This window comes from Erpetoichthys calabaricus, chromosome 1 (assembly GCF_900747795.2).
Source record: "Erpetoichthys calabaricus chromosome 1, fErpCal1.3, whole genome shotgun sequence".
Lineage (NCBI taxonomy): Eukaryota > Metazoa > Chordata > Cladistia > Polypteriformes > Polypteridae > Erpetoichthys > Erpetoichthys calabaricus.
Window position 1 is genome coordinate 34,895,897 of NC_041394.2, and position 72,089 is coordinate 34,967,985.

Below are 72,089 nucleotides of genomic sequence, written 5' to 3' on the forward strand. Positions count from 1 at the left end.
TCAATGTGACCTCAATTACTGAATAATTTACTCTTTCAAATTTAGCTTGAGAGGTGATATTTAAGCTTATTTTTCTCTTTTTTATGTCCAATAGCCTCTCCCAATGGCAAAACAGATCCAGAATACAAGTTATTGAAATACTAGCAGCATCTTGCGTGCAGGAGCAGAAATTCACTGAAACATCAGCTGCTTATGCAAACCTCAACAGCACTAACTTACTTCTTCTGCTGTCAGTTAATTAAATGATCTTTATAAGAGTAGAAGTAAATGAAATAATTTATTTCTACTAATAATTGTAATTACATTCTACTATTGTTGTTTGATTTTTGCATATGCTGACAATTGTGTAATGTTTGAGCTGTATGTGTGAAAATATTAGATATTAGATGTGTGGTTTTTAATAGTGTAGTTTTGAGCATCGTTTCAGGTAGTGTACAGGAATCTCACTGTAGGTGTTATGCAATGACAATAAAAAAATCTTACCTTATTTTTACATTTGACCCGTTATAAAAATATTTAACACAAAAACTGATACCTACATCTTTGATTAAATAAATAAACAAAACCTTAAAATTCTCCAACTTTTAAAACAGTTAATAACACCCCCAAACACACCGGATTGTTATGTCATGCATACATTTTCTATAACCTAGGAATACATTCTTTCTGGAAAAAGTGCTCCTGCAGCTCGTTAATTAAGGCATAAATAATTACTGCTATACTGTATAGACAATGTACATGGCCTTTGACATATTTGATACATCATGCATCACTAGAATGTTTGGGATCTTCCTTTCTCAGGAATATTCAAAACAAATTAACAAAGTTTATTTTGTTCAAATATTACGCATAATCACTTTTACTTCCTACTATTTTAATCAATCGTACATATTTATTTTCTTTTTAGTAGATAAACCATTTTACTTATTTTCTGCTTTGCAGCAAATTATCACTTTTCTTTTGTTTCATTTGTCAAAAACAATTTTTAAAATATGAGAACTGTAACTTGATACAGTGCTTAATTTCTTTCTTTCTCTTTCCCTTTCTTCTAATGTGTGTACTTAGTTTCTCATCAGATCTCACTAAAATGTGTGGGCTTGCCTTTTTTCTTTTTATCTTTTACCCTAAGGCATTATGAATCATTAATCTCAATGCTTGCAAAATAATACATATATACAGTAAATGGTCTTTTCTTCAAAGCTTACAAATCCTTGGTTGATTCACTGCCATTACCTAAAGACCAATAGCAAAAGTATATTTGTACAGTGCAGAGTGTCTTGTAAACTGTTTTCAGGAAAAGTATGGCGAACATTTAATTTTAAACTAAGGAGTTTAAAGTGGGAGAAACAGTGCTTCTGCCTAGCCCCTAATTTCAGATGGGACTGTCATTTTTGATTTGCTTCCCAATACTGTATAGCAAAAAAGAATAAAAATAAAAAGCTTCAGGCCTCCAGAACATTTTTAAATATGCTTATTGGCTTTCATTTCTGAAATGTTTACTTTCAGTTTGTAGTTCAGGCAATTTAGCAGAACTCCTAAAGTGAATCAAGACCCCCCAGAGAGATGCAAGCTTGCCATATCCTAAATATCAAGACCAGGTGGATCTTGCTTGTCAGCACAGCTGGAGCGGAGGAGGGTGAAGGGCAGATGTACTCAAACAAGGAGATTCATTTTTGTTTGTCTGCTTCAGTGCCAAAAGAAGATGCTAGATTGTGCTTGAGAATAAATCCTTGAGGTCTGCATACTGGCAGTGAATCAGCTGACCATTGGATACATGGGCAGTTTTGCGGCTCCTCATACTTTTAATTAGTATATTATTGTGCCAGCACAGTGCCACCCCTCTTCCACCCCCTCCTTCGATTACCCTTTCATTAAGGAAAATTTGACTCTCTGTTTTTATGATTGCTGGGAAACCCTTCATTGCCTGGCAATTAGAACAAAGTCTTGCACTAGTTAATGATATAATCAGCTTGTTTAATTAATAGAGACAGAGTATGGTTAAATTTCTTAACGTGAGATTATACCATTGGCCTGTTTCTTACCTTGTGTCACGCAGTTGCTTTGTATAGTGCTTTCACCTTCATTCTTCTCATGTTCTGCTGCTATTTATAGACTTGCTATGGCTGTAGCATAGGTAGATCTCAGAAAAAATATAAATGATTTTACTACTTCAGGTTTATACTAAGCTAACACTGGGAAAAGCAACAGATATTGCTATGTCTCATAAAAGGAGTATAATTGCATCTTAAAATAATATCAACTTAAGCATCTAGCACAAAGAAAACATGTGCTGTACACAGTTAGCATGGAACAAATTATGCAGCTCAAGTAACACATACACAGAGAAAAAATTCACATACAGCAGGGGTGTCAAACTTGGTTTTTGGTGGGTCACAGTGGCTGCAGGATTTTCTGCTAATAGAACATACTATACTGCCTTGATTTTCATTTTTATTTTTTATAACCAGCAGCTATACAATAATGAGATGCAAAGCAAGCCATTAGATGGCCAACTAACTTAAATCCCATTTGAATTTCTGTATTCCATACAATTTCTGTCTCAATAAAAGATATGAAAAGAAAATAAAGTGAAGATTTGAGAAATATTGATCTATAATGCTCTGCAAAGCATTTGGATAATGATAACAGAAAACAAAATCAGTTTTGAAAATTACTAGTGTGGTAGTATAAGTACACTAAGAAACCACAGAATTAAATAACAGATTTCATTACCAATTAAATAGCAGACAGATTGGAGTGAATATGGTGGCTCTTCACTACTGCTTGAGACCCCTTAGTTAACTGGTCATCTGTTGTATTCTTTGCATCTCATTATTGTTTGGATGCCAGTTAAGTGTGAGTGTTACACCCCTGACATACAGCAAACAACACTAGCCCAGACCGAGAGAATAAATGCCTCAGAGGATGTGGATACTGTGGAAACAAGGCTCAGAACAGGGACATTGCTCTGTATAAAGAAAAGTATACCTGACATGTGAACTACAGAACCATTATACAAGGTAAGATGAGAGAACACACTGCAAGGGTATGCCATAACTGAGAACTCAGTCAGATAATGACAAATTGTATGCTTGTTCAATGTTGAGGAGAAACAGAACCTCCGATACAGACAAAGATTTGGCAGATATAGAAGTATTTGTACAAATAAAAATATAGTTCAGATTGTTTACTACCATTCAAGTCATTATTCTTTTCTTTTGTATATTTATATTAGTTTAAAAAGTAGGATTGCAATACAGACTTTATAAGGCATCTCAGGCCTTTTTGTTATGTAGGTACATAGTTGGATGTTAAAATTATAAGCATATTAAAATGCAAACACAACAACAGAGAACTGTTTATGGATCTCTGCATGGTAGATATGCCTGCATTGTAACTGCTTGGCTTGAAAGTGCACTTAGATGTGGGCATCTCTATATTACTGTTACCTGTATTTTACCTAGTTACCAATAACGGCAGTTATAGAAGAGTTTGTATATGTTTTCACAGCTACTAAATGACTTACTAAACAGTACACCTTGACCATAACAAAACAGTCTACCTGCCTAGATCCATGACCCTTGTGCTTCAGTGTGTTCTTAGCAAAGACCGGCAGCCAACAGAGCAATCAGACATCATAATTTTCATTACATAGTAAATTGGATGAACAAAACAGCTGACAGATCTCAGTTACTACAATGCTGCCATTGTAACCCATTAATATTGTTAAAAGGTCCACTTGGGCCAAATAAATGAAAGAATACTCATGCCCTAATAAGGACAAAGAGGAGAAAAAAGTCACTAACAACATGAGATTGAATGAAGAAAAATATGCCTTTCTACACAGGGATTTTTCTAATTAATTTTTCAGGTTGTTTCAGCAAGATGGCTGATTTCTAACATCCAGTCCCAAAGTCTGATTTGATTCCCATAGCATATTCTTCATATTATCATGTATGTTTTCTCTAGTGACTTTATAATGCTGAAATGTGTGTTTCTTGTGATTGAATGTACTAGGGTAAATTGATTTACTAGGGTACATTTCTGTCATCCATGTGTAACAGCAGGAATACAATGACTGTGTGGAGGCAATTCACCTTTCTCAAAAAAGCGAATCAATATGAGGTTAATCAATATAAAAGCTTTAATGGGGAAAGTTATCAAGGAGCCATTGCAGGATGACAAGCATTTCTGGTTAATCAAAAGCACATTCTTTTATAGAAATATAGATAAAACTTTTTTTTGTACTCAGGGTAATTCTTTTTAACAAAGGCTTATTAAATAAATAAACAACTATATCCACACACTGTGGTCTGAACACACTTCAGAATGATTAAAAAGAAAAAAAATTTCTGACATGACAATTACAGACACAATAAGGCATTTTGCAGGTGTATTGCTATTGATATGAAGGAGCTCTAGTCATGTTTCTTGACACACTTCTGCTGAATAATTTGTTGGCTGAAAGACCTCAGCGTTAGAGTGTCAGAGAGAAGATGTGAAGTATTGTTGATAATGGCACTGTTTGTTTGAATTCTCTCCTTTGCTACTACCTCCAGGGGGTGCAGAGAGTGTTCCAGTTATTAGTTTGTTGATTTGGTAGGACTCTCTTAAAGTGATGTTGCCAGCCCAGCACTGGTCATCAAAGTTGTGGAAGATGACAAGAAAATCACTGCCCACGTTAAAGGAATTCTTTCTCCTAAGAAAAAAGTGCCTGCTCTACTCTTTCTTATATACTGTAGTTCTCCTGGTATTACAAGACCAGTCCTACCTGTTATTGATATGGACCCCCACATACTTGTAGGAGTGCACCACCTCCACATTCACTCCTTGAATAGTGACTGGGCATAGTGGCTCTTTGGTGTGGTGAAAGTCAATAACCATTTGCTTGGTTTTGCTGATGTTACATTGCAGACAGTTCTTTCTGCACCAAAAAATCTAGATTTCCACCTGTCTCCTATACTATATCTTTATATATCATACGCTACCATGGCTGTCCGTTTGTCCATCCACGATTTTAAATCACCTGTAGCTCGCAAACCGTTTGACACATTGACCTGAAATTTGGTACACTTATACTATGTGACGTCCACTGTCCGCTTTCGGGGTGATGATGTTTTTTCCTCTTTTTATTTTTTTTTTTATTTTATTGTAGAATCAACTCTCGGCAGCAGGGCGGCCGTGTGGCGCATGCATATGGGCGCCGTTCTCGTTCCTACCACCTTCGCCTTCACTTCCCTTACCTCTTCATATCTTAAATCATTCTTGAGGCAGATTGAAGGCTTAAGTGCCAGCTTAAGTGAAAAATTATGGAAAACATACTAAGTAATTGCAACACAAAAAATAACAATCAGTTTTAATGCAAAAAGATGCAGACGAAAGAAGAGAAGAAGCGGGCCGCTAGGGTTGGAGAAAAGAAGAGCTGCTCAGGAAGCAGCAAGCGCATCAACCTCTGAGCAAACGAATGCTAAACGTACAGAGAAAGAGAATGAAAACTATAAGTCAAGTGTATTCACTGCACATTATCGTGTAGTGCGCCGTTACTGGGATCTTATATTATAGATAATGTAACTTAAGCAAGGTATTAAAAAAAATTAATTTTCCCAAAATTCCTACAACAGAGACGTTAATCATAATCCAGAAACTGGATAACCATGTTAAAAAAAAAAAAAGATAGATGGATGGATCATGCAATACATTGACAAGCCACCTTATTTACAAATTAACCTAGCAATTACCAAATGTTCTTTTTTTTTCTCCCATTAGTTGGCACAAAGGGAATATTGAAAATTGATCAATTCAGTGGATTATTTCTGCCGTTATTCTGCCTTGGTATTGGATACAGCAGCACTTTTAGGATTATCCCACTTTGTTGTTGTGTTGTCCAAACGGCAAACCACTAATCTCTGCAGGGCAGATGTAAAGGTAGAAGGTATGAGGAGCTGTCATACATCTCCAATAAAAACAAATAAAAAAGCTAATCACGTTTACCTCGATACATTAGAGCACGTGCGGCATGCTTAAAAGTTGCATTATACTAATCTGCGGACATTTACCAACTGCTGAGGAGCACAAAGGTTGCATAATAATCTGCTTCTGATAAGGAATGCCAGCAGATGCATCTCTAAATATGATTTCCAATAGCACAGCAACGGTTCATAAACTTGCTTAAAACCTTATATATGGTACAATACCAGAGAATCACAAAGTTTAAAACATTAAAACATGCATTGTTTAGTTGATGAAAGGAAAAAATGCTTCTATTTATATTCAGGCTATTGTCAAAGGAGAACACAGTATGTCTCTAGTGTGTTCTCCAAAAAAGACTGAGAATATGTAATGGAAGAAACATACACACGAAGTGCAAATGCCTGCTGTTGTAATAGCAAAGATTTTTGCTTAAATGTTAAAGTTGCTACCTTTAGCATTTGAACCAGAGTTTGAGTTCTGGTTGCAGCATCTCCTGCATGAAGTATACAGTTGCTCTCCACATTTTGATCGGCTTCCTACAGCGTCTATATGCCCACAATGCAAAGGAACACAGGCTAATTTTGTCTATGTTCCAACCAGCATATCCAGATATAATTGTCCTATAACTGTGTAAGCAAAGTTTGTTTCACATTAATAAAATTAATTGATAGGTATCACTTTTTTCACAAGTATTTATGTTAACACAAGAAGACACTGACTCACTTCAAGCACAGCAAAGAGTGGCAGTTTTGTATGACTTGCAAGATTGTAAAGGTTGATTTTATAACATGTCATCATGTAAGAAAATTATCTGCAAAAAAAAAAACTATTGAAGGCATTCGGAAGTACAATGCATATAGACTGTGGCGACAATGAATAAGGAACTTGTGCTTTTTAAACTCTCAAACAGAAGAGAAGAATAGAATTGAAAAAAGAAAAAGGGTAGAGACTGTGGCTGCACTCACCATGCCTGTAAATGCCTTGTACCGTGCCTGTTGCATCAGGAAACACCTTATTGGCTGTCACAAAAAGAAGAGAGCACAACTGTGCTGAAAGGTTGGCACTCAGTCGACAATTTTCACTCACGTTAATTGGGATGATCCGGCGACAAGATCAGCGTCTTTGGTCGGCAAATCTGACATACTTCACATAATGTGACATTGATTTTGGCATAACCACCCTCAACTTGGACTCCACACTTCTCGATATATAACCTAACATCCTGTTAGCTTTCTTGATTACTTCTGTACACTGGATGTAGATAGTGATAAGTCCACTATAACTACTATGTTCTTCTCATAAGGTTTGCTTTTAAGTTTTTTTGGACCTCCCGTTTTTTCAGGACAGTGTAAAAAATGTTAAATCTAAAAAGTAATGCCTTTTAAAAAATCTCAAACTACTTTGAGATGGAAGGCAATTTTTTTAAATAAATGAAACACTTTGTGAAATAACTCAAACACAATGCATTAGTAAATGAACATAGACATTTAATGAAATACAGTAATCCCTCCTCCATCGCGGGGGTTGCGTTCCAGAGCCACCCGCGAAATAAGAAAATCCGCGAAGTAGAAACCATATGTTTATATGGTTATTTTTATATTGTCATGCTTGGGTCACAGATTTGCGCAGAAACACAGGAGGTTGTAGAGAGACAGGAACGTTATTCAAACACTGCAAACAAACATTTGTCTCTTTTTCAAAAGTTTAAACTGTGCTCCATAACAAGACAGAGATGACAGTTCAGTCTCACAATTAAAAGAATGCAAACATATCTTCCTCTTCAAAGGAGCAAATAAATCAATAGGGCTGTTTGCTTTTAAGTATGCGAAGCACCGCGGCACAAAGCTGTTGAAGGCGGCAGCTCACACCCCCTCCGTCAGGAGCAGAGAGAGAGAGAGTTAGAGAGAGATAGAGAGAGACAGATTAAAAAATCAATACGTGCCCTTTGAGCTTTTAAGTATACGAAGCACCGTGCAGCATACTTAAAAGCTGCACACAGAAGGTAGCAAAGTGAAGATAATCTTTCAGCATTTTTAGACGAGCGTCCGTATCGTCTAGGTGTGCAAACAGCCCCCCTGCTCACACCCCCTACGTCAGGATCACAGATAGTCAGCGCAAGAGACAGAGAAAAGTAAGCTGGGTAGCTTCTCAGCCATCTGCCAATAGCATCCCTTGTATGAAATCAACTGGGCAAACCAACTGAGGAAGCATGTACCAGAAATTAAAAGACCCATTGTCCTCAAAAACCCGCGAAGCAGCGAAAAATCCGCGATATATATTTAAATATGCTTACATATAAAATCCGCGATGGAGTGAAGCCGCGAAGGGCGATATAGCGAGGGATTACTGTAATGCACTTTTGTGTAGCACATCAAAACATTTTCTTAAATGGCACTATATCCTCCAACATCCCTAAGGAACTTAACGTTAATTTGTGCCTTTAAACTGGCCTTGTATGACTGTGTTCAAGAATATGCACTGGGTTGGCATCTGCTTATGCCCAATGCTGCCAAGACTGGCCCTGGCTTGCCGCACAACACTGAATTGGATACCGCGGGTTACATGCAGTTTGTAAAATAGCACAATGCTATAAAAAGCGACACACTTCTTAAAGAGTATCGCAAAATATTCTGACAAGGGCGTTTTGGGAAAATGTTTTGAATCATTTAAAGAATCACCTAATTAGCTTTTGAAATAAAAAATAGCACTTTTACTTTTGGAACATAACGCGACGTTTCGGAGCACGGTATGGGCGCAGCCATTTTCATGAAATTATTTGTGGCGGAAAGTAAACCAAAATTACACCTTTTGGCTTACTAAAAAGTTTACAAGGCCTGAGTTGCCTCGGAGGCTTGCATATTGTAATCTTTTTAGTTAGCCAATAAAAGGTACCATTTTGCTTGACTTCTCACTACGTTCATAATGGCTAACACGGTACAACAACCAACTACAGAAAAAAGGCAAATTCGTTTCTGAAATAACGAAAGTGCTAGTGTTATGTTGTGTGTGTTTTTACTGTGTAATTTAAACCTCCATAGGTAGATCTTTCACTGATGCGTTCGTTAGTCTTTGTACTTACACAAAATGACCGTGTCCAACGCTACCCGTAACTGCGATTGTGCAAAGGCGCGAAGCGTCGCTTTTAAAAAGTGGGCAGCCTGGAGGGCGGGTGTAAGTTGGCGCGGGTGCACGCACTTGGTCCTAGGTGCGCGCGTCGAAGTGATCCTGTCTCTTTAAGAAGGGAGGGGGATGTGGGCGCGCGCCCAGATGACTGCAATTCACTGAGTAAGTGTGTGTGTGTGTGTGTGTGAACTCTTGGGGCGGAGTCTCTTGCTGTACTGCTTCAGAGGTTATTGACAAATTTTTAAAGAGCGTTTGGATCTGCACAGCGTTAGGGACCTCTCAGTTACTTGTGGGGCATTGTTTATAACAAGCACTGGTGTTTGGAGTACAAAACCGTGAACCTGTGGAGATAACGAAGTAGCCAACTAAAAGCAAAGGACTGAGCAGCTGGCCAAACAAAAGCCGAGTGTTTTTGGACGTGGCGTGGAAATACGGGCATTGGGAGCACGCACCTAGGGATCCTGAGTCGCCTCGAAGCTGGGCTGCTGGAGTAACGAGAATTTTTGGTGAAGCTTGATCACGCACGCAGGTACGTGGACTTTGCACCGCGGAAACTCACGTTGCGACAGAAGCTATTTATAATTTACACTCAGCCTTGATGCTTTTCCACGCCGGCTCTCTTACTTGTTTGGAATTGGAAACCATGGTCTGGGTTTTCACAGGGCGCTGGAGACGGTAGACTTTTTTTTTTTTTTTGAAGGCGTGTAGGGTTTCAGGGTTGAGACCGAAGCCCCCGCTGTTTCTACGCTTCGCCTGACACCTGTGACACCCGAGCGGTTGAACGCTTTTCCAGTTTTCTACGTACCGTTCCCCGCTTCCCAGTTGAGCGCGTCTCGATTGCAGCAGTAGTGTTTACGCAACCCGCCGGGCGCTCCCTGAGCCGCGGTTATATGATGTTACTTGGCGCAGTGATAGATAAGTCTACCTTCCCATTGCTGGCAATACAGCGACACACACTCTTAACCCGTTGCAAAATATAACCCCGACTGAAGGAATGCAGAAGCGTTCCCGTTCTTGGTCCATTTGAATAGTTGGCATTACCACATTACAGAAAATAATAAGTGAGCGGAAGGCAACCTCACATCCAAATAAAAAGGTGAGTTGTCATTTTGGTTGAACAGCTTCTTTGATTGGCGTCAAGGTTGCGGAATAGCATAGGCGATGGCGATCTCGCTCCTCGAAGTGTAGTGTTTACCGATTATTGTTTCAATCAGTCTGAATCCAGATCATGACAGTAGATAAACCGCTTGCATTTAGGGAAATGATTCCAAAGAATGATTAATTTGAGACCGTGCAACGCGCGGCTTCATCTGCATCCTAAAGGAGTGCAGGTTAGGTTGGAAGGCAATTTTAAATTGCCTCAGGGTTTTTGAGTCAACCATGGCATATGATCCAAAACGCATGATGCTCTTTAGTTTGAATAACCGGATTTAGAAATGTGGATGGATATTCAGTATGGACTGAAAGACTAATGTTGTACAACTGACTCCAGATTTGTGACTGCAGCTAATCATGGTTTTGAATTTGCAAATTACCATCCTGGCGGTTGTTAGAGCACTTCAAAACTGTATTTTAGGTCAGCCTTAATCGTTTAAACCTGAACTGAGGAAATGTGGTCCTAGATGGCTGCATCTTTTTGTAAAACAATACTTTTGAATTAGGTTCTTTTGTAAATGAGCCAGTACCCATAATTCACTGCAAATGATCTACTTTTAACATATTAATGCACTGTCGATATCTGAGTTAATTAAACTATCTTTTGATTTCAAGAACAGAACCTTTACAAATAGTTTGAAGACGGAGTTCACCCTGTAAAGTTTTAAATGCAGGAAAAATAAACACAAAGTCGAATTTTATATGAGGCTATATCATTGTATAAAGTAATTGATATGTGCTATACTTTAATTCCTGAGTTTAGCTAGTTCCAGGCTTTTTAAGCACAATGGCGTTTTTGAAAGAAAGTAAGCAATATCAGTTGCAAGTATGTTTGGTTAGTTTTAGAAGCTGCAGCCTTCTCTAATGCAGCTCCGGATTCAGAGCATCTGTTCAGCCTCTGAAGGATCTGTTTTATTGGTAAAGCAATTGCTGGTGCACTTTGGAAGTATTGAAATCACACTGGCTCAATTTCTTTGGTGTGATCCCAGAAACATACAACTGTGAATGGTGTGTGCCAATATTATGAATTACCAGACTGTGGAGCAGTAAGAATGTTTTAAACACTTATGGGGTTTAGATAGTTTAGGATTGGCTAATAGAGCCCTGCAGGTGAATGCGTGAATTACCTTTTCTCCATTCAGAAGTGTTTCACTTTCAGGTTATGTGGTCTTAGCTGAAAAAATACAAATAAATACATTAATTTACATAAGAGGGTATATAGATCTTGGACGACTAGCATTTTGTTCATTGATTTGCCATAATATGTGCCATCCTTTATGAAATATACTATGGTTGATTCCAGTGATTCCAAACTAATTGTACTTTTTGTCCCAGATTGCCAGAGGTCGATTAGGTGTTAAAAAGAGGTTATTAAATTATTCTTTTGGAGTTGAGAGACAAACAAAGGGTGAGGAGCCCTGTCCCTGTTGCCTTTTTATTGTTCTTTGGAGGCTTATTTTAGCATGATATCCATACTTGGTGTTTCTCTTCTGTTCTTGGAGTTTTAGGAATCTGGTAGCTGTGCCAGTGTGGAAAGTAAGATGTTAATGAATACCCCCAAATCTACATTCTTATCATTCGTTTTTTTAACAGAGATTGTTTACTGTGTTTCTGATATTTTAGTTTTTATATATTTGCTGTTCCTGCCTGCTGACTTCTCTGAACAGCACTGTGAAAATGTAGCACAGGGAACTGTAGCTTCTCTTTTCTATAGTATTTAGCAAATCCAAGTACTCCACTCAGATTACAGACAGGATTGAAATCTGAAACCAGTATTGTCAAAATGTCAGGTATGTATCTCCACCCTTTAATGTGAGAAGATCTGACATTCTCCCAATTTTCAGGGGGATGCATTATAATATAATGCATTATTTGGACTGTGGGAGGAAACCCACGCAGACACGGGGAGAACATGCAAACTTCACACAGGGAGGACCTGGGAAGTGAACCCAGGTCTCCTTACTGCGAGGCAGCAGTGCTACCACTGCGCCACCGTGCCGCCCCTTTTATATTTTCAGTCATCTCTTATTGTAAAAGTAGCACCTAGCAAGTAGTACAGGCTGCATGTTCCTATGTCAGAGTCTGTTTTATTCCAATGATCACCAAGTGTTATCCTGTAGTATGTGTTAAATATTTTGTTCCTCCCTTTCTGTGAAAGGCAGAGAGTAAAGTGTTTTACTTTATAATTTTATGTGAAAATAATTTTAAATGGGTCTGACCTCTCATAATTTAAGGCAGTGCAAAAAGGCTTCATTTGTGTGAAGAGTTTAAGCAGTTATTGCCAGGGTGAAGACAGTAATAAACATAAAGAAAACGAGTAATAAAAAGCAAAATTTCCACCACATTTGGGCGTGTCTCCTCATTAAATTGGTTTGGAGGGTGGGCTAGTGCCACATATCTATGATCCAGAGACCCATATTTTTTGGCTGTATTCCCTAGAACTGAAAACCACAGCCTTTTGATGCACAACTAAAGGGTCTTTGCAGAGCACAGAGCAGAAGTGGGGAAGCTGGGGAACTGTATATGAGATGGGTTTTACCCTTAAAATGTAGCATGATGCCACATTAAGTCAATGTGTAATTGTACACCGAGCTGATTGTCATAAGATTCAGTTCTTCTGTTTTCAAGTGCTGATTAAAATGTCAGTGTTGATGTGTTGTTCTACTGTGAGGAAGGATGGATGCTTGATAATGTGTTTTTAGTGCTGTCTTGTCCATTTAAGAGCAAGTTACTGTTTCCCAGTTTGAGAGTCTCCTTTGTAGATTACATTGCATTGTGCTGTAGTTTTCCATCAAATCTTTTGCTTTGAAGCCTTTGATTGATTCTGAAGCCTTGAAACACCTTTGTTTCTATAAATAAATTAGCCTTTCGTATATTTTGTAAATATGCATACGGGGTGAGGGACAAGGCTAGGGCTGGGGGTAGATGGGAAGGTTGGGGGTTGGGTGTCAGGAGTTGGTTGGACACAGGAGCATAAACTGGCTTCGATTTCCTGTTAGGCGTGTCAACTGCCCTATGGAGAGCGAGAGGAAAGCAGCTGTAATTGTTTGCCTGTGGAGCAACCGACAGCAGGCATTGCTGCAGTCACTGCAGATGTGTAAGCCTTTGCCTTTCAGCTAATTTTCTGTAAGGTTTTAGTAAATGCAACACATAATTTTCTAGGAGCTGCTGCTTCCATTTTTCTTTTGTCTATCACACTGATTGAAACAAGTAATTTTGTGTTTTTAAAATAGCATGTACTACTAATGCAGAGAGAGGCAGAAGAATGGGGGTTTTGGATCATTTTTGTGCTCTGAAATAAAAGCCTTTTTCTGGTTCTGCAATGAATACATTGGGAAGGATAGTTCTTTTTCTTCAGTTTTAATATGATTCCATTGTTCTATTCACTATTGCGGGCAAACTGCTGATAATCATGATGTACTTGGGTTTCCAGTTCAAAGTATCGTGAAAATTGTATATTGATGTACGGTGCAAATCTGCTATGTTTAAAATATTTGTACACTTTGATATAATTTTGTGGTGAACTGGGTTAACAGTTGGGTTTACTTCCATCCTGCCCCTTTTGCTGCTTGGTCATGCTCCAGCTAACTGGAATTACATGGTTACAGGAAATTGGTTTGAAAGGATATTAGATAGATAGATAGATTAGGTGAACTGTTTACAGTCGACAAGTTAGGTGATAATCCCAATGCATTGAACATTAAAAATTATTATTTATTAAATTATAAAAGGAGTATAATCACTTCAGGTTGTGATAGTTTATCTTCTGTTTAGATTCTACAATACACTGTAGACCACTTCTTCAGAAAAGTCAGTGTGCCTGATAGAATTGCTGCATAAACCACTTTGATTGCTTGTTCTTTAAGTGTTGCGGGTTTTATTTCATACACTTTATCATTGATGATCTTGCACATAAGTCAAGTGTACACATCTTTATGAGCCTGCAGGCTACTGGGAAGTCTGGCCTTTATCTCAGAGGAAGATTTAGGAGGACATCATTTGGTGATCTTGGTTGTAAAACTGTACTCTAGTTTCCTGAATAGACTGATATTCAAAACTAGTTTTAATTGACTTTTAATTTGACTTTTGCTGATTTTTTTTTGAATTTCTGACAGAGAGTTGAAAGGAGACTCTGACTGGCATGCTGTTTTGCTGTCAGTCAATATATTCTAAATGTTTCTGTATTTGTTAGATGGGGATCTTGAAGCATTTGCTGTCTCTGATTGTCATGGCATTAGTTCCTTTACTACTGCAAAGAATTGCATAACTTTTAACTTTGGACATCTCAGTGAGTGGAAAGTTGGCAGGGAGCACACCCACATCAGAGTATTGCTTTGAGCTGGCCTGGCTTGCTGAAGTTGATGGAGCTTGGCAAGTCTGTATTGCACCTGTTACTACTAAACGATGAAATCTTCCAGTAAGGAGGGACTTTTTTTCTTTCCTGTGTGCTCTGTTTATTATGATTAATTGCAATGGATTCTATCAAGTGAAAAGGCAGACCTTTAGGACAGGAGAAGAACATGAACTCAGAAAATTTGTGAGATTATGCAGTAAATGTATCTATTCTCCATTTTTCATTAATAAGTTAGGTACATAACGATTATCATTACTTTTACATTGTTACTGCTTATGTGCAGGTGTTGTATTTTGGACACATTCAAATCTCTGCAGGCCTTATGAATGAATTGGTTACTAATAGTAGAATTAGTTTATCTACACAAAACAGGTATTTTTTTTTATAATAATCATAAAATAAGTTGTTTATAACAGAAATCAACATTGCATACCATATACTGTATATAAAATTCCATTGGATATTCTAAAATAGCCACATTCACCAACATCAAACAAATACTGCAATTTGTAAAGCACAAAATGAACACTACTAATAGCAGAAACAAAAACTTCCATTCATCCATTTTCTAACTCACTTAACCAGTTCATGGGGTGCTGGTAAAAGTTATTAACCGAAGCAGTATCATATCAAGGTATTATAAGGCATGCTTATTACTAGTTCCATCTTTTATGCAGTGTTTTAATATAATGCTTTTAAAGTAACAATATGATTTTAGTTTTCCTGTAAGTTATAAATAGCTTGATAGAAAAAAATTGTTTTAATTAATGAAAATAACATTTTTACCACACTTTAAATTGCTTGAAAATTGTTAGCCAACTGGATTGAAGCTTGTCTGCAGATACAGTAGTTTTAGAAATGGGTTTCACTGAGAAGTATACAACAAAAGTAAACTTCTGTGCCGTTGTATCAGGCCTAAAGTAAATCAAAAATCTAGGCAATAAATAAGTAAAAGCTTTTGTTTGGTGTTTGGCCCTGTGTGTTCTAAAATTCCGCTTCAGACAAATAAATAATAATTTGGTGCATCGCTAATTAGAACACCCCACCCCAGCTCTTGTTGAGAAAATTGCTGTATTAAAAATTTAACATTTATTGCTATGCAGTGTTGTTCAGATTTTCTTAGAGCTTAATGCTGCATTGTACTGCAGCAAGCAGACTGAAATCAAATATAATCGCACACATGACAAATTTATTGGAGTTCATGTCATGCTTATTTGTAGACATTTTTCATTTTATTATGCCCTGTTACAGTAAGAAAATATTGGTTAGGAAAACTGTTTATATTGCTATTTTAGCATATGCTCATTTAATATCTGTATAGTATATGTCCATATGTGCACTTCATTTGGCTTAATAATTGTGTCAGTTGTTGATTCATTTAGATTTTGCAGATTAGCATACTATGAAAGTATTGTATACTATAAATAAATTTGTACCCTGCATCCATGAATAAGCATTTGCAATAGTTATGTTATGCACCTTGGTTTATTATATTTACCTTTCTGATTTCTTTTAATCCTAGAGACAGTTGCAAGATGAATTCAGACTTGCATTTTAACAGTAGCCTAAAATCTGTGATTTCAAGCATTAAGACTGTTAAGTACAGTTTCATTTATTGCCAGTGTTCAAATGAAGATAGATTTGTCTTGCATATATGCCTTACATTGGCAACTGAGAGCAAAGGGGAGATGGAAAAAATTTGCCCACAATAATGTGATATTCAAATAAAAACTTCAACTTGCTTTTATAAGATTAACCAACTCAAGATTTGGGACCACCTGGACAAATTAGCACTTTCCATGTATATGTCTGCTTGAAGTGTAGGTTTTCTTTGATTGGTTCAAAAAAAATGCTGAATAAGTTAAGTGGCATTCATGTATCACCATATATTTGCAATCCGATACTAATCTAGCTGTTAACCAAAAACCTAACAGCATTGTGAGAATTGCCATCAAATCAATCTCCGAACTGTTTATAAGATTTGATCATAGAAAAGTAAAATTTCTTGAAATCAGTTTGGAAGTTGAACTCCTTTTAACTAGGTCTGGATTTTTCAGATGTTTGGATTTTTCCTTATTGCATGTGCTGCTATTATGTAAAATTTTGATTTTGTTTGTTTTGATTTGATTGGATTTTTAGGATAAAAAGGAGAAAAATTGCAATAATTGATTAATATCCATCTATAAATACTTAAACCCTAGAATACTTAGTGAATTTAGTATTCTCAGTAGTAGTTTCTTTAGTAGTCAATTGGATGATGATGTCAGAGTGGAGTGCAGGTTTATACAGTATGTTCACATGTGATAGTTGAAAGATCACTTATTAGAGATCCTAGAATTCCAAAGAAGCTATCTTCTCTGGCAAATGCATATTGGCCTGTGATTTGCAAGGATACACATCACTTTGCAGGTAGCTGCCAAATAGTGAGTTTACAAATCCACTTTCCCAACTTCAACATATGCCATTGCAGGGTGTACCTCATTTTAGAGACTACAGGTCACCGTTTAAGAACAATGGAAAATATCCACTTCTGAACCCATTACATCACATCGCACTCGGTTTACTTAAGTTTTCATCTGTAAATTCTCTCCCTATTTATCCAATTTGACCAGTAAGGGGGCATTGCAGCAACCCAAACCTCAAGACACCCCCACACAAACAGTTTCAAAAAAGTTATTAATTATTATCAATTACCTTCTTACAAAGGGCTTCTCTAATATACACCAAATCCACACTCTGTATCTTTCTTCCTCTCCTCCACACCTTCAGACGAGCTTTGTCCTCCTGACTCCGACTCGCCCAAATGTGGCAGAGTGGTTCCGTTTATCTCAGACCCAGAAATGCTTCTGGTGCCAGGGCATAGGCAAACAGAAGCAATTCCAGGTCGAACGGAAGTCCCAAAAACCATGGAGCACAGCACCTAGCAGCACCCCCTAGTGGTACCTAGGGACATCAACAGGGCTGCTGTACATCTCTAAAATTTCCAGCATACCCCTGTGCGTGTCCATTTGTTTACCTGATTCCTGGATTGCTGCCATCTAGCAGTTCGAGGAGCATGTAGCTAAACAACTTGAGTTCCTCCTGCTGTGGTGGCCTCCCTGCAGGGTAATGTTTTTCTAACTAATCCTGCTGGGATGCTTCTCCCTGAGCCAAGCCTTGTGGGGTGAGGCGGCCAGACTCACGAGGGGTACGCTCCTGCCAAAGGTTCCAGAGTGTTGAGGACATACCTGTTGTCTGTCTGAAGCAAAAGAGGCATTATTAGTATAATTGCTCAGACACTGGCTATACTTAATCCAGGGCTGTAGCACATAAGACAATATCTCCAACCTTGTCTGATTTCATAACAAGTGAAGCATCTGAACTCCCCTCTCAGGCACTTCGACCTATGTGTCCTAAAACAAGAGGGAAATCCTGACTACATCCTTTGATTGGATAGATTTTGCTTCTCCTGCAATGTCATTGCTGTCAGGGTTCTTGTAGTCAGTAGCAGGAACATGTACATGACTCTGGAGCTTGTGGTGGCTGTTAGAACCAGTTCTCTTAGCCTTATTCTCCTTTCTATTTCCTTTCTTTAACATTTGTACACTGTGTAGGAGAATGAATACTTTGGGCACCAGTTACAATAAGCCAGTCCTTTTTATTCAACACTCTAGTTTTCTCACAGTCCCCGAATCCCTCATTCTGAATAGAAATATTTCTGACTGATAGGCCATATATCAGTAAATCTGTAATTTATACTGTGGTTATTTGTTGGAACTGAGGCTATTTGGTTCCCTTCACCTGTGCCCAGGACCCCTTCACTCAATGTTCTGTTTTCTTTGTCCAGTCTGACCTCAGTAGTCTGTGCACAGATACAGACAAGGGTACAACTGTAGCCATAACTGTTGAAACCAACGCTACTGGGTACCTTTTGATATTTGTCCTGGACCATTTCGCACTGTGTTTCTTTATGATGCACTACACAGAGATCACTCACCTGTGTAGCCAAGTCAACAGTTGGAAGCATTCCTGTTCTGTGACAACGTAAGTACCTGTCGACTGCCTTTGAAAGAGTTCTTGCTGTGCTGTCAGTCCCCTCTAACATTGTTTCCAAATGTTTAGAATCGACAGAAGTGTCTGTACTGGCTGAAGTAGTTCTTCTAACTTGCACAGGCTAATGATTACTCGGACTGATCTGCTGGCTGTCAGACAAAACCTCAATCCTTTTCATTTTGTGGCTGTGAGTCAAAATCCCTGTGCTCTTCTTGCACATGCTCAGTTAGTTTTCCAGAGGCATGCTGGGAGGTTGTAGTGTGAGGAGTTTTTGTCCTGACCCGTCTCTCCCGTCTTTTTCAATTTATCAGTGGGTTTCAGACATAATTCCTGGAACTTACTCATACCACTGAAACGAGAAGAAGACTGTCTCACCGGAATTCTTTCTTTGCAGTTTCCTGATACACATCTTTGTCTTCCTCGTCCCCAACCAGATAGCTCACAGTTGAGCGGCATCCTTAGGTGTCTTGTCTGCCATCCATTACACCAGAAATAAGTAGATGAATATTTTGATTGTAGCTGTACCTTGCATCTAGACATGTCTTAAACAGCCTTTATCATAAACATGTGAAATCCTTGAAATGGCACTGAACCAAAATCAGCAAGTGGGGATGGGAGGAAAAAAGAAAGACATGTATGTGATTCATCATCACAGAAGTAAAGGGGGTGAGGGTCTTAGGTTGTTGAATACCCTCCTGGGAAATACAGAAAGTCAATATATTATACAAAAGGATATACAGTATGTGTGCGTGTATGTATTTATAGTATATGCACATTGTGTATGTGTGACTCAAATTAAGAACTGATTATTCAGTCAGTACAGCACGTAATTGCTTAAATCCATCTGTAGGTTTATCTACTTATTCTACGAAATTTATAGAGAAAAGAAAAAAACTTTTTTTTTTTAATAAACCATCTTAACAACACTGTTAATAAGCGGGTTATTTTCAATTAAGAATTTAAAAGAATAGCCCATACTATTAGCATTCAGCATGGAGTTTTTTTTTTTTTTTTTTTTTTTTTTGTTTTTTTTTACTTTAGCAATGTTCTTTCTGCCAATTTTTTTAATGTTTTGTCAGGTTAATTTCTTCTACCCGTTTTTCCAGAAGGAATCCGGTTCAAAGCAGGAATCAACCCATAAAGAAGTTTTAGTTCATAACAGCAAATTATTATGTACCCACACTAACTTTTCACTTTGGAATGTTCCATAGTCTAATGCAAAAGATTTTAGAACTTGAAGAGAAAAGCCACATTACATATAGAAAAACACAGGCACAGGGAGAACATGGAAGTTCTTCACAAATAGTAAAAGGAAAAGAATTCAAACTCAGTTTTCCAGAATTGTGAACCATGGTACCATCATGCACTTTTTAAAAGTATCCATTTCAGGTCCCTTTAGCTAAAAATAGAACTGTACTAACTTTAAATACTGAATGTGTCTTTATTTAGCAAATCTCTCTATTATTAAAGGAAATCCTGGGACGAGACTAAAATTCAAAAGTCTCAAAAAACTGATAGTAAAGATCGCATTAGCGCTAACAAACTGAAATTATTACTCGGTGAAATAACTGAACAGCGAAAAGAGATTGAATATATGGACATAGGTGATATGACAGATGTATGTAGATTTTGTTCGGCTTTAAACTTTTAAGTCGGAGATTTGTAGATCATCTAATTCGTGTTGCCATCAGGGACAAGTAGTGTTTCTTCCCAATGAAGAGGCCTATCTGCAAAAATTAAAAGATTTGTTGTTTGGTGAAAGTGAAATCCACATATGTGAGTGGCAGAGAAACGAAGTAGCTGGCGCGTAGCGCAGGCCGTAAGATTGGCAAGTGAAGCGAGCAGGGGGCGAAGCCCTCTAGTTGTATAAATGATATCCTGGTACTGAAACACAATCGCATAAAGTATTGTTTAGATTAGATTATTTGTTTTTAGTGATTGTCAGTTAACCTGCTGAAATAAGTGTACATGACATAAAATATGTAGCCCATAATCTGAGCTTTTCCTTGCTACATGAAAGATGTGGGCCAAGATTTAGTGTAGATTGACCAGATAGTATGCAAAGAAAAGTTAAAATTTTCAGCTGGATGTGAAACAGTTCAGCCCTTCTAGCTTTCTTTGGTAAGGTATTGTTAAAGCATTTCGTCAAGTTGATTCTTGTACAGTTGTATTGATGATAATCAAAAATGTTGTAACTGTTAAACCAAATACAAAACAAACGCAAAAAATTAGCAACCACATTGGAAACAATCAATTATAAAAAGATGCCCCTCAAACAAAAGCTAAAAATGCCAAATAATCTGAGAAACTGTACAAAAAATGAACTTAAGTAGTCTTTACACTCACATATGCAAAAGATCATAGTTTATATTGCTGAAGGAAAGCAAAAAAACTTTAGGATATTGCAGCATTGTTAGTTTGATAAGTTTTTTGGATTTGAGTCTTATTTTTCAAAGAAACTATGTAACAATAAGAGTATTATGGTACAGTATAATTTAAGTTTAATTTTCATCTATCCCATATTTCTCATGTCACGTTTATTATACAATGAAATGTTTCATTCTGATTATACTTCAATCTCAGGCACCATTGTTTGTTTGCCATCTTGTGTTTTTCGCATTGGGGCCTTTACATAAACAATATGTTATGATAATTTCTATGAGATAATTGTATCTTGAGTTTCATTTTTTCCCACAAGTGTTCTGGAGCTAAACAATTTTTCTGCTTTCATTTAAATAAACCAATTCAACCTAAAACTAAGTGGGTTACTTACTAATGAGTTGCTCCACACATCTTTGTGTAGATGAATCAGGACCTAAACAGTCGTGGCATTATGGATTTTGTGGTTTAATGGTTTACTTACCCTTCTGCTTCATAGTCCTCTCTATTTTCCCATATTTATTACTCCTGTGGTGATCTGGATCATCAGCTAAGGGCAAATGAGCTTAAGAGTAGAGTTATTTTTTTTTTCTTCTTTACCAACATGGCACATTTCCACACTACTTTAAGTGGGAGCAATTAGTTTGACAGATAATAGGCAGCCAGGTCACCCACTCTGTTCCCCCATTTCTAGTTTCTTTGGAATACAGATGCAGCTTGGACAAACCTGCTGTTTGTGTTACTGTTTCTGACAGCATAAAGGGACATGCAGCAGCTGATACTGAGTGAATTGCTTTTAAACTATATACATTCCTCACCACAAACATGTTTCTGGGAATTTGGAATATTTTAATCTGTATTAATTCATCATGAACTGGTCACTTTTACAACCCATCAACTTCCACTTAAATTTGTGTCTTCACATTTCCTCACTAACTGCTCAATTTATTTGTACTGGGTGGTGGCAATGGCCTTGCACAAAAAAGATATTTTACTCAATGAGCACAACTGTACATATTGGAAATGGTCATCAATTGAACCCTTGTTAATATTTCTTATCTGCTGCTCTTTACAATGATGTACTGTATTTTTCTCATGACTTTTTAGTGTGAATGTGTACCAAATGCATCATTGCATGAAATGGTGGTACACCTAAACCATTTCTCAGATGCACATGTTTTGTGATGGTGCCTGATTACTGGATCGTGGTAGTCTTTTTTTTGCAGTGGTAAAATTAATATGTTTGCACCAAAGTGTTGTATAAAGTTGAAAAGCATTTTCTACATACTGTTTCCTTTCCTGAATTAAACAGCATCTCGGTGCTTGTATTTTTGTCTGTTTTACCCATATTAAACATTTTTGAAATTTGTGGTGCTAATGTTAGTGTTTCTTATGGTGATTCATCACAATAAGGTGGCAGATAGCATTTTTATAAATTACTTTATAGGAATAATGCAGACATCCTGTGGATATCACTAAAAATTTTCCTAGCAGACAGTTGCTATTTTGTTTACCAATTTAAATATCGGAAGAGGGATTTGACTGCCACTCTTTATGTGCTTATTAGTGAATTGGTAGGGTGAAGTTGGACATCAACTATTTCAGCTAACAGATGTGGCAGACGAATATCTTTTAATATTCTTGGAGTTACACAGTGGTAGATGCAATCTTTAAACTTAATGATGGTATAGTTACTGATGCATGGTAAACAGCTTGCATGTTAAAATTGTTTCAGAACATCAGTGCTAATTTATGTTGCTGTATGTTACATGTACTTTGACATTTGTGAGCTTTGTGTATAAATGACTATTTTTTTTTCGCATGTTCTGTTTAAACCATAGTAGTATCTGAGATCTTTCAGAAGCCTGCTTATTTACTTTGTGGGCCCAATTTTTTTTATGAACTTACTGCCTGTTGACCGTCATTTACTTCCAGGATTGAAGTCCAAATTAAAAATGTTTATTTTCTGAAGCTGACATTCTTCAGATTATTTAGATTGCTTTCTTTCTTTCCTTTTTTTTTTTTTTTTAACAGTGGATTCATAAACTCTTCAATGTCTGCACACTTTATTGTGCTGTAGATTTAAATTGATTAATTTGCCCTTTTTGACCATCAATCTACACTCCGTAATCCATAATGGCAAAGTGTAAACATGTTTTCAGAAAGGTTTGCAAATTAACTAAAAATAAAAAACTAAAATCTCTTTTATAGAAATATTCAGATCCTCTGCTATGGCACTACAGATTGTGGTCAGGTGCATCCCATTTGCTTTAATTCTTCTTGAGATGCATCTACAACTGATTGTGGTCCACCTATGGCAAATAGAATTGACTGGATATTGTTTAGAAAGACACACACACCTGAACTCTTAAAAACATTATTTCTTTAATGGTACTTGACTGGGTTGTATGGTTCCTCGTGGCACCATTGCTTGACAAATAACTGTTTAATTCTGTGAGGGGTTCTTTGCATATAAAATTAGTTCTTTGGGCTTTGAAAAGGTTTTTTAAAAAGTGGACAAAACAGAAGTTCTTAATGTCTTCATGTAGTTATTGTTATTTATGGAACCTGTTACAGATCAAAATAAAGTTCTTTTTGGAACCTTCATGTGGGTGGTTCTTTTGAGAACCAAAAAGGGTTCCCATAATGTGTGTCTGGACAAAATCCAGGCCATGAAGTCTGTCTCTCTGTAGACCTCCATTATAAATTTGTGGTGAGGCAGATTGGTGCAAGGGTATAATACTATTTCTAAGGGTTTGAGTATTCATGTGAACCCTGTGGCTTTGGAAATTATTAAATGAAAGAAATTTGGAACCAGCAGGACTCTTCATGACTTGGCCATCCAGCCATGCTGAGGTAACCGGGCATTAATGGCCTTGGTCAGGGACCAAGAACCCAATGGTCAATCTAACAGAGATTTAGAAGTCGTCTGCTAAGATGGGAGAACCTGTCAGAAGAATAACCATCTCAATAGCACTCCATCAATCAGACGTCTGTGGTAGACATTTAAAGGCCTCTGAGATATCATGAGGAAAATGATTCCCTGGCCTGATACAACAAAAATTTGACTGTTTGGGCACAACTCCAAGAATTATGTCTGGTGAAAACCAGGCACTGCTCATTACCTGCCTAATACTGTTCCTACAGTAAAGTATGGTAATGGCAGCATCATGCTATGGGGTGCATCTCAGCGGCAGGGGTAGGAAAACTGGTCAGAATTAAGGGACGTGTGAATGCAGCCAAGTAGAAAGGGGTCCTTAAAGAAAACCTTCTCTAGAGTACATGCTACCTCTGACTGGGGCATGGTTTATCTTTCATCATGAAGTATATCTTGTATCCTTTCATATGAAGTCTATTTCATCATCACCAGAAGAATACAACCAAGATAACATTGGTGTGGTTTTGGGGCAAGTTTCTGAATGTCCAGGAGTGGCCCAGCCAAGGCTCAGACTTTAGCCCCATAGGAAAGTGTGGAGAGATCTGCAGATAGCAGTTTACAGACACTTCCCATCATTTAACTGAGCTTGAGGGGACCTTGCCAAGAAGAATCAGATAAAATGCCCAAATCCTGGTGTGCAAAGCTTATAGTGACTTACCCAGAAAGAATCAAAGGTGTAATTGCTGCCAAATGACTTTCTACAAAGTACTAAACAAAGGGCCTGAATACTCCAGGCTTCTGTATTCTTTTAGTGAATCAGCTGCCTGGTGCTGCTGGTCTTTCTGGCTTTATGCATTATATGCTGGCAGATAATGATGCTTTGGTGACTCACCTCCTTTACTTGCTATAAAGTTTATAATCTGACAGAGTAGCTGTCTCCTCACTGTCTCTGTCTGTTGCTTTTACTTGTTTTGCTTCAACCTTCACATGACTTATCACTCACTGGACTAAGAGAGAGCTCATCATTGAAATAAGCAATAATATTATTTTTCAGGTGGAAAAATCACTTGTGAGGATTGAACACCCTACAGACAAGGGAAATGGGCACTGCCTGTTTGCTGCTGATGTTGGCAGTCCTTAGTGGAATCTTCAGTGAAACATCGTTGTGTCTGAACTGGGATCCAGTTCCCCGCAAAACCATCCTATTCAACAGTGAGTATGGGTACTTACCAGCTTTGAATTGTTCACTGTTGTTAGTTGAAACTAAGTCATAAAACTGAAGGACCTCACTCTCACAGAATTCAGTATTGTATTGATATGATGTGTTTACAGCCTATGACTGATTTTTTTTTTTTTTTTTGGAATGGTAACACTGCTCCCTGCTATGCCCAACACTTGGAATTTCCAATTCTATAAATTAAGGGCACCATGGTGGTATAGTAGTTAGTGCTTTTTGCCTTATGAATCCTGTGTCAATGGTTAGAATACTGAACCAGGTAATTGTCTTTGAAAAGTTTACACATTCTCTAAGTTTTAATGGGTTTCCCCTTATCATTCCCAAAGGCTGGGTCTGTGTAAATGTGGTTTTATATGTAAGTGGGCTCTCTGATGAACTGGCATCTAGTCCAGTGATAGTTCTTGTTTTGTAAACAATGTTATTGGGGTAGCCTATCCTTGAACTGAATTGTTAGTTTGAAAATATAACATAAATGCAGAGTAAAAGTGTCTTACTATCATCACTTTGTGTGTATTGTTACCATGATTTGTCACATCTCATTTCCCAAATTATTTCAGGATAATTCTACAAATAAGTTGACTTTTGAACTGCTCTAACACTTAACTTCTTTCCCCAGACAGCATTACTTTGAAAAAGACTAATCCATTTTTTTTTCGTTATTAACATGCATGCTTTTTCATATGTGGCTGCAACAGTTTTTTTAAACTTGCACAAATTATTTTGTATATTTAATATCTAATCACTTAGAACCCTTGGAGAAATACAAATCTGCACATTTACTATTTCTTGTGATGTCATATCATGTTGGAGTGATTGTAAATATGTTTGTTACTTGGAAAACATGTTCATGTCTGTTTCTGGCTTATTAATGCAAGTTGGAAACTCCTGTGTATTCCAACTAATGATATTTGAGTTCACGGACAACAAGAAGCTTGAGTATGATGGCTATGATTGCATCTGTTGACATCTCCAAGTATAGTCGTGTTTGAATGTTAACACAATCTGGTATTAAATGATGAAATGAATTTTTAAATATCACAACAGACCAGATGATAGCAGTATGTACAAGGATAGTCTGTTCACAAATCTATATTCCAGTTTTAATATGTATTCTTAAGGTAAAAAAAGCAACAAGAATAATTAATAGATGGCCTCCATTTTTCTTTTTTTAAATGGGCCTAACAAGATAAATCACAAATGTCTTTAATAATACTGAAATTACATGAATACAGCTTGACTGTAATGTTTTACAAATTATTTTAATTGTCAAGTTTTTGTCATTTACTATTCTGTGTAGTTGCTTCGGACATCTTCCCTGTCACTGCATTAACTTCAACCAGTAATTTTGTTCTGACCCATTATGGTGGAGAAATGTTTGAGACATCAGTAGGTCTGCAGGTCTCTGCCTTCCTGCATTTTAACCATTTTTAGGAAGAAAATGGAGTGATGATGTAGCTGATATAATTGGGTTGCACTTTTTGTCTTGGAATTATTCTTCACATAAATATTCACACTCAAAACTTGAGCTAAACTACATACTGATTTAAATATTGATCCAGAAAGGATATACATGTACAGTTGTCACTTATTTGATAAGTCTTAATCGTGTTTGTATCTGCAGCTTAAAGGGTAGGAAACACTTTACTCTGCATTTAATAAAACCCAGTGAACATTTCCAGAACTCATATTTGTTTGGTTTCCGAGTTTCCAATCCATTTCACAATTTCAGATCCAACAGGTCATAGCTAGTTAGGCTTTGCTGAGGTTGGTAGCTCTGATTGTGCCCACTTCTGGCTCAGGCTTTAGAAATGCATGTAATTAAGGCTGCTGCGTAATTAAAACAGAGAAATTGTTTCCAGGTTGTTTTTAGAGCGGATGGGAGGAGGGGGAGCTCTGGAAGGCCATAAAAACAGATGTGCTTGAAGGCGGGGGTATAGTGCTTAGTTGACAAATGGTGGTGGGGGGTGTTTAGCAGCGGATGAGAGGGTTTACACAAAAGAAGAAAAGCCTGTGGCGTCTGCCTTAGTAAGCACAGGCATGGAGGAATTTCTATAACTAAATTGACCTGCCATTTTATTTATAATTTTGCATTAGGCTTCATCTGCAAATCTACAGAAAAAGTACTAGTTGAACATATAAATCGCAAGCCAAGCCCCATCATTTTAGGTACAGCTGTAAATCAAACCCTCCCCAACAAAAGCTTCAACCCCCTTTAATGATTGGCAGAAACCCTGTTGCTCCAATATACAGAACAATTTTTTTCTTTGCATCTAACTCCCGTTTCTTTCTTTTTCATCTGAGCTTCATTGCCCATGTCCCGCTCTTTTACCCATATTTTATTAACTGTTTCCTTCAAAACCAAGAGACTATTTAGAAAGTGCAAAGGGGGAACTGTTCCCAGAACAATTTCTGTCAAGTCTTACGGTTTTTGTTTCCCCCACCAACTGTGTACTTCCATTCTTATTTAGATCTTCTCTAGTTTAGGGGGGTTTGGGCATATACCAGAAGCACTGGTTGCAAGCCAGGGACCTGGACAGTGCACCAGATTTTTCCAGGTCCCACATATTTACACACCCACACTAACACAAAGGCCAATTTGGAATTGCCTATTAACCTAACCGGCACCTCTTCTACTTGGGGATGTGGGAGGAAAACCAGTGCACACATGGGGAGAATGTGCAAATTACACGTGAAAAAGTTCTGAGTGCAGGATTTGAACTCGGGACACTGAATCAATGAGGTAGTAGTGCTGTTCACTGCTGTCCCTTCATATGTGAAATAAAAAAGTAGCTCAAATCCTTTTTACATAGAATTGTACATAATTCAAGTTTACATTAAGCACACCACCATCTAGAAACCATCTTAAACACTAAAGCTTGTGATGACATCTTGCAGACCTTTTTATTGATAAATACTGTGTGTGTGTGTGTGTGTGTGTGTGTGTGTGTGTGTGTGTGTGTAAATATATAATAAGTGTGTGTGTGTATGTATGTGTGTGTGTGTGTATATATATATATATATATATATATATATATATATATAAAATATAACCCTTATTTTATTTATTTATTTGACAGCACACGTTATGCTTGCTGACTAATGTCATACTTTGCAGAAAATACAGTAGCTACTTTAGGCCTTCACAAACATTTGTACCTGAGGTTGTTACAACAGTACTGTGTTGCTGATAATAATTAGCTTAGGGAAATATGTCACAGGGCAAAACACTGTTATCCTACTGGATTTATAAGTGGTTTCAAATTATTTAATTAGCAGCATATATTAATAACAATTACAAAAGACAAATTTGTGGCTTTGAATGTATGTTTTGCTCCTTTTTGTTCTCATCAGTGCATTGCTTCCTGTAGCTAAGTTGCATGAAAAGCGAAATATCCGACACATTTATACAGGACATGTACCCTTTGGGAATGTCCATTTGAACAGCTATTATGAATTCTCCTGTACCTTATGTTGGCTGTGACAGCTTCTGCATTGCAAAGACCCATTTGTAATCACCGATTTAGGCAAAAAGGTTTAAGATCTATCATATCCTGTGTACTGTTCTAAAAGCTTGGTAATGAGATCAATGACCTGTAATGCCAAGTGCTGTATACTATGAACAGCTGATTATTATTAGTATGAAAAAGTCATTTGTGATGGCTCAATTTCACTGTAGTTGTTTCAACAACTGGTTTGACATGGCCACCCTATTTGGAGTTTATGCACAAAGTGAGGGTATTTGGCAAACAGTGTAAATTCTTGATGGTAGCAAGAAGTGTGATACCATGCATTTAGATTTTTCCTTATCTGTCTACATAGTCTTAAATGCAGTGTTACTCACAATTGTAGTTTTCTAACACTACAGGATTGCCAAGCTTTTTTTTTTTTTTTTTTTTTTTTTTAAACCTTTTTTGAAAATCCTGTGATTTGCATGTATAACTTTTGGGGAGTGTGTCCATTCAGATTTTTCTGTTTTTTCACATGCCTTTTGCATACCGCTACAGCTAATAATATGAATTCACTTGTCCATGCCAAATGTGGGAAGTACTTTTCAACTATATTTGATAGTAGCACATTGGTGGTTTTGAATGCAGCGTGACAGAGAATCAATACACTTTCACATCCTATCCATTTCTTCGTGTTTTACTACTATTGTTTCTACACACCACTTGTGATTTGTACATAGTTATTTTGTAATTTATTGCCATCATTCATAACAAAACACATTACAAAATGGCCTGTAACACGTAATGCACATTTACCACACACTTTCTGGAGTGATTAGACAAATAAGATGTGTGTAGGTTTTTATCTGTTTGCCCAAGATACCTTTTGTATTTTTCCTTTTCTAGCTCTTTACTGAGTACCTGATGAAAACTGTTTGATTGCTTATTATCTTTAAAATTTAAGAGAATGTACTGGAAGGGCCTTGTACTATACTTGCAACGTGGCATTATCTTTGGGGCTGTGTCAATGCCTCAAGTGTGGGCTCCTTGCTTCAGTGTTTTCACAAAACAGGAGAAACCTGAGCATGCTGGCACTGGTAAAAGCTGCATTACTCTTGCTGATGTTGTGATGGCTTTGCCAAGCCACAATAACTCTCACCAATCTACTGAGTGACTTGCTCAGAAATATACCAACTCCTGCACCTTATCAGTAAGTCAGAGGTTTGTTAAAGCCCTAAGGTGGTGTGTCAACAGAAGTTTCACTAATGTAGAATTTGACAACTACTTAAATCACACCACTTCTCTATTACCTCAGGTTTAAAATATCAAAAAGTGCTCATCAACATTTCCAACCAGATGTTGACTACTATAACTGCTGCTGTTTTTCATATATTTACTTTGACACATGGCATTTGCCTTTTAATAGCCCAGAACCAAAAATCTAGTTGGGCAGAGTAGGTTTAGCTCAGAAAGGGCATGTAGCAACGAGCCAATCTGATGAGCATTTCTGGAAATCAAATGAGCAACAACTACCACCACAATTATTTATATTGCACAATTTTATGTAAATGTGCATCTCAAGGTGCTTCACAAATAGTACAGAGGAAAAAAAACAAAAAAATGAAATATAGAAAAATTGCACTTACATTGTTTGTAGGGAGATTATGTGCCCCTTTTTGGTTGGGTGGTGTGAATGAGGATGTAAAGGTAAATGCTGCTGGGTGGGATTTTGTATGTGTCATTGAATAGATAAGCTTGATGTGATGTGGGTATAGAGGTTGAGAAGGCGTAAGTAAAGTAGAGCAGATGTGTTTTATGAGTAGGGCTTATGCATGTTAAAAGGTGGTACACCTGTAAATGGATAGGTATTTGTTAAAAAAAAAAAAAAAAAAAAAAATTGGTGCACACTTTTTTTGTTTTTTCAAACCTCCTGCAACCTTTTGAGATGGATTTTTAAGAGATGTCTTCTCAGCTTGATTCAACTAGCAACCCAGGATTTCACATCTCTCTACCATGAGTTTACGTACCTTCTTCCCAAATTTCACACAAACTGTGCAAGAAAAAAGACAGCAGACCTGCATTCTGCCAAGGAGGCACACTGAACTCTAAGTTAAACTGTTTCACTTTATACTTTCTGAAACTGCAACATTTGAGTCGCACATCACTGGGAAAGCTCAGCCAGCAATCCTTTAATATTTCTGTTCTTTGTAACATATGGCAGAGATTTGTAAATTAAATATGGTAATAATGATGAAGGTAAGTTGCATCCTCGGCTGTATCAATTACTGTATTTTGTTTGTCACAAAGACACTTCTGCAGCGTTTGCCTTGGTAATTTTTCTAAACAGACAGTTGCATTTTTTAATGATGTGTTATGTGTACAGGTATGCTTTTGTACAGGCTCATTGTACAAACCCCTGTCTGAACAAGTATGCCTTTAACATTGTGACTGAGAGGATATCTGAAAGAATGCTGAGTTTTGGAATGTAAAGTTGAAGAGAGTGAAAGTGAATCTTCCAGAAGTGTCAAAATACAGAGATGTGTGTGATGGTGTGTGCATTAGCAGGACCATGTGCTTGTTATTAAAGCTGGTTGTGTTTGTGTTTCAGTGTAGTGAACCTAGCTGTTAGCAAAATATTCCTTTCCAGTGCGAGACTTGCCCGGACACCATCAGACAGAGACCGCATCTTTATAAAAGACCTCTTTATTTTTTCCTCTTTTCCAACACACAACTCAGTCCCGCACAGCACACTGTGCTCCTTGCACCAACCACTGTTACTCCGGGCCTTTCTCTGTCTGTCCATGGGCCACCTGTCCTCTCTCTCCAGGAGCTTCATCCTGCTCCTGCTCCCGACTCCAGCTCACTGATTGGAGGGAGGCGGCCCCTTTTATCCTTACCCGGATGAGCTCCAGGTGCTCTGCCTGACGTCACTTCCTGGTGTGGCGGAAGTGTCAGGAGAGCACCCGGAAGCACTCCGGGTGTCCCTGGAAGGATCGTCCTCCAGGAGTGTGGCGGAAGTAAATATGTCCCGGGCTCCATGAGGCTCGGGTGCCCCCTGGTGGTGGATATGGGCCCCAACGGGCTTGAGCCTCACTGCTCCCCTTCCATGGGCCATTTCTGCTCCAGGACGGTTGCCCCCTCGTGGCCCGGAGGACAAATGTGCCACCTCTCGGTCCTTCCAGGCATCCCAGCCGGTTCTGACCCCCAGCCTCGTGCGACACCAGTTACACCAGCTCATTGCAAAATGCCAGGGCTGACTGCAGTGACAGATTTTTTTTAATTTGCCTAAATATGAATACAAACATATGTACACCTACTAAGTTGCCAGTTCATTAGGTACACTCACTGCCTTCATACAAATTCTTCATTTCAACACATCATACTGTATATCATGTATTAGTGATGTGTGGTATAAATGTATGGTATAAATTGGGCAGACCTACACTTCTAGTATCAGTTAGAGTTTATATGAGCCTTGCAATGGGCAAAATTGGTAACCTTGCTGACATTGAACTTGGCACTATGTTTCTTCATGGTAAAATATTCCAGAACAACGCAGCCAATGTTTGCAGAACCCATTTCCAGTCAAATGAATGCTTTTCTGAAAGCCAAAGGAAGTGGAACACGCACAAGACAGAAGGACCTAATAAACTGGCAACACTTTGTACATTTAAATTTATATATACACACACATCCATACAGAGAAGTGTTGTGTATTCCACATATGCACACATACTGTTTTTTGTACAGAGTTGATGACCATCTAGAGTAACGGTGTCTTCTACTTCTTTGGAATGTTGCTGTTTATAGACAGCCCATACCTGCTAAATGCAGTGTGTGTCTGAATGCACACCCCCTGCATTTCTTACTGATCTTTGTATGCGTTTTCTGGTGGCTGGACTTTCCTTCGTTCTGCATATAAATTTTCAAACAGAACTGCTGTACTTTTGTGCCACAGATCTCAAAGATATCAAGAGTTTTTCAAAGGTTGGTGTCTTCAACTATACAACACTAACACTGGATGAGGGAAACAAGAAGCTGTATGTTGGTGCACGAGAAGCCATCTTTTCCCTCAACATGACAGATGTGTCTCAGAACAGCAAATTGGTAAGACTTTTTTGTCTTTGGTACGCTTTTTCCTTTGGTTTGCAAACCTCCTAAAAGTGGTATGTTTTCATCTGTTTGCAGATTGTATGGGAGGCACCACCGGAAAAGAAAGCTGAGTGTATCCAGAAAGGAAAGAACAACCAAGTATGTACTTCATTAGGCATCATGTTCATGACAGAGATAACTTCCATATCCATGCAGCTGTACCTTTCTTATATGTGCTAGTTAGATCTGAGGCTTTCTTTTCTTCAGATATTACTAAATGTTTCGGTTATTTGAGTACACGTAGCCAGGTTTGTCACACTTGCAGTTTAGATTATCTCAACAGACACATTTTGTGCAAATCTCCCAAAGTCTCCAAATTCACATAATTTTTAGGCCACCATTTTAATAAAGTAGAGGCCACCACTGCTTGTCTAATCCCAGTTGGGTAAGCTGAACCTGGCCATTAGTCAGTTTAGCATGTGCCTTAAGTGCATATATCTTTTGCAGTAAAATAATAATAATAAATACACATTGGAAGAAAACATGTATGGCAAATGCAGGTATTGATCCTTTCAGCATATGGCTGAAGTATAATCAAAAAAATTAAGGAAAAGTTAACCTCCTGGTTTGAGTTGTGTTTATTAGCTATGCTATAAACTCTGTGAGGCATAAAATTAACATTGATTTAATTAAGCATACTTTTTTTTTAAAGCAGCACAGGTACATGTGCAGTTTAAGTTCTGTCAAATATCAAGCATGAAGGGTTTTCTATGTCTAAAAACATCCACATCAACAGATGCATGTCTAAACAGTGACTGCTGAATTAAAATACTTTCAACTAATGTTTTTTTTTTTTTTTTTTTTTCTTTACACAGTCTGAATGCTTCAACTACATTCGGTTTCTCCAACGGTACAATGAAACACATATGTACACATGTGGAACCTATGCCTTTCAGCCAAAGTGCTCATATATTGTAAGTGTTCAATCCCTGCCTGATGCTTGTTTTATCCAAGCTGCCTTTATAATGGAGTATTGTGTCTGGTTTTTATTGCTGTTTATTTTTTGTGTGACTTGTACTGTTTCATTTTAAAAGGACTTTGTAAATAAACACAGGTGCTATTCCTAGACCTAGGGTGGAGGTCACTTTCAACATTTTGCTTTTACATTTACAGAGTCTAGAAAACTTCACTCTTGAAGATTTGGTTCTGGAAGATGGCAAAGGCAAGTGCCCTTATGACCCTGCCAAAGGGCACACAGGACTTATTGTTGGTGAGTGATAGTTTGACATATGTAATGCTGTTTTTTTTATATATGAAAACCTACACAAAATCTTTCCCCAGGTTTACGGCTTTTGAAAAGCAACCCTTTTAAAGTAAGGATTTATTTTTTTATTAGGTAAATTGTCTGTGGAAGGCCTATATACATTTGATAATTATTATTATTTTTCTTATTCTTCTTATTGATTTAATAATGAATTCCAGTAGTAACTTTGTCTTGTGTAGGCATGTTTCCAAACAACCGATTTCATCCAAAGAATAGACGACTTATTAAATGACAACCCAACAAATGTGTGAAAGTTTAATACATACTTTGATTTGATAGTATGTTAGAATATTAGAAAAAGTTTGACGAGAACAGACCATGCAGCCCAGCAAAGCCTGCCAATCCTTTCCACCTAATTTCTGCAGAATAACATCGTCGAGTTTTGAAGGTTTCTAAAGCTACAGAATATTCTGTACCACACTAATTGCTAATTTATTCTGTGTGTCTGTGGTTCTCTGTGTGAAGAAAAACTTTCTAACATGCAACACAGATGGAAACTTGTTAAAGGTAGATTTTGTAATGTTCCTGTTAACAAACTTGTTCTAAGTAACAGCCAAGATCCACTGTACTAATTTCTTTCATAATTTTAAAAAACAGTCATGTCACCTCTTAATCTCTGTTTGTTTAAAAGGAAAAAGTTCCGCTCCTTCAGGCTCTCCTCAAAACTTGTCATTGCAGTCCTGGAATCAGCCTAGTTTCTTCTTAAAGATTTCTGTGTTATTGTAATGTTCCTTAAATGGAAGCATATGCGTAGCCACTATAATTTTATTTTAATCAATATTTGAATTTTTTAGAATAATTGCATATTTTACTATGAAATCTCCCGTCTTTCTCATTGGTCCAGATGACGTTCTTAACATTAGCTCTCTGAGCCTCTTTTAAAAACGGAACATTGACAGTTCTTTTCCTTGCATGTTTCTTATTTTCTACAGCACACCAAAAAGAGTGTGTAGCCTTAATCTCGTGCTGAATGGGCCTCAGAGCTCCATGTGTTTCCAATTCCTACTATGTGCATTTTAATATTGTTATTGAATGACTGCGGAATAGAAAATGACACGTTTAAGATCAGCTTTCTCAAAATTAGGCACTGTCATCAAATTATATGAAGAAACAAGTAATCTAGAATGAATGGGTAGGAGAATTTGAGTATTCCTGGGATGTTTTGAAAATCTTTAATGGGTAAATGAAGGGTGATTCCACTAATTAGCAAATTTTTATAATTAGAGACTATTTACAAATTAGGAGATTTTAATAATTGGCTTCAGTAAAGAAAATATCTTTAAGATACCTTCCAGTTCTTTGAGAAGCATTTTAAAATCAATTTATTTGTTTACTTACAACTCATATCAGAAATCCGGGTGGGTTAATTATTACTGAATGAGAAAGAAGTATGCGCTTACAAGCTTTCTCATATTTCTACCTGGCCTTTAACTGACAGTAGTTTTATGTGTCTTCTTCACTTGAATGCCTCCCTTTACAACAGTCCTAGCATAATATGGCCATTTAACACAAACACTGAATGATATGGCAGGGACTTAACACATTTATGGTTAACTTTGTGTTTCTCCTTCCTATTAAATCTCACTCCAAATTTTCATGTAGTGCCTTACAAGTACTCTTCATTTGACCCTCATTCATGAGGACACCAATCAAGCTACGTTAAAGTTCAGGAAAATAACATACTTTACTGGAGTCGACTCTGAAATTCTTCTAAGTGGTAGAATGCATAGGTGCATCTAATTGCTGGGCAGATGGTAATGCTGTGTATCCTAACCCAGTGTCTGTAAGCAGAAAATACTTTAGCTGAAGTACAGGAAAATACTAATTACAGAGATACATATTTATGCACAGATAGAACAAGAAGTTGAAGTGATCTCCATGTGCTCTCAAGTAGTAATGAATCCTTTAAAATTACTTCTCTGGACTCTCCCTTTCTTTTTTTTCTTCCTTTCTTGGTTTTATTTGCTGTCTCTAGTTTCTGGCTGGCGACAGCAACCTCCTCTCAGAGAACCAATTTGTTTCCATCCGCAAGCCTCCCCAAAGATTTTTTCCAATAACTCTTCTAAAGTGTTTACACATTATAATCCCAACCCTCCCCGCCACCACACCCCCCTCCCCTTCCCGCCTTCCCCCCAACCAACCAAACAAGCTCCGTTCCTACTTAAACTTAGGAGCTCTACCATAGTAAGCGTATATATTTTTTTAATGTATCATGCCTTCTTTTGCCTGACTTAATATTTTTTTGCACAAACATGACCCCTTCCCACCACACATGTCTGCACCATCCATGTGGCCAAAAATTCTCCCATTTACAATCAGTTGGGAGCATCCTGCGTGTTAATAAGCCCTGCAGGGCAGTTTCCAAGCACAGCAGACACTGTGTCACTTCTGTATGCTTGTGCTCTATTCCCCTGGCACCATGACTTCATTACAGACTGAGGTCACCATCTCCTGGGGTCACTCTTCTGGCTGGCATCATTGATTCATCCTGGATGAAAATAATCCCTGGCTGCCACTGGCACTGAGCTTTTTGGCCGGTGGAGTTCTGTTGTCTGTAGACTCCAGCCTAAACATGCCCTTTACTGCCGTATCCAAAGTTCACTCCGTAATTCCCTCGTGGAATTTGTAAGGAAAATATTACATAATGATTTGTAAGAAGTTTATTACTCAGCAAGTTGCTACCTTTCTAGGGAATGTATCACACACTTTGTAGTAATCCTTTTGGATAGGAAGCAAGTTAGTTAAACGTAGGACAGACATGCCAGACTTTTACCAGAATTTGATGAGCAATGAGGAAGTATCCGTGCAATTCTATAAACAGATGTGGTGTTTAAGCATACAACTGGCAGCTGGGCCTGTTTGTTCAGCACATGTCTCTAATATGTGTGCACTTTTTTTCAGATAAGGAGCTTTATTCTGCTACCTTCAACAACTTCTTGGGCACAGAGCCAGTGATTCTAAGAAACTTGGGCCAGCATCGTGTGATGAAGACTGAATATTTACCATCCTGGCTTAACGGTAAGACTTGTCGGTGCTGTGGGGGTGTGCAAAGAGGGTGACAGTCTACCCACTTTTACACTCTCACGGGGTTATACTATGCAGTCATTGGGATGCTGTTTAGATTTTATGATGTAAACCAGGTAATGTGCTGTAGTTATTGAATCAGCCTGATATCATCCTGTGATGTAGTATACATGTTTAATCACATAATGAAATCACTGGACCCTTGGCACTAGAAGTGCAGAACAGAGCTATTGGCCTCTTTGTCTAAGACGAAGATGATGTAGACCATTCGAACATATGCCAATAAAGCTCCCTAATCCCATTCGTATAACATCTCCAAAACAATATTAAGTTTTGAAGGTCTCAAGTCCTCCTGTGTACCACACTACTTGGTAACTTATCCCATGTGTCTAAAAAATTGGCTCACAATTTACAAGTAACTGGGCCAGACATATAAGGGGTAACCTGTATTTTTTTTTTTTTTTCACACTACAATGATCTAGTGTTCATACTGTTTACAGTTTTGTAATGGACTCTTCCGTTCTAGTTTAACACAGTAAACGGGTGACATGTGCATGTGCATCAAATATTGTAATTTTGTAATTTTTAAAGTTTTTTTTTTTTCTTCTTTACTCACCCAGAACCTGATTTTGTTGCATCTACATTTGTGGAGGGAAACTGGGGAGATGATAAGATTTACTTCTTCTTCAGTGAACGAGCAGTTGAGCTTGACTGTGACAATGAACAGGTTGTGGCTCGTGTGGCTCAAGTGTGCAAGGTATCCTTTTCTCTTTCTCTCTTAAATTTATCTTTCTACTACTAACCTGGTCTGTTCTAAGTGAATATCAAATAAGCAACCTGTATTATAAATAATCTTTTGTTAGAGGAAAAATGATCTCAAAATGCTTCACAAGTATGGAGATGCATTACAAAATGTTTATACTGTATGAGGTTTTTAACACAGACAGGACAGCTAACTTGCTTTGGGTACCTCAGAGGAAAGAACTGACCTTGGTGGTGTTTGAAGTTTAGCGCTTTACCCATTATACCACATTATTCTTCTCACTTTCTCATTCTCTTTTTAGGGTGATGTGGGAGGGGCTCGTACCCTTCAAAAGAAGTGGACTTCCTTCCTGAAAGCCCGTCTACTCTGCTCCATTCCACATCAGCATGTCCACTTTAATAAAGTCCAGGCTGTCTTCGCTCTTGGGAATGGGCAGGAAACCATTTTTTTTGGCATTTTTCAGGCACGCTGGTGAGTTGTGTGGTCTTTGCTCTAGGTCTATATATAATTATATATATATATATATATATATATATATATATATATATATATATAATGTTGCCTGTTCACAAATAATTGTAGTGTTTGTCATGATGGCTAAATTATTTTGTTTAATTTCATCTAGGAAAACCTAGTCCTACACTAAGCCTAACCCTTCACAAATTTTATCTGAAGTCTTCTCGTTTCACATTGTTTCCTTTCATTTATAAAGCAGCCTGTGCTGACACTTGCTTTTTACTTGATGGATCATATTGACTTTCTCTTGTACATTAGATCAGAACCATCACTCTGTATGGCAAAGAGCCCAAATAACATGGATTTCCAGACAGTGATGTCTATACTGAGTGGGCATCATCCTATTGTATTTGTTTTAAATTTAATTGAATGACAGATTAAATTAAGCGCTAAGTTCTGTGTCAATGTCCTATCAGAAGGATAGGATTTCTCATAGGGTAGGAGAGTTGAAGCTAGCTTCTTTATTCACTTGTTATACAGTGTTGGTTTTTTGTTTTTTTTCCTCATGTTGTGTAAGGGTGAATTGTTGTTGTAAACTTAGTCCAGATGGCTCTGTGGAGCAGACCAAACCAGCATAGTTTATTCAGATTTAAGAATTCTAGTGTTTGTCTTGATTTACATGAGTTGCTGGTAAATCAGATTTCTGTGAGGGTAGAAAATTAAAAAAAAAAAAAAAATACATCATCAGAAGGTGACTGTTGGTGAAAAGGGAGAATAGTAGCATTAGCAAGATTGTCTATTGATCCCTCCTCTCTCTGTGTCATATGACAGGAGTTTGTTTTTACCAAAACGACAACTTCCTTTCCAAGGGAAATGGTCTTGTATGCCTTATGTGGCCACAGTACTTTGCAGTACTGCTCTGGATTATATGACCTGCAGCACAGGATGAAGTAGACTTAAATAATGGCTGCTGGTTCTGTCTGCATGAACGGAGCAAGTTCTGTCTTCACTGCTAAATGGAGTTTGCATGCGGAGAATAGATGTCTAGTGGATATCCCTGATTCCTCTGTTTCTTTTCTAATTTCTCTGTGTTAATTTGTCATTGCTATAGCTTTAATTTTTTTTTTTTCTTTTCTGTTGCAGGGGTGACGTAGATGTGTCCGCTGTATGCCGCTATAATTTAGCCGACATTACAAAGGTGTTCAATGGGCCTTTTAAGGAATTTCGTGAATCAGCACAGAAATGGGGTCGCTATACCGGTCAGATCCCAACACCCCGGCCAGGATCAGTAAGTACCTTTTGAAGCTTAGAGCTGAGGCGTTTGCCAGTAAAGAGAAATCTGAATTTGATGAGGTTAAAGTGGTGGAGGATAGGTTTGGCTCAGATGATGCACTTAACACTCTGGTGACATACAATCCGGCAACAAACAGGATTCACATTGGTGATGCCAAATTAGGAATAATGAGTACTAAAATAAATGACGTAGTTAGTAGCTGCATCACAGACAGTATAGATGTGTCTGTCCTGTTAAATAGGAGGCATTGAAGGATATTGCCATACCTTTGATGGTAACAAGAGTGCCTGGCATTACTTTGGCAGTTGCTGACTACTTGGTGTGGAATCATGAGTTCCTACTGCTTTGTGTAGTTTTCTAGTCTGTTGACTGCTCTTCAAGTAAATTTTCCTATTGGAAGGTTTTTTGTTTCATGCTTTTGATTTGGTGAGAATTTTGTGATTAATAGATACATTAAGATAAACATGTAAATATCCCATAAACACTTGACCAAGTAAGTGTTTAATTTAGATTTTAGTAAGTTGAATGATTTTTGAATTGAATGAATGAATTTGTCTAATTGAAAAAGGCAAAGAATTAACTGAGATTTGGAGCAAAATAATTAAAGGCACATGCAGCAAATGTTTTATACCTATACATTTGTAAGTGTAAATTAGCACATAAGGACTAATTAAATCCAGTAAGTAGGTTGGTGAACTGCTAGTGAATGCTTTAAAAGTCAACATTAAGATTTTTCTTTGCCTCCATTGATCAATAGCCATCTGGTGCAAACAAGACATTTCTAAAGTAATGCACTTTCACAAGTGTGTGTGTGTGTGTCAATAAGTAAGCTGTGGAATTTTTAATTTTAGGAAGACCACTATAAATGGTGTTCACAGTAGACCAGAGATGAAAAAATAAAAGCATGAATAACAGCCCTGGTAGCAGGATAGTCTAGATAGGATAAAATACAGTAAATGATCCTAAGATGAAAATAAGCAGATTTGCAAATAGCTTTCATATGAGCTTGGTTCAGAATCCAACACAATAAAACAGATGTTGACACTGAATGTTTTTTCTAAAGCAATTGACATTAAAGATGTGTAATTAAGATTAGTTCTAGGTCCAATACATATCACTTCACTACGTTTGTCACATTTTAACTGTTTTATACAAGGGAACATTACATTGACTTACTAAATTTGTATAATCAAGTTTTTTTTATTTGCTGTTTTAGTAGGCCTGCTAAGTGTGCATCTCTGTGATTATGCACTTCTGTTAATGCATTCAATGTTGTTTGTATCATTATAACGGCCTCATACTTCAGAAGATTCTACAATTTAGTTATTTTGTTTTTTAGCATAGGCACCTATTCTTCATAGACCCTAGACTGAATAAGCTAGTTAGAAAATTGGATTATTGAATGAACAACTGTAGACCCAGGCCAAATACAAATTTGATATTTTGTGTCCATTTATACACAAGTCGCTAAAAGTTGAAATGACTCTTAAGTCATAGATGATTGGTCACATTGTCGTACTCTTAAGTCATGCACAAATTGTGTATTTTTATTTTTGAACTAATTCCATTGTGGGATAAAAATGGTAATTGAAAACTCCTTTTTTCGCTTTTAAAGAGTAGTGTGATTTTTTTGCTTTATTAAGTTAAGCCATGCAGAATTTTTAAGAAATTGGTTCATTTTCCACAGTCCCACACTAAAATTCCAGGCCTAGCCCTTGTGTCCATTTAGGTGGTATTCATTAGGCTAATTGTAAGAATTATCTAACAGAGAAAAAAGGTAACATTGAATTTTTTTTTTCTGCAAGAAACAAAGTCTAATCTTACCTGCAAGGTTGATTTGGTTCTGCAATGAGAACCTCATGTCCAGGAAAAGGACATAGATCAGGTTCAACTCCATTCACTAAGTCCAGTGTCTTTTGATATGAAAGAGAAATACCTTTATGTTTACTCTGTGGTACATACTAAACAGTTTAATTTAGCTTAAATAAAAAGGTTCTGAGCTTCTGTACAAAGTAGTCTAACTGGAGAAAAAATAAAATGAATAACTACCAGAGATCTTGGAGCCATGCAATGGATTTTTGGTTTGACTCTGCCCTACGCAGACAGGCATGAAAGGGGTTAGATTAGGTCTATCTCCCCATGGGTTTTTATTTCTGCAGTAAGGGGCAATTGGGGGGGAAAAAATCCAGCAAATATGTCTCATTTCATGGATTCCCGCAGTTCAAAGTGTGCATTCACTTTTTAAAGACTTGCTAGTTATAGTTGCTGCAGTTTTTCCCCACAAAAGTAGCTGACCAATACTAGTCCAGTAATGTGCTATATAGCCGGCAGCAGGCTTTTATGGAACTCACTGAATGTTTGGTGCAGAGCAACAAGCAGTCTAGAGAGGGGACTTGATCCATCACAGGGAGGGACATGTATTCATTTACAACGAAACTTCCACACTTAAACAAAAAACAATTTAAAGTCGTCAGTTTAATGTCTTTCTGCATCAGTGAAGTTGCAGCATTAACCGCTATCCTACGATGTCTTTCCATTATTTTATAATGAGCTTGTACTATAACGGATTCTGTTATTTAAAAGAAAAGAAAGTTGTATATACGATATAAGTGTTTGTTGTGTTTATAGACTATTCCTTAAAGTGAACAAACCCTGAACTAGAAGGTCAGGTGATATTGTGCAACTTTAGAATATATTCCACATCATATTAGTGTTTCAAAATTGTACTGTTTTACTATGTCAGTATTATCTTCTTATCCAGTGCATCACCAAATGGCACCAAGAAAATGGCTTCAACAGCTCTCTCCAGCTTCCTGACATTACACTAAACTTCGCCAAGAAGCATCCTCTAATGGATGACCAGGTGAGCGAGCAACCCTTGCTGGTGAAGAAGAATGTCAACTTCACACAGATTGCAGTCGACAGAGTGGACACTGTTTCCCAGGGATCATATGAGGTGCTCTTTATTGGCACAGGTAATATAGTGCACTGGTTGCGGTTTCTCTTGAAAAATGAATCTAATGGCATCTAAGCATTTTTTCCCTTCTACATTTTGTTTTTTCTCAGCGGAAGGTTGGCTGTACAAAGCTGTAATTGTGAAATCGGAAGTGCACATCATAGAGGAATTGCAACTTTTTGAAACAATCCAGCCTGTAGAGAGCCTGAAGATCTCCCACACTGAGGTGAGATTCTGCAGGCTAAAAGCTGGATGGCTGCTGATCATTCTTGGAATTCAACACCCTACTGAGCATTTTTGCTGTATCTAAGTATGTTGTTCTAGGATTGTTTGTGACTTAACCTTCCTAAATAGACTAAATATATATATATTTTTTTTAAATAGAAAGTTCTGTATATAGGCTCCCGTTCAGGTGTGATCCAGCTGCTTCTGGCTGACTGCAGTAAATACAGCTCTTTCCAAGACTGCACACTGGCTCGGGACCCCTACTGTGCCTGGGATCGTGAAGGCAGAATGTGTGTGCAGGTTGATCGACACTTCAGGTAAGATGTGTATAACAATCCATCACCAAAAAGCACAACTTGGCATGACAGTCTGTCACAAATCTAAACATGTAATTTGGAAACTGATATAAAGAAATCTGCTGCTGGAGAAATCTTACGTATAATTATAATACAAGTTGTTTACTGCCTTACTGTAATTGCATAGTATAGGGAAGGCAATTTGCAGTTTCATAGACTGGGAGACCTCATAATAAATATTTTTTCTAAAATAGTGTTTTTTAAAGTGTTCTATGTGTAATTTCTGTATATTTCACTGCCCCTTTTTATAATAAATACAGTATGTTAGGTGTTTGAAACAACATTTAGTGACTGCATATAGAATATGTCTATCATGGACAGGGGAGTGTAACATGATTCATGTTGCATTATCGCTTTGCTACTCTCACTAGTGCACAGACCACATCTTAAATATGCTAACTTATTATTTGTTCCATTGTTTATGTAGCAGATGCTTTTATCTAAAATTATCTATAAGATCAATGTTAGAAATGTTTGCGTATTTCTGTAATTGCAACAGTGGTAGTTTAACCCTTACAGCAGCCCACCAGAGCCAGAGTAACTTTTTTGGGCTTTAGGCTAGAGATTCACTAGTGGCCTCCCACTAGACACAAACTTAAAAAATAACACACAGACCCTCTTTTCATTGCTTGAGACCATGTGCTGCTGCCCCATATCCAAGAGGTATTCAGCTCCACTGCCAATCATCCGTGGTCTTGTGCTCTCACTATATCTCTTAGGAGATGATCAGGCACTGATACAAATCTTCACTCTTCTGGTATTCCTGCCTGTTGCCTTTCTGGGGCACCCAACACACATGGTGTGTACCACCCTGTGGTGGCCCATGTCTCCTCAACCTGGTGTAAGGGAACCAGAAGATTCTAGCTATATTACAGTAAATGATATCTTAAAATATTGCAATGTAATGTAAAAAAGTCAGGGTGTGAAGATGGGTGTGTTAAGAATCTCTCTCTCTCTTACCATCACACTCAGTTTTGGTGTCTGGTATAAAATTGCCAGTTGTACAATCTGCAGAGTTTTTTTGATATAAAATCTTAAAATACTTTTTTTTACAAAAATTGAGTTAAACTCCAGTAAAGCTAATCAGAAAGAACTAATCAATATTTAAACTATATACATTGAAATTTTCTTTTTATTATTTCCCCACAGTACACTTTCACTTGAGCAGGATATTTTACAGAATCCACGAAGGGTGGGAGAAAAGTTCCATCAGAGTCTTGTTCCAAGTTCAGGTTAGTATTTTCAGATTTCTTTTCACTGTAGTCCTTTGTAATGAATGTGAGATTATTTATGCCAGTATGACCTGGATTCAGAGTGCAACAATACAGCTGTGTTTTATTACAGATTTGAAAAGGGGTCACACCATGAAAAACCTATTAGAATAACTGTTAGCAGATGGCCTGCTTCAGCTGATGCAGGATCTCCATTCTGTTTAATCAAAAGAACAGCTTTTGAATTTATTTAATATTCTGTTTTCAGTGTTGTAAAGAAAATTCATAGTCAATATAGAATCTGCATGTTTTTTTTATAGACTGTGTGGTGAAACAACCGGTAAATGGACAGCAGTTTGAGTTGCACCCACCTAGTCTAGCAGCTAGATTTGCAGCTTTATTTTCCAGAATTGTCTGTGCGTATCACATTTAGGAAGGATGTTTTAGCAAATTAGACAGTTTTGCTTTCCAGATCCTGAATTATGGCATGATTTTACTTCCTTTAGTGATGAGAGATGGCACAAAGTCCCTATTGAAATTACATGCACTTTCAGGCGTCACATGTTTTGGTACTAGATAGTAGAAATGAAATGCTTCACCTTTTGAGGCTTTTTAAAAATGATTTCTTGAGTAATGTAGGGTTTGACAACTAAAAAGCACTGAAGGAAACTACAGAACAGTAGTCCTAATCAGCCCAAACCCTATGCTAGACAGATATTGTATATCTGAATGATATTTATCTAGTCTGGCTGTTACTGGCTCTGGACAGTTCAAACATTTAGAAAAGTTCTAAAGCATCTGTGGTAGAATGATTTATGATTTGGTGGCATGATCTGTGTTACAAATGGTTTTGGTACCTCAAGCTGTCCACATGAGAGGGGAGTTGGTATGACCAGTTGTTTTGTCTTGGTAGCGTAATATTTACTCTACTTTCCCCTTTTGTATTATTAATATGTAACCTTTGTCAGAATGCCTCAAATCTCCCAGACTTACGACTGTTTATAAGGTATTATAGTATATAACTTCTCCCCACCTTCCCTTCTACATCTATAACTTCAGGCAAATAGGTGTAGTAAAAGACAAGCAGGAGTTTAGTTACAATTTAAACAATGTATTATTGGTAATATTCATAAATAATAACAATATGCAAAGTACATTTGAATATTGGCAACCATACAACCTGATAAATGCTGATGTGTAGTTTCAGGTGGTACACAGACTTGTTAGTTACTTAAAAATGTCTCTAGTTAAGGCATCATTTGTGGTCAGCTTTCTACAGAACAGGCCGCATGCCTGTCTCAATATGGCTGCCGAGCTGTGCTCTTCATTGTGTTGTCCTTTTCAGTTCATGCATCAGTTTGGTAAGAGAGAGAGTGAGGGAGTGAGCAAATTTATAGATTTTCTTTCCAACCCCTACAGCCAATAGGGCGTCATAGTACTTAAAGGCTTCTGATACAAGCCAGTTCCAAACAGCCATACTTCAGACCAATGGGGTGATAGAACATCTTCACAACTGCCCCCCAAAACCTTATGTTAAGGTAAAGCTTGGCAGTTAGGCAGCCTGGCTTTCCTGCGGGGGGTTGAAAGAGAGACTTTAGCAGAGAAACATTTGTTTCAAGCACTTCCCCCAACTCTGTTGTAAAATTCACTTTCCTGACTTAGTTTTGCCTACGTTACAAATAAAGACATACAAAATATTTATCAACTTGTATGCAAAATATCACATCACAACAACAGTCATTGTGCATTATTTGAGGATGAAATAATATAAGAGACTCTTTGCTTTTGTCCTAAAGATGCTAGTTACCGCAAGTTCTATAAACCTCTGTTCTCACTATATATTTTCTGACCTGTTGCAGACAAGCTGAAGCCCAAGAATGTCACAGTTGTAGCTGGATCAAGTCTGGTGCTGCCATGCCAGATAGTCTCCAATTTGGCACAGACCCAATGGCTTTTCAATGACCATAGTTTGCAGTTGAAAAACGGCTTGCACTTTGATCGACAGCTATGTTCCCTTGTAATTGAGGATGTTGGACCTAGCGAAGCGGGTCATTATTCCTGCTTCTCTGAGGAGGCAGGGGTGAAGTTTATGGCAGAACGTTACCAAGTCTCAGTAGTGGCCAGCGTACCAGTCTTCATGGAAGCCCGGACTCAAGAACTTAATCTGGGTTTGGTCTGGGTGCTGGTGATCACCTTGGGAGCTGTCTGCCTTCTGCTGCTTGGGGCAGTCTTGTATCTTCGACGCAGATTGAAGGAGCAGTTAGGCAAAGGGGCAGAAATGAAGCCACTGGAAAGTACTTTGGTCTACCCCATCAGCCTCCCCAAAGAGCCTCGCAATTTTGTGCCAAGCAAGATGGCCGACCCTGAAGACAAGTTCTGGGATCCTGTGAACTATTATTATTCAGATGGCTCCCTAAAGATTGTGCCAGGGCATGCCCTCTGTCCTAATGGTTCAGCTGCCTCTCCAACCAGCAATGGCATTCCTGGGCAGCCTCTGCCCACAGGAGCCCTCCATTCACCCAGCAGACTTAGCATTGGCAACATCCGGGGTTCTGGAAGTAATGGCTACATCCGTCTGAATTTGGGCACAGAGGAGCGAGGTGAATTTAATGAAGAACTTAGAAAGTCAATTAAGCAGAGAAATGTGTTGCCCGATGCCAATCCAGAAGAGTCATCTGTTTAGGCTACCTTCTGCTTGCATTTTTGATACTACCTCATTTTCAAACGGTTTTAAGGAAAATCCGATGTTTTGGACTGTTTCAGTTTGCTTCTCTCCTGACATTTTCTGTAAGAGACCTTTTGCTACTGAAGAAGTCGAATGAGGGATTCATTTGTATTTAAAAAAAAAAAAAAGTGCGTATTGGTTGGAAAGTATATAAAAAGAATGAGCGCTCCAGTGATTTCTTTTTAAGATCACTCTTTTCCAAGCTGCGTGCTTATTTTGTATAGTTTTGAAATGACTGCAGTCCTTGCCCCATTGTGTCTGTTTGTTTCTGTTTTTCTTTCTGTGTTCAAAGACCACTCCTTTCTACTTTGGGATGTTGATTCACTCCAGCCCTCCAGAATTCATGCGCACAGCTGGTTTCCTGTGAACATGAGCAGCAGTGTATATAAATACACACAAAGTAATGGAGATTTGGAGACGCCCTTCCCAGCAGAAATGCTGCTTACAAACTGCCCAATTGAAAGGCCACCGTCCAGATAACTGAATCTCTTTGTGCCATAATATCTTCTCACTGGGACCATGATGCTGGCTACAGTATCTGAAACATTCGACCAAGGAGGCCCCTCAGCTGTGGCATCCAAGTTTGTCAAATTAAGTGTGTCTGCATCTGTCGGAGAGAAAGCCCAGTGACGGAGTTCCTGTACAGAGTCGGGTCAAGGTAAGCTCTTCTTTTTCTGATTGCTCTTTTGTCATGATGCTGATTGGCAGGCCTGGATAGTCCATTTCCTGCACAGTGACCTCATTGGCTAACGTTAAATGACTCATTCCTCCTGCTCCTCCATGTGCAGCTGCATGAATGTCATGATACTAACTTGACCAAAACATTGCTTCTCTACTCCCTAAACTTAAAGCCCCTCTCATCAGACACTGTTTAATGGATCTCTTTTGAGAAAGCTGTGTGTGTGCATACCTAATTTCCTTTTTTATTTTTGTACTTCTTTTCCCTGCATCATTAGGGCCAGTCCTTTCATCCTGTTCTGCCAGAGCATCTGTAAGTTGTGGGGGATCTCCACTGGCAAGTCTAGTTACACACTTTTTGTTTTCTTCTCCCACCTCTGAGACTTGTGCTCTTCTGCAAGCAGGAAGACTTGAGCTGCAAAATGGATGGATTGTGTTACAGAAGACTGCAATGTAACTTAAAAGCTTTTACTTTTTATCTTTTTTTTAATGAAGGGATATATGTTGTATTGTAACTTATTTGCCTGGTAAAGGTACAGTATTTATTATTCCTGTAAATAGTTTCTTATTTTTATATACAAATTAAAATTTTAAACCATTTTTGCTCTTCAACTTTGCAGTTGAGAATTTCTTAACCTAATCAGCAGTAGGCCTTCCAGTTGTGGGGCTGAGCCTCCTTGCCTGACAGTGACCTTCTAGCTGGGAAGCAGTAGTTACTAATTCACTGATTGGCTGATAGTTGGCTGATTCACCCCACATTTCTTCAGATACACCAGGGCAGTACACAGAATGAAATTTACAAGACAAACCCCACCACACTGACTGGGACAGTGCGCAGATAGTTTCAGAGCTGATCTTAAATGACAGGCTCTGAGCACACAGGACTCATTCTTCAGGAGGCCTGCCAAAGACTAGCAGCTTTAGATCAGATTAAACGATGCAAAATGATGCGACTTGAGACTTATATCTATAGCCCTGTCCAATTGGGGCCCTCCAGTAGTGCCTCCTGCTGTTTACTGAGCGTATTAGATATTGCCCTACGATATGGGTTGATTTACAGGTGCCTTTTTACTTTCTAATGGATTTGAGACCTTAAACAGGTTAACAATATTTGAACTGTAGTAAAGAAAAGTCAGAAGCACCTTAAAGTTTGGAAAATAAAGGATAAGAAACTAAACTTAGAAGATCCTGAAAAGTAAACAACCACTATGTTTAAAGCCTGTGTTGTTGTCCAGCATCAGTATCTAGGACTGATAGTGAGCCATACTCTGGAGTCACAAGTGAATACTATGTCCTCAGGCGTAATTGAGGGGGGGGGGGGGGGGGTGACTGCTAACCACACATCCATCAAGTAAAGGCAGCAAAGTATAAAATGATAGAACAACAGAAGAATCTTCTAACAGAATGTTCAGTGAGTAATGTTCCCTATGAAATGTCCATTGCCATGCATTTCTGAAGTATGTGATGTTGATAACGCCAAGCCCCACTACAGCCTGATCCAGGAAGTCTGACCTCCTCAGCATGTTATGTCATCTCACTTATAATAATAATAATAATTCTTTACATTTATATAGCTCTCTTATCACTACTCAAAGCGCTCTCCATGCATCGAGGACCCAGGACTTGAACCCATGCTTATTTACTGCAAGGCAGTAGCACTACCACTGTGCCACCTGCGTGGATACTTAAATAGTTTCAGGTATTTTCTGTCGGTGCCACCAACCACATTCTGCTTATCAATGAGATGATAAAACACACACTGATTCTGAAAAACAAACAGAAATCTCTTGACTCCACATGTTGATACCACTAATAATTGTTTTAATTGTTATGCTGTTCCATTCAACTCAGACTGACCACCTGCACTGTATTTCTAAGCTTTTTCACAAGATGGTATACTCGGTGGTAAGCATCTACACACCCAGGTTTTACACCAAGTATTCACCTTCATGTGGTATGCATCACTGTCACCTGTGCCCCAGAACCACCAGTATGGAATGTCCACTGCCCATCCTCGACCTGCATGGAGTGATATCTGGTCACACCTATGCCTAATGATGTCAGGTTAGGCCAGCACTGATCATGTGATGCCAGGGTTTTTTGATAATGGCATTCAAATGCAGAGATCCTCCTCACTCTAACATAATCCAGGATTGTGGCATCCCAAGTGATGATGTCAAGTACTGCATTTGTTAATGACTGGTCTGAGGGTCTTACTGAAGTGCTGCTTCTGCTGTCATCGATCGTGTTTACCTGGACTGTTCTGGAAGCTGTGAAATTTGTGGATAGCATGACAGCCTCTGCCATTGTGTTTGTGAGGGACAAAGTGTGAACCTTTACATAGGGAAAAATTGAAGCATAAGCAAGTGAAAAAGTAGCTGTCCTCATTCTGACTGTCTGCATTGTTGCATCTTTTTGTGGGCTCTAGTCTGTTATAGAGGAGTGCAGTGAGAGGGAAAACAAAAGGTTTGGTGGTTCTTTGATTATGTGGGACACAAGGCAATGAAACTAATTCTTTATGGCTGCCTACTACAATAACCTCAAATCTTAATTAGGGTTGGTTAATTTGAGTACCGGGCAGTACAGTGGCACACATGTTGGGACTGCTGCTTCATAACAGAAGAAAAGCCCAAAATTGGGGGGGGGGGGGGGTCAGGGGTTCTGGGATTCTGAAAAACAGAGCATGTGTTTATAAAAAAAAAAAGTCTGCTTTAAAAAGGAAACTTTCCATATATCAACAAATGTACAATATTTGGAGTAGCTACCCATTTCCTTTAAAACTGCACCCATTCTCTTAGGTCCACTGCCTGCAGTGTAGTTCTGTCGTTCCAACTATCTTGGACAACTCACCCCAAGTCTCCTGCAGAGTTCGTCTCTCCTGATATTCCTGGAAACCCTCAACAATATGAAGATCAGGGCTCTGAGAAGCCCAAACCGTTTCTGTAAAAACTACAAACTTGTCTTTGATCGTGTGCTTGGGCCACTGTCCTGCTGCAGAGTGACCTCCTAGATGGGAGAAAATCTGCTTGTACTTCTCAACATGAAGATTCCACTAATTCTGACCAGATCCCTAACTCCTTTTGCAGAAATGCAGCCCCAAACCTTCAAGGAGATTTCCCCGTGTTTCACATTTGCAAAGTGTACAGCGAGGAGTACGGTTTCACAGTATTAATATTATACAGGGCATTGGCACATTGCACATGGTGTCGTTGTCAATTAAGATGTCTGCTCAGCAGATGGGGAACAAGACCACCTCGGCTGAGGGTGACTTGTTATAAAGCCTGATAGCTAAGGTAGGAATGACCTCATGTGGCACTCCTTGGATCAACACTGTTGTCTCAGTCCGTTACTGAAGATGCTTCTATTTTTCCAAAATCATATACACGGCATGATTGTCCACAATAGTAAGCAGCTTCCTGAGTGACTCCTTGTTCCACCACTTTCTCCAGTGAGTCCAGTCTGACTCCCAGCACAGACCCAGCATGTTGGTTGTTGGCATCACATGCACTAATGCTATTTTCTCAGCACACTGACGCACAGAAGGTGGCACTGGCCACTACAGACTGGTTAAAAAAAAACGTGAAAGAATGGCCTGCCTTCACCAGATGACCTCCAGGCATTCATGTATGTGTTGGTAGTCAACTCAAGCCTGTCATTCAGATGCCCATGGTACTTGTGTTAAGTCCTCATTTCTAACCATTTTGTGCTTTCCTTCAGACATGTCCCATAATCGTCAGTCTGGTATCATTTTCATGGCATCGGTAAGGCTCTGGAACGTCTATTCAATGGAAGTAAAGAAGGTGGTGGTGATGAGTAGTAATACTGGACATCATAAAGTGGGGTTGACACAGAGTCAAGTCCATCACAACAGCAGAGGAAGGAACAGGAATCTCTCTTTAGGACTCCATGAGGTGTTCATCATCGTCAAAATATGTATGAAGCATAAAGTTGACACACTGTGAATACCTGTGGTTCAAAGTCGAAGTTAGCTGTGCTGTATGATTTAATATTGCTTAACTGCCCTTTGATCAAGTTCCAAACATTTTTTTACATAAAATAAGCAAGATATTTGGTGATTGTTTTTATTCCATTAATGGCTACTCTTCAGTGCCATTCCCTATAGAGTTCAAAATGTCCACGAGAGCAGAACTCGAGGCCTGCCTGTATGTATGCGACGCTTGGGGAGACACGTCAGGGTCTCACAATGAGATAACTTTACAGTTACAAGCTTCACTCATTAGACGTGGCCATTCCTTCCATACACACATTTTATATTTGTATTGTGCCTTTCAGGGGGAGTACTACTCAAAAGAGCTTGCTGTGAGTATGTGACGCTGTGTGAAATGAAAAGGTAGAGTGCAAAAATCAGAAACGAGTGTAACCGAGCCGGTAAGGGTGACCTCTGGAGAGTAAGGTCTCTGGAATGGCAGATCCGCTTAAAGCTGGGGTGTCGAACTCTGGTCCTAGAGGGCCGCAATGGCTGTAGGTTTTCATTCTAACCATCTTCTTCATAAGTGACCAGTTTTTCCTGCTAATTAACTTCTTTTGCATTCATTTTAATTAACTTGACTTGGGCCCCTTAGTTGTTAAACAATAATGAGACACAAAACAAGCCACCACCTGATCAGCTCACCTGTGCCCATCACACAATATCTGAAAATAAAAAAATGTCTGCTGTGGCAGAATGAGAGCAGCAACAAGCCATGAAATTAAATCTTCTTTCAGCTGCTCCTTAGGGGTTGCCACAGCAGATCATCATCTTCCATATCTTTCTGTCCTCTGCATCTTGTTCTGTTACACCCATCACCTGCATGTCCCCTCTCACAACATCCATAAACCTTCTCTTAGGCCTTCCTCTTTTCCTCTTCCCTGGCAGCTCTATCCTTAGCATCCTTCTCCCAATATACCCAGCATCTCTCCTCGGCCCAAACCAATGCAATCTCACCTCTCTGACTTTGTCTCCCAACCGTCCAACTTGAGCTGACCCTCTAATGTCCTCATTTCTAATTCTATCCATCCTCGTCACACCCAGTGCAAATCTTAGCATCTTTACTCTGCCACCTCCAGCTCTGTCTCCTGCTTTCTGGTCAGTGCCACCGTCTCCAACCCATATAACATAGCTGGTCTCACTACTGTTCTGTAGACCTTCCCTTTCACTCTTGCTAATACCTGTCTGTCACAAATTACTCCTGACACTCTTCTCCACCCATTCCACCCTGCCTGCACTCTCTTTTTCACCTCTCTTCCACAATCCCCATTACTCTGTACTGTTGATCCCAAGTATTTAAACCCATCCACCTTCACCACTCTACTCCCTGCATCCTCACCATTCCTCTGACCTCCCTCTCATTTACACACATGTATTCTGTCTTCTTCCTACTGACCTTCATTCCTCTCCTCTCTAGAGCATATCTCCACCTCTCCAGGGTCTTTTCAACCTGCTCCCTACTATCGCTACAGATCACAATGTCATCAGCAAACATCATAGCCCACGGGGACTCCTGTCTAATCTCGTCTGTCAACCTGTCCATCACCATTGCAAATAAGAAAGGGCTCCGAGCTGATCCCTGATGTAATCCCACCTCCATGTTGAATGCATCAGTCACTCCTACCGCAGACCTCACCACGGTCACACTTCCCTCGTACATGTCCAGTACAACTCTTACGTACTTCTCTGCCACTCCCGACTTCCTCATACAATACCACAGCTCCTCTCGGGGCATCCTGTCATATGCTTTCTCCAGGTCCACAAAGACGCGATGCAACTCCTTCTGGCCTTCTCTATACTTCTCCATCAACATCCTCAGAGCAAACATTGAATCTCTGGTGCTCTTTCTTGGCATGAAACCATACTGCTGGTCACTAATCATCACCTCACTTCTTAACCTACCTTCCACTGCTCTTTCCCATTACTTAATGCTGTGGCTCATCAATTTAATCCCCCTGTAGTTACTGCAGTCCTGCACATCCCCCTTATTCTTAAATATCAGCACCAGTACACTTCTTCTCCACTCCTCAGGCATCCTCTCACTTTCCAAGATTCCATTAAACAATCTGGTTAAAAACTCCACTGCCATCTCTCCTAAACACCTCCATGCTTCCACAGGTATGTCATCTGGACAACGGCCTTTCCATTTTTCTTCCTCTTCATAGCTGTCCTTACTTCCTCCTTGCTAATCTGTTGCTCTTCCTGATTCACTATCTCTATATCATCTAACCTCTTCTCTCTCTCGTTCTCTTCATTCATCAGCCTCTCATAAAGTACTCTTCCCATCTGCTCCACACACTCTCCTCACTTGTGAGTAAGCCATGGAATGAAATAACGAGTTTAATTAACAACAAGAATCGGCTTCTCATTAAGAGACTGGTTGGAGTTTGAAATCCCATCCTGCTCTGTCCGCTCATTTCTGTTTGGCTGCCATTTAATGAAGAAGGGAATCAATTCAGAGGGCTGAATCCTTAAAACCAGGGCTATTAAAATGTAAAGAAGTTAATTAGCAGTGAAAGCTGGTCACTGAGTAGGAGAAGGTCAGAAGGAAAACCTGTAGCCACTGCGGCCCTCCAGGCCCCGAGTTCGACACCCCTGCCTTAAAGAAACAAGAGGGTCACACCAAAACTGGTGTCCTCGATCTACTGTCTCCGACGATAAGCTCTGCCTTTAAGTTGGGAGGTTTGCGTCTGGATACCAGTTATGAGGTGGGACAGAGGGGTCGGGAATAGTAAAACAGCTGCACGTGCTAACACAGGTGGCCAGTTAGAGACCAAAATAGCACCTGCTTTCAGAAATCCTCGGCACAACACAATTCCCAGGGGAAGGAAAGTTGGCTGCCATTCTCCTCCTGTTTGCCAGTAGCTTCTGTCATTTTTTCCCCCTCCCCTTATCATCCAATTCCACTCCAGCTTCTCCAGAAGATTGCAGTAAGGAAGACGCTCCACGTGGAAGAAGAGAATGCTTTGGAAGGCAGCAGTGAGTTTCAAGCAAGTTGTAAGAGAGTGTTCATGCTATGGGCCCGTGTCCAAAAACAGAAGAGTTCAGCTCCAAATAAAGGCAAACGGCACATCTCGAGTCTGACAGAGAGATCTCGCTCTTGGACCTGGACCAGGAGAGACTTGGTCTTAAAAAAGAAAAACACACACACACACAGAGAAGAAGAAGAAGAAGAAGAATTTGCCAACAGTTTAAAAGATGGTTGCAGGCTCTTGTGACTCTGCCCTGCATGAGACACCACAATCCACGCTTTCTGCTGTCTTTTCTCACCCCTCAGAAGAAGCTGTCATTTCTGAAGGCCTATGTTGGCCAAAAAAAAAAACCCAACAAGGGCAATGAAAATTTTAAAGGTGGTACATAATGGGGGTATGGGGGGGTTCTAACTTAAAGAGGTGGGGATTTGCTTTGACGCCCACCCACCTGCCTTTCTCTGACCCTGTGCCAGTCCGTCGCCAAGGCACACTGTGATGATTAGAGGCATTGATTCATTTTTTTGCACTCATTTTGAGGGACCCTAGACTTTGATTTTTAACATCGGCCTTTTTGATTTAAAGCTTACTTTGTTTTGTGTCATTTCCACCACCAGTTTACAATACAATACAAATTTATTTTTGCATAGCCCAAAATCACCCAAGAAGTGCCGCAATGGGCTTTAACAGGCCCTGCCTCTTGACAGCCCCCCGGCCTTGACTCTCTAAGAAGACAAGGAAAAACTCCCAGTAGGGAAAAAATGGAAGAAACCTTGGGAATGGCAGTTCAGAGAGAGACCCCTTTCCAGGTAGGGTGGGTGTCAAAAAGAAGGGGGTCAATACAATACAATACACAGAACAGAACAAATCCTCAATACAGTATAAAAATAAAAAGATTACAAGTATGGAGCAGAACTTAACAGTAGATGATATCCCATAATATGATTTGGATTTATTTAGAGTTTGCTTCTTTATGATCGTCTCCATAAATAAAAACATTTTAAGGGATAATAATAATAATAATAATGCGTCGTCAGGAGTGATGACCTTTTGCTAACGACACAACGGGTTTAAAGGGCGCAGGTCCCGGTCCGAGTTTGTGGATTCAAACCCCCCCATGTGCTCAAATCCCATCCGTTATGACTTTTGACTTGTGCCTGTTTGACTTTTGACCTCGATTTTGACTCGTGTTTTGGTTTTTGTATTTAAAGATCAAGTCAAGTGGCTTTATTGTCAAACAATCCCCACACTGTACTGCAGCATACAGGGGCAACTGCGGTGCAACACCTCCATAAACACGGGACAAGTGCAAGACCGGTAAAGAACTGCCCTGTACTCTAAATAGGTAAATACGTAGGGAAGGGAACAGAAAGTAACAATCTGAAATACAAGGGGGAGTCAAGCTAAAATTAGAAAATGGGATGAACCTTAACAGAACTGATCATGTCGTCTCCACCCTCCTCAAGGCACTTGTGCCACCTGTCTGGAAGTGCCAGCACAATAAAAGGTTTGGTCTCGTCCTCGCCACCACTCGTGCACCACTTTCTTCACCTTGTCATCTGTCTTGAATCAATGACCACCCAGATGTTTTTTTAGTGGTCCAAAAAGGTGGAAATCACATGGTGCCAAATCTGGTGACCAAGGAGGATGTGGCAATACCTCAAACTTCAGTTTCTCCAGACAGGACTTGGTGTTCTTAGCAGTGTGTGTTCATCGTCTTGTAGCAAAAGGACTCCTTGAGACGGCAGTCCCCACCGCCTTCACATTGGTCTCCAGCAAGTCCCAGTAACTTGCCCTAGTGACTGTAGTACCCCTCGGCATGTGATAACTCAGGTGCACGAGTGGCTGTGAGGACAAGACAGGTGGCACAAGTGCATTGAGAAGAGTGGAGACGAGATGATCAGTTTTGTGAAGGTTCATTCCATTTTCTAATAAATCCCACTTTCTAACTTTAGCTCAACTCCCCCCTCATATTTCAGAAAATGAAGCTCCATCCCATTTATATTTGAACCTTGAGTGTGACAGAGGGGTGGCTTGCCAGTGCAGAGTTCATTTTTGCTGCCCCTCAGGATCCCAGGTTTAAACCCGTATGTAATTTGCTCTCCTTGTGCTTTTCATCTGGGTGCTCCATTTTCCTTCCTGGTCTCAAAGCTATGGTTTGGCCACCTCTCTGTCACACTCAAGGTTCAAATATAAATGGGATGGAGCTTCATTTTCTGATTTGGATCTATTACAAAGTTGAACCTAGGTGGGACATCTGAGTACAAAAGATATAAATGATGATCTTTTTACTAACTAGGGGGCTTCACCCCCTGCTCGCTTTGCTCAAAACCCCAACCCTCCCCGGCCTGCACTGCTACACGCCAGCCGCTTCACATCTCTGCCGCTCTCGTATGTGGATTTCACTTTCACCAAACAACAAATCTTTACATTCTCGCAGATCGGCCTCTTCATTCGGAAGAAACACTACTTCTCCCTGATGGCAACACGAATTAGACAATCTACAAGTCTCCGACTTAAAGTTTAAATCCAAACAATATATTCGATCTCTTTTCGCTGTTCCGTTATTTCGCCGAGTAATAATTTCCGTTTGTTTGTGCTCATGCGATCATTACTATCATTTTTTTTACTTCCATTATCTCTAACGTGCTCTGCATGTGTATGGCGCCAACGTTTTTGAATTCTTTACGACGTTCTACTTTGTTATCTACTCTTTGTGGCTGTGGTTAAATCTCTTGGCACAAAGACTCGTCTCGCGGGACGTGAAAGTGTCTCTCCGCGAAAATCACATCTTGTCTCCTTCCAAGATTCCAAGATAGATAGATAGATAGATAGATAGATAGATAGATAGATAGATAGATAGATAGATAGATACTTTATTAATCCCAAATAATACAGAGACATGCTAATTAGGATATGGGGGGTAACCTTAGGAAACATAGAAAGTAAACAGAAGATAAAAGTCACTCCACTTGGCTTCAATTGGCTTAACTATGCAGTATGTCAGTGACCACCCGGTGATGGTGGGGCCACCCACCTTGTCGACACACAAACCCCCAGACCTAACTTGTTGAGATGATGTGAACGGCTAAACTTAGTAAAAGTGGTGGAGTGTACCTGAATGTTGTGCTCATCACATCGTCACGCTGCCACAGAGGCTTCTGGGATGGAGAGCTTCTCAGAACCCTACTGCAGTTGGCCAGTTTCAGTGGGAAAACCCTAGAAGAGGAGAGATAATGAAAGCCAGATTCTTGGTAGACAAGCCAGAAACTAAATTTATCTTTTTAAAAGTGAAAAGAAGATCATATAAGGGAACCAAATTAAAAACAAATGGCAAATTATGTTACTTAAGACTTAAAAAACACCAAAACAATTGATCCAAAGGCAATGCAGTAGCTGCAGGGCACAATGCTTGAGCACCGCCTAACAAGTCTGCTTCCTTCATACTTCCTGCCTTCTCTCTGGCACAGGCAGACGCTACACTGGGGGGTGGACAACATCGGTCATGGAGGGCCGTATTGGCTGCAGGTTTTTGTTAATTAGAAACCAATCATTGCCAGTCTCAGACCTTATTTAATTTTATTGCTTGTTAGTCTGCAATGTAAGGCTCATATATTGTAGACTTTTTCTTTTCCAAGGATATCATCCAAACGATTTGAAGCCTAAAACAGATCATTTTCAGTCAGTCACATTTTCTATTAAGTTTTTTATTAAACCAAACAGTGTATGATGAACACACAGATGTAAATGGAAACAAGCTAGATGGGGAACTGCTGGCCGCTTTGTCATTTACATCTTATTGCTAATAAAGAGCCATTAAAACACTGAATGCAGCAGTTTAAGCCTGAAATAAGCAATTAAGGGTGGGGAACCTGAACAAGCGAGACCACTAAAATGAAGCATCAAAATGTCACTTAAGCAATAAGGGCTTCAGCAGCAATAACTGACTTCTCATTACGAAATTGGGTTGGGACAAAAACCTGCAGCCACTGCGGCCCACCAGGACTGATGCTGCCCACCCCTGCTCCACGCAGACAGTGACCAAGCATGAGATTTGAATCCAACCGTTACGATCGCACTTCATTTTAAAATGTTTTCAATGGTTGCTTATTTTTTTTTTAAATAGTGGTTTGCTAGGGCGGCACGGTGGCGCAGTGGGTAGCGCTGCTGCCTCTCAGGAGACCTGGGTTCGCTTCCCAGGTCCTCCCTGCGTGGAGTTTGCATGTTCTCCCCGTGTCTGCGTGGGTTTCCTCCCACAGTCCAAAGACATGCATGTTAGGTGGATTGGCGATCCTAAATTGTCTTTGGTGTGTGGGCTGACGCCCTGCCTGGGGTTTGTTTCTTGCCTTGCGCCCTGTGTTGGCTGGGATTGGCTCCAGCAGACCCCCATGACCCTGCAGTTAGGATATAGCAGGTTGGATAATGGATGGATGGATGTTTTGCTATTGGGGTTTTATAATATGCAGAATTCAAATGTTGGCATACACTTTTTTTTAGAAGAAGTCAAAACATTTTGTTCATTTTGAACATGAAGGCATGATGTGTTCTCATGGGCAGTGTTATTTCGGTTTAGTAACTACAGCGTTGCTATTCTCAGATGCCCAAAGGTGTGCAGTTGGATGTCACCCTTGTGACCGTATAAAAGTCAAGGCACTGACTGTCACAAGCCGTCTACTAAAGCAGGGACCGGGGCCGAGGGTATAATACGATGGGGAGACAAGCTAAAGTTATTAAATATCAGAAAATAGAACAAACCTTAACAAAGCTGATCATGTCATTTCTCAATGTTGTCTCCACCCTTCTCAATGCACTTGCACCACCTGCCTGGATTCCAGCAGAATAAAAGGTTTGGTCTCGTCCTCGTCACCACTCGTGCACCACTTTCTTCATGTCGTCATCTTTCTTGAATCGACGACCACCCAGATGTTTTCTTTTTAGCGTGCCAAAAAGGTGGAAATTCACACGGTGCCAAATCTGGTGAATAAGGAGGATGTGGCAACACCTCAAACTTCAGTTTCTCCAGACAGGCCTTGGTGTTCTTAGCAGTGTGTGGGCAGGTGGGCATTGTCTGGCAGCAAAAGGGCACCTGGACACAGCAGTCCCCACCTCTTGGATCGAACAACAGGCTTCACATTGGTCTCCAGCAAGTCTCAGTGACTTGCCCTAGTGACTGTAGTACCCCTCAGCATGTAATAACTCGGTGCATGAGTGGTGACGAGGACAAGACCAAACTTTTTATTCTGCTGGCACTTCCAGACAGGTGGCACAAGTGCATTGAGAAGGGTGGAGACGACATTGGGAAATGACATGATCAGTTCTGTTAAGGTACATTGCATTTTATGATAAATCCCATTTTCTAACTTTAGCGTGACTCCCCCTCGTATAATATAATCTTATATATAAACGTCTACGTGTGGAAGTGTGTCTGTCTGTCCGGCCCGGAAATGAGAGGTAGAGTCGAGGAAAGGGCTCTACCTCCGAGGTAACAGAAAACACGCTTAGCCGCTAATAACACAAGCGATGTGAGCACGTCAGCAAAACGAAACCTCAGAAGAAAGACAAAGTCGCTTAGCCGCAAAATGCTATCCCTTTCACTTTTCCTCCCGCCGCTAATACACAAGCGATGTGAGCAGGTCGGCAAAACGAATCCTCCTAGAAGAGAGACGCCCAGAGTAGTTCCTTTCAACTGACTGACATCTGAACAATTCCATTTTTTGTGACAATTTCAATACTTTCTAGGACCCCAGGCTTTTTACAGCTTGGGCTTACACAGCTAGTGTATAATAATAAACTAATAAGAGAGGCACAAGAGAGGCAGATGTTAACAAAAAGGGCTTTTCTTTTTTTAAAAGAAAAACTCTCAGTCCTTTGTGCAAATATATACAAGAAAAAAAAATGTATGCTGCACTAAACAACACTAAAAAAAATGCAGTCCAGAGTTAAAACAGAACTTCTTGCGGGAAAGAAGGGAAGCAAAGATGGAGTAAGAAAAACAAAACATAGGCTCCTACCCTGATAGATGTTTGGTGAGTTTCAATTCAGAATAAGGGGATTAGCAGCCCTAAGAAAAAAGAAAAACTGCTAAAAGTGGACTTTGCGTCAGCCCAAGCCGTAAATGCAACTGCTCAACGAAAAAAAAAAAAAAGCAAAAACAAAAACTGAGGAGTGGTCTTTAGTTCCCAGGATCCTCAGCTTCTCCTTAACAGCAACCAACTGCTCAGCCACCTGGCCCCTCACCTCACACACTCTGACTTTGTCTCTCATGTTTTCACGATCGGCCCCTCGTGTGGCCACAGCCATACTTATAAAGACGTCTCGGTTCCCCCGTATAGCACACCTACACGTAGGGAGATACCATTACGATCCTGCAGGGGGGGAATGACGCACCTCAAATACAACAAAACACAATTCTACTTAACCTAAAGCTTACCTGGAAAAAAAAAAAAAACAAAACAAAAAAATAAAACAATGAGGTGTACCTTCACAGTTAAACAAAACAGGACCCCCAAACCACCACCCCTGTTAGTAGCTGTCTTTCTGGATTCCAGACAGCCTCAAAACACCAACTGGCAAACATCGAACACCACGCACGAGACGTGTTGCTGAAACAAACTGTGAAATGTCCGAAAAATACCAAGTCAACCTGCAGGTAAGGCCAAACCTCCTTAAATATTTCTTTTTTCTTTGCTGTAAACCCACTGACAATTATTTAGTGCTACCCGCATTAAGGCTTACGGAGTGTCTTGCTGCTCTCTGTCCGTTTAGGCTGCAGCATCAGGCTGACTTCCTAACAGTCCAAGATGACAGACAGAATCTAAACATTTTGTTTACTGTATATACTCGCGTTTAAGTTCTCCTGCGGATAAGTTGGGGCTTGATTTTACCGTATCTTCTTCTTTCAGCTGCTCCCGTTAGGGGTTGCCACAGCGGATCATCTTCTTCCATATCTTTCTGTCCTCTGCATCTTGCTCTGTTACACCCATCATCTGCATGTCCTCTGTCACCACATCCATAAACCTTCTCTTAGGCCTTCCTCTTTCCCTCTTCCCTGGCAGCTCTATCCTTAGAATCCTTCTCCCAATATACCCAGCACCTCTCCTCTGCACATGTCCAAACAAACGCAATCTCGCCTCTCTGACTTTGTCTCCCAACTTGAGCTGACCCTCTAATGTCCTCATTTCTAATCCTGTCCATCCTCGTCACACCCAATGCAAATCATAGCATCTTTAACTCTGCTACCTCCAGCTCTGTCTCCTGCTTTCTGGTCAGTGCCACCGTCTCCAACCCATATAACAAAGCTGGTCTCACTACCGTCCTGTAGACCTTCCCTTTCACTCTTGCTGATACCCGTCTGTCACAAATCACTCCTGATACTCTTCTCCACCCTGCCTGCACTCTCTTTTTCACCTCTCTTCCACAATCCCCATTACTCTGTACTGTTTAAACTCATCCACCTTCGCCAACTCTACTCCTTACATCCACACCATTTCACTGACCTCCCTCTCATTCACACACATGTATTCTGTCTTGTTCCTACTGACCTTCATTCCTCTCCTCTCTAGAGCATATCTCCACCTCTCCAGGGTCTCCTCAACCTGCTCCCTACTATCGCTACAGATCACAATGTCATCAGCAAACATCATAGTCCACGGGGACTCCTGTCTAATCTCATCTGTCAACCTGTCCATCACCATTGCAAGTAAGAAAGTGCTCAGAGCTGATCCCTGATGTAATCCCACCTCCACCTTGAATGCATCCGTCACTCCTACTGCAGACCTCACCACTGTCACACTTCCCTCGTACATATCCTGTACAACTCTTACGTACTTCTCTGCCACTCCTGACTTCCTCATACAATACCACAGCTCCTCTCGAGGCACCCTGTCATATGCTTTCTCCAGGTCCACAAAGACGGAATGCAACTCCTGGCCTTCTCTATACTTCTCCATCAACACCCCCAGAGCAAACACCTCATCAGTGGTGCTCTTTCTTGGCATGAAACCATACTGCTGCTCACTACTCATCACCTCACTTCTTAACCGAGCTTCCACTACTCTTTCCCATAACTTCATGCTGTGGCTCATCAATTTTATCCCCCTGTAGTTACTACAGTCCTGTACATCCCCCTTATTCTTAAATATCGGCACCAGTACACTTCTTCTCCACTCCTTAGACATCCTCTCACTTTCCAAGATTCCATTAAACAATCTGGTTAAAAACTCCACTGCCATCTCTTCTAAACACCTCCATGCTTCCACAGGTATGTCATCTGGACCAACGGCCTTTCCATTTTTCATCCTCTTCATAGCTGTCCTTACTTCCTCCTTGCTAATCCGTTGCACTTCCTGATTCACTATCTCCACATCATCCAAACTCTTCTGTCTCTCGTTCTCTTCATTTATAAGCCTCTCAAAGTACTCTTTCCATCTGCTCAACACACTCTCCTCGCTTGTGAGTACGTTTCCATCTTTATCTTTTATCACCCTAACCTGCTGCACATCTTTCCCAGCTCAGTCCCTCTCTCTAGCCCACAGGTCCTTTTCTCCCTCCTTAGTATCCAACCTCTCATACAACTCATCATACGCCTTTTCTTTAGCATTCTCCATCTTGATTTTATCGTATAATTTCTGGTATTTTATAATGTTGGTCGTATAAGTTGAATGTGGAAAACTCACGTTATTGGTCCAAGAGATTCTGATATGCTGAGGCCCACCTGAGAGAGTAACCATGGACCACGCTGCCTTTTTTTGTTTTATGTATTGTGCCTATGTGACCACACAGTAATATCTGAACTATTCCAAAGCGACGTTTTTTGTATCTCACACCCTCATACGACTTTATCGTATGAGCATCCCTTATCTACGATGGAGCGTTCAATCAAGAAGAAAATATGAAGCTGTTTTTAAATTCAAAGTCATTAAAGTAGCAAAAGAAATTAGTAACTGCACTGCTGCAACAAAATTCGATGCGTCTGAGAAACTGATGTGAGATTGGAGGAGGCAAAAAGAAGTAAAAAAAAAAATTAAGTGTCGCATTTTTGAGCAGGCGTACAAGTCAGGGTCTGATTTTATGATCGATTTTGGGTTGTGATAATTGATTGGCTTGACTGCTAGTTACTGAACTGCACAAATCCTATCCCATGTTTTACACATAGGTGGTGCAGCACTAGCAGTAAGGAGATCATGGGTTTGCCTCCAAGGTCCTCCCTGTGTGGTAGAAACACACTACATAAATGTAATGAATTATAATTATTATTATTATTATTATTAACATCATCATCATCTTCTGGTGCTTACCGTCTTCTGTCTGAGGTTCTACACCTGGGTGAAGGCAAAGCAAAGCACTGTGCCGTTCGACATGTTACTGTAACACACCTAACATTTCTTTCTGCAGACAAAATATAAATAAGATGAGAGACTCCAGCTGACATGTAAACAATGACAAAACTATTACAATTGTCAACTGTGAGGATTAACTTCTACAAACAGGACTGCCATTTTGTAAACACCAAATGTTAAACTAATGGCTGCTAAATCATGTGCAGCAGAGTAGCAGAGCTCTTTTCGATTAACCAAACCCACGGTGACTAATACAACGCTGCCCACAATAAAGAAACGTTCGTGCTTTTGTGGCCTCAGTTAGGAGTCATAAGATAATGAAAAGCACAACCATCACACGCAGAGGGGACACACACAACTAGTCAACTAGCCCGTACTCGCAAGTCTAAGGCTTTCAAGGTAAATTCATTATGTTGCTAAGCACATGGGATAAATAAAAGCAGAAACTGTTTTTACTTTAGATATCCATACACTGTTGATAAATGCAAGAATTGACAAGTTTGAAAATTCATTGCATAGCATTCTGAAATACCTGGGACTTAGTGACGTGCTTTGAAAGTGGGAGCATTTTAATGTGTTTATTTACAACCTCAAAGAGACACAGATCACGTTATGGTTAAATAAATACTTTTGTAACTGAGGCCTGTTTAAAAATGACAGTGATAACAGCTTCTATTTACATGTAGATAGATAGATAGATAGATAGATAGATAGATAGATAGATAGATAGATACATAGATAGATAGATAGATAGATAGATAGATAGATAGATATGAAAGGCACTATATAATAGATAGATAGATATGAAAGGCACTATATGATAGATAGATAGATAGATAGATAGATAGATAGATAGATAGATAGATAGATATGAAAGGCACTATATGATAGATAGATAGATAGATATGAAAGGCACTATATGATAGATAGATAGATATGAAAGGCACTATATGATAGATAGATAGATAGATAGATAGATAGATATGAAAGGCACTATATGATAGATAGATAGATAGATATGAAAGGCACTATAGATAGATAGATAGATAGATATGAAAGGCACTATATGATAGATAGATAGATAGATATGAAAGGCACTATAGATAGATAGATAGATAGATAGATAGATAGATATGAAAGGCACTAGATAGATAGATAGATAGATAGATAGATAGATAGATAGATATGAAAGGCACTATATGATAGATAGATAGATAGATAGATATGAAAGGCACTAGATAGATAGATAGATAGATAGATAGATAGATAGATAGATAGATAGATATGAAAGGCACTATATAATAGATAGATAGATATGAAAGGCACTATATGATAGATAGATAGATAGATAGATATGAAAGGCACTATATAATAGATAGATAGATAGATATGAAAGGCACTATATGATAGATAGATAGATAGATAGATATGAAAGGCACTATATAATAGATAGATAGATAGATATGAAAGGCACTATATGATAGATAGATAGATAGATAGATATGAAAGGCACTATATGATAGATAGATAGATAGATAGATAGATAGATATGAAAGGCACTATATAATAGATAGATAGATATGAAAGGCACTATATGATAGATAGATAGATAGATAGACAGATAGATAGATAGATATGAAAGGCACTATATAATAGATAGATAGATATGAAAGGCACTATATGATAGATAGATAGATATGAAAGGCACTATATAATAGATAGATAGATAGATAGATATGAAAGGCACTATATAATAGATAGATAGATAGATATGAAAGGCACTATATGATAGATAGATAGATAGATATGAAAGGCACTATATGATAGATAGATAGATAGATAGATAGATAGATAGATAGATATGAAAGGCACTATATAATAGATAGATAGATATGAAAGGCACTATATGATAGACAGATAGATAGATAGATAGATAGATAGATAGATATGAAAGGCACTATATGATAGATAGATAGATAGATAGATATGAAAGGCACTATATGATAGATAGATAGATAGATAGATATGAAAGGCACTATATAATAGATAGATAGATAGATAGATAGATAGATAGATAGATAGATATGAAAGGCACTATATAATAGATAGATAGATAGATAGATATGAAAGGCACTATATGATAGATAGATAGATAGATATGAAAGGCACTATATGATAGATAGATAGATAGCTAGATAGCGTGGAGGTCAGCCCGACTACAGACAGACACCAGGACACACAGAAGTCCAAACACACGCTTTTATTATTTTAAGACCTCCATATTATTTTGTTGGACCTCCTTTTGCTCTCTAAACAGCCTCAGTTCTTCATGGCATGGATTCCATAAGACGTTGGAAACATTCCCAAAGGTTGCTCTGTTGGATTCAGATCTGGTGACGGACAAGGCCAGTGAAGAGCACTGAACTGATTGTCAAGTTCATGAAACCAGTTTGCTTTGTGTCATGGTGCATTATCATGCTGGAAGGAGCCATTGGAAGACGGGTACATTGTGGCCATGAAGGGCTGCACATGGTCAGCAGCAGCACTGCATTAGGTCATAGCATTGAAGTGATGATTGTTTGGTGTTGACAGGCCCAAAGTGTGCCAAGAAAACATTCCTCACACCATTTACACCACCAACACCACCTGCCTGGATTGTTCCCACAAGGCAGTTTGGCTGCATGGATTCATGTTGTTAGCACCAAATTCTGACCCGATGATGTGTGTTCCTCAGGAGTAATTGAGGTTCATCAGACCAGGCTATGTTTTTCCAGTCTTCAACTGACCAGATCTGGTGAGTCTGCAGCCTTGGCTTTTGGTACTTGGCTGACTGGAGTGGAACTCCACGTGGTCTTCTGCTGTTGTAGCCCACTTGCCTCAAGGGTCGATGTGTTGTGAGTTCTGAGGTGCTTTTCTGCTCACCATAGTCGCACACAGTGGTTATCTCAGTTACCATTGCCTTTCTGTCAGCTCAAACCAGTCTGGCCATTCTCCTCTGCCCCCTCTCATCAACAAGGCGTTTTTGTTCACAGAACTGTCACTCACAGTCTGTTTTATTGTTTTTTGGCACCAACAATCATGGCCTGGTCCACACTTTTTCCCATTGTGGTGTTTGATGTGAAGATTACCTAAAGGCCCTGACCTGGGTCTACATGACTGCATGCAGTGCACTGCTACAATGCGATTGGCTGATTAGAGAAATGCATAGATAAGCAGACGGACAGGTAAGAATCTGCTCAGTATGTGTAGATAGATACATGTACTGTATATAAAATGCATGTTTTTAATAGCATTTTACAATAATGTGTCATTACAAATAACCCAAATACACTTGTGGTGCCTCAAATGGCTTTGACGGGCTGCAGATTAGAACTCAAGTGACATAAAACATATTATCAATGGATATACTATTGTGAGGTGTGGAGGACTGTAGTGCACATTTCTTTACTTGTTTGTTTTAAAGAAGTACCTGATAAAGAATCAAATCTATGGAGAGTATGCTGAAGTCCACGTGTGCACATGGCCGTGAAGGGACCGCCATGTCAACTGCTTGCACCCAACTCTGCTGTCACTTGAGCAACTCTTATTGGAGATTTGTTGTTCTGTCGTGAGTGGCTATTGGACCAGTAAAAAAACTGAAATAAACTCTGTCAAGGTAAATTTGAAATTTTGTAAATATCTGTCTGCTCCACGAAAGCGAACTCTCTGGCAGCACTGTAAAGATTATGCTGTTTGATTTCTCCAGTGTCTTCAGTACCATCCTGCTATCGATGTTAAGGGGTACAAGAACAGCACTGATTTCTGTAGCACATCTTCATTAAAACAATGTAGCTCAGAGTGCTGTACAAAATGTCAAAGAGAAAGTTACAAGGAAAGAAAAATAAATATGAAGACTTTCGGGACTTTCAAAACTCGACTTGATATTATTTTACAAGAATTACGTGGATAGGACTGGCAAGGTTTGTTGGTCTGAATGTTGGGCCTGTTCTGGTCCAGATTGTTCTACTGTTCTAAATCAGAGTAGGCAATAATATTAAAGACTCATTAACAACAAAAATAAATAAAAAACAATTTAGATGTGAGCGTCAATAGGCTTTGCGCCACAGGAACCAAGTTACTCAAACTATTCTTTAACATTTCAGTAATTATTTACCGATGCTAATCTTTCTGATCATAAAATAGGTCATTACAACAGCAATTGACAAGAAGAATTCATAATTAATTGCAGAATTACAGTATTTGGGGGTTCCTCTAGAGTGCGTCTTTCTCTTGCACGATTTGGCTCAAAAACTAATCAGCATATTGTCATCTCATGACAGGCTTAACTTTCGAGTTTGGTGTTTTTCCATCCCGCCATTTTAGTTCTAGATCATCCTCAAGAAACTGGGACACATAGACACACACCCATCATCGACATATCAATGTTTTCAGTATCAGGGGACCCTAAAATGTCGAGATCAGCTGAAAACCGGAAATCGAAATTTTTGACGAATTTAAAGCTTCCACTCCCCCCCACCCATAGACAATAAGATATGGTGGGGGGCGGCAGAAAGCAAAAAAAACCAAGGAAATCTATAAGATCTTCAAAAAACAGATAAATATCAAGTAGTAGAAGAGCAACCTTACAATGTCATGATGTAAGTCTCTTAGGATGAGTCTGGTGATAAGGTCAGATGGTCAGGAGGACAGAAAAAAAGAGAAGAAAACAAAATCTGCAGGGGTTCCAAGGCCAAAAGACCACCCAGCCCCCCCAAACTGGGAGTTCTACCTAACATAAATGTTCTTAAGTCATTCCTCTTTGTTCCAGGCATGGAACGCAGGTGGACAAGATTATGGTGTCCTGAATCATAGCAATTAGAGGACTGTGTCTCCGATGTTGATGTTAGTAAATAGTGGACCACCAAAATGGATACTCCTGTCAGCTGTTCTGTTCACCTTGCACCCCTCAAATTATAAATATAACACCAGGTACTCCATACATGTGATGCTAATGACTCTATAAACTTATTCCTGTTCTCAAGACCTACATGAACTGAGTTGTATTCTGTTCGGATTGATCTTTTTGTTCTGGCCTTGAAAACACCTCCAATCTCACTTCACTTAGATGATTAGCTTTCTAGGATTTGAACCAAGCTTCTTACAGCCGTCTTAACCAGTCCCACCAAATGTTTAACTGCAACTCAAGTCTTTCTTCTTCTTCATCTTCTTTCGGCTGCTCCCGCCCTGTCTTCTCCATCTTGAGCTCCATCATTAACATCCTTCTCCCAATATACCCATCATCTCTCCTCTGCACATGTCCAAACCAACGCAATCTCGCCTGTCTGACTTTGTCTCCCAACCATCCAACCTGAGCTGACCCTCTAATGTCCTCATTTCTAATCCTGTCTTTATTTATGCTTATTTAATTAGGCGGCTAGTAAACAGTATGGCAGACTTGGGCCTCCTTGACTACTGAATTCTACTTACTACTGTACATGTTGCTTCATATATTCACCTCTTCAAGAAGACATCTGCCTGCTCACTTCTCCTTGCTGAACTCTACTTTTATCGTAAGACTTTCCAGGCTGAGTGCCTCATCCCAAAACCTTGAATCTCCAAGCCCAGCATCACCACTACTTCAAATTACAGGACCTTACTTTACAACTTAGCATTTCAAACACATGCATGGCTGCTCTCTCCTCACTCCCTTTGCTGAGTAACATGTGACCCCTATTTACAGTCTTAAATTCTGACTGCTCCTCTCTAGAGCAGCATATTATGGCTGACAGTGCCGAGCCGGATGGAAGACGTGAGGGGCAGACAGCAGTGGACATGTAAAAGAGCTGAGGCTGAAGGGGGTAACTTGTCTAATAAGGAGAGAAAGGACAGGAATCTAAAGGCTGGAGGAGAAGAATAGAAAGTCTGGAAGATAACTGACACGGTGATGTCCAAGGAGAGAAAATAAGGATGGCATCTTGGCCATACAGGGAGACGGCCATATATTTCCTCACCTTTAGATCCGGTTCAGGGCTGCAGGTAGCCGGTGCCTTTCCCAGCAGCATGGGTGCAAGTCTGAAACCAACCAGACACCTTTTTTACATGAGTATGTCTGGGCAGGAGTAAGAGAAGAACACTTCAGAGATGGGGAGCACATGGAGATATGAAGAGGAAATGTGTCGAAAGTCAGAAGAGACAAATGAAGAAATGAAGCTGATCCGGACAGCAGCTTCATTCAATATGTGTCGAAGAGTTACATGAATAGATTTGTAAATTGGACTAAAAACTGGAAGAACAGAATGAAAACATGTAGAAGATAAGAGTGGCAGGAGGAAGCCAAAGTCTAACATGGCTCAAAAAAAAGAAGAACTAGCTATGGATGTATACCAAAGTCCTGTTTAAGGGAGAAGCATGGAACATTTCTGGAGGAGAGCCAGGACAATTACTAGAGGGATCCATTACTTATTAAGGTGAAAAAATGAGAAGAACATTTACAAGTTGAAGGAAACACAAATGTGAGAGAGAAGCCATTGTGAATCAGGATACTTGATTGAGAAGGCGTACGACCCTAAAATAATGAGAATTTTTTTTTTGTTTTTTAATTTCTCAGAACGTTTCCAAAATGTAATCACCCTCAAAATACTCTCCCTGAGACACAATACACTTGTCCCACCACTTTTTCCATTGTTCAAAACTGTTCAAACCTCTTGCAAAGTGATAGCCTACAGCGCCTCCTCTACATCCTGAAAACGCTTCCCTTTAAGGTCCCTCTTCTTTCTTGGAAAACAGAAAAAAATGGCAGGGTGCAAGGTCCAGGGAATGGGTTGTTGGGTTTGGGGATAGGAAACCATTGTTATCCCATTTTTCGTGAGAAACTGCCGCACACTCAATGCTGTGTGGGTGGCAGTGTTGTCGTGATGCAGAAGCCACTTGCCTGATCGCCACAATTCGGGTCGTTTTCTCCACACTGCGTCATGCAATCGCTTCAGCACTTCAAGGACGCCGCTTGGCCAAATGATGCTGAGGGCAGTCTAGAACATGTACACTACCAGTCAAACGTTTTAGAACACCTCAGTTTTTCCAGTTCTTCTTCAAATGTAATCTGTTGAAAAGGAATGAATGACCTAAAATGGAAACTGCCAGGGGTTTAAATTTAAAGTTTAGGTTAGTAAAAGCTAAAAAAAAAAAAAGAAAATCAGAATATTACAAATGGGCCGTCTTCAGGGAACAACTAATAGGTTACAACCTACAGATGTTCTGTAGCAGTTAAAGGAAATTAAACCTTACAAGTTGAAGTAAGCAATTTGTACAGGTGTCCCAACATCTGTTGATTACTTAAAACCCTCAGTCAGTCGTAAAGCAGAGTTGGAACAAACTGTGTATCTACACCCTCTGGACAATATTACATTGTACAAAGTTGTAAATTCCAGTAAAGTTGCAAGAAAATGGCAATTAACAAATGAAATGAGAGAGTGTTGTTAACCTTAGAAATGTAGGCCTTTCATTTAGAGAAACTGCCAAAAACAAAGTGTCAGTGAGGACAGTGATGTCCTGCACAATCTAAAGGCAATTAAAAGCTGGAAGAAACTCTGATTGTGAAGATCTGGCAGACTCAAAGTCACAAGCCAATCAGAAGACTACGTTTCTGAGGGTCACCAGCTTCTGTGATCACAGGACCCTCACAACGCGACAGGTTCAAGAACAGCTTAACAGTGCAGGTTGACAAAAGCCAAGTGTCAGTTTGTACTGTGAAGAGGAGACTTTGTGTGGCAGGTTTGAGTGGCAGTAAGAAAGCCATTCCTTAAAGGATAAAGTAGGGCCTTGAAATACCTGCTGACAGGAAGAAAGTCTTATGGAGCGATGAATCAAAATTCGAAATCTTCAGTTCATTACGCAGGGTGTTTGTACGCCATTGAGTTGGTAAAAGGATGATGGCTCCTCAGTGCGTGACACCAACTGTCAAACATGGAGGAGGAAGTGTGGTGGTCTGCGGTTCTTTTGCTGGAGGCAGAGTTGGTGACTTGCCCAGAGTGACTGGCATTCTGAATCACAAGGGTTACCACAGTTTGGCTGTTATATCAATAAAAGGGGGCTACTTTGATGAATCAAAAATTTGAATCAGATTTTGTGTACGTAATGA

At 39.3% G+C, this 72,089-nt stretch overlaps 1 protein-coding gene across 1 annotated transcript; it reads left to right on the forward strand.

The window, feature by feature from the left end:
* Window positions 1-9,304: 9,304 nt before the first annotated feature.
* On the forward strand, window positions 9,305-48,290 carry sema4c (sema domain, immunoglobulin domain (Ig), transmembrane domain (TM) and short cytoplasmic domain, (semaphorin) 4C). Its single transcript, XM_028797615.2, has 16 exons — window positions 9,305-9,622; window positions 24,946-25,103; window positions 32,533-32,681; window positions 32,763-32,825; window positions 33,542-33,640; window positions 33,840-33,936; window positions 36,892-37,008; window positions 37,635-37,771; window positions 38,079-38,248; window positions 39,377-39,521; window positions 42,289-42,502; window positions 42,594-42,709; window positions 42,868-43,025; window positions 44,214-44,296; window positions 46,135-47,658; window positions 47,957-48,290. The coding sequence occupies exons 2-15, from the start codon at window positions 24,992-24,994 to the stop codon at window positions 46,956-46,958; spliced, it is 2,484 nt and encodes an 827-aa protein (XP_028653448.2). The 5' UTR covers window positions 9,305-9,622; window positions 24,946-24,991; the 3' UTR covers window positions 46,959-47,658; window positions 47,957-48,290.
* Window positions 48,291-72,089: the final 23,799 nt, after the last annotated feature.

Bases quoted from the DNA above. Each gene is read 5' to 3' on its own strand.
- sema4c (XM_028797615.2), top strand. From the start codon at position 24,992: ATGGGCACTGCCTGTTTGCTGCTGATGTTGGCAGTCCTTAGTGGAATC. The intron at 39,522-42,288 runs GTAAGTACCTTT...CTTCTTATCCAG, and splicing joins CAACACCCCGGCCAGGATCA to TGCATCACCAAATGGCACCA. The intron at 43,026-44,213 runs GTAAGATGTGTA...ATTTCCCCACAG, and splicing joins CAGGTTGATCGACACTTCAG to TACACTTTCACTTGAGCAGG.